This window comes from Vidua macroura, chromosome 3 (genome assembly GCF_024509145.1).
Source record: "Vidua macroura isolate BioBank_ID:100142 chromosome 3, ASM2450914v1, whole genome shotgun sequence".
Lineage (NCBI taxonomy): Eukaryota > Metazoa > Chordata > Aves > Passeriformes > Viduidae > Vidua > Vidua macroura.
In genome coordinates, this window is record NC_071573.1 from 12,640,701 (window position 1) to 12,701,648 (window position 60,948).

Genomic DNA, 60,948 nt, shown 5'->3' on the forward strand with positions numbered 1-60,948 from the left:
CCTTTCTTAAATGCCTGTAGCAAAGGGTTTCCAGCTGTACCAGGTACTTGAAATTTTCACTTATTCCTTTTCAATTTCAGGAAGAATTTCTTCATGGTTGGGGTTGTTAAGCATTGGAATGGACTGCCCAGGGAGGTGGTGGAGTCACCATCCTTGGATGTGTTCAAGAAACAACTGGATGTGGCATTTAGTCCCATGGTTTAGTTGACAAGGTGATTGGTCGAAGGTTGGACTTGCTCATCTTAGAGGTCTTTTCCAACCTTAATGATTTTGTGATTCTCCTTGGAGGCTGCAATATGTTGCCTAGCAGGATCAGTTGTGTGAGCCTGCAGACTGTCCTTGATCTGCAACTGCTGCTGAGGTAAGTATATAACTGACTGAAGCTACCAGGCTTGCAAGAGATTTATTGATGAGATGCTAAGTCAAGAGCTACAAATAACTTTTAAAATCCTACAAGAAACAAGCTGAGGTCTACAGACTAAATGCTGGTCAAAACTATGTGATGTTAAGAGTGAAGTTGCTCGTGAACATTTCATTTATAGAGCATTAAAAGGCTTATCTCAACAGATCCATCAACAGGCTGGATCATAACCAAATTTCTCTATTCAAATTCTCCACCAAACCATTTTCACTGTGAGCAAGCTGTGAGCTGTACCGGTAGCTGTGCGGTCAGCTGGCTGTGACCCGTCAGCTGACCTGCCACAGGAAATAAAGACCACGGTTTTGCTAATGCTTGTTCTTTGCCCGCAGAAGTATAAGAATGAAGTGTGCTTCTGGCCCTCATCCTAGTTTGGAAACCAGTGCTTATTCCTCTTGAGTTTACAACAGTAAAGAGAATGTTTTTTTAAATTTTTTTTATCTCCACAGATTTACTATTGCTACTCGTTGTGCTGAAAAACAAACCTGCAGGATGTAAGGATGCAAACCTGGGCAGGTATCATGTAGTCCCAGTGCACTTTACAGTCAAATTTACGCAGAGGAGTGCAGCTGTCAGTTTTGTGTTAGGGAAGTCTATGAAATTACTCTCATCTTGAAGGCTTATAACATGTTGAAGGGGGCAATAACTTGAATTTTGTAGGACATCTTGTAACCGGGTGTTATATCAGAGCATGTGCTACATATGCACACACCCACCCCTGTTGTTGTGGGGAGATGGGATAAGAAGACTAACATGTGTGCCAGTTTTTCAGGTTTGAGCTTTGTGGTGTTTTGTTTTTCTCTCTTTTCCCAGATGAGGACTGTCCTCTTTCAATAACTTAACAGTTCTAGGAAATGCAACTTCAAACCAGACCATTATAATTCAGGTGCTAGATCCTACCTTAGCAATCTGCTGATCTGGAGATTGCTCTTCAGAACATTTAGTCTTAACATGTACAGCTTTCTAACCAGAGAAAAGTACCACATCCACATATATACACACACACATTTAAAACTAAAGTGTTTATTGCATGCTAATGTTACCATAATCAGTGCTGGCAAAGATGACCCTTCTCCATTGTGGTGTAACCAGAAAAACACATAGTGTCTTGGAATTCCTTCAGTCTCAGCCAGCTGCTGCCTATTTGAAGGATCCTCAGTTTGGGAACCGATATCACTGTGCTGAACACCAATATGTTCACTGTAGCAATGTAAACACGGCCAAAATTCAAAACCTCAGGTGTGTAAAGAACTTCAGTATAGAGGACTTTGTGAGAGATTTTTGTTTGAGATTTAATCAACACACAATTTTCCTTAAATGATCATTGTAAGCCTCGGGAAAGGAGTGTTATTGAACAAACTTGGATGCTTGGCTTCTGTCCTCACCATTGCTGTTGCTGGCAGACATACTGAAATGATGCAGTGCATTTAAAGAAGGCCGAATATATCCTCACTGGCATGTAGAGGAAGTTTCCACAGAAGTCATACAAAAGAAAACAATGAGCACAGAGATCCATTCTGCTGAGGCTGTGCAATGTTCATCGAAATGGCTTACTCGTGAGAAAATAAATAGTGCCTTATAACACCTTTCAGCTAAGAAAACAGGGCAATGATTGGGTTTAAAAGGATGAGGTATGGGAACACTCCTTATGGCCAAATGTGGTCTGTGACAGTCCATCAACTGTACTACTTGCTGTAGTTGTCATCTTTAGTTTTCTGTGCGTCAGGGTGAGCAATCAGCTATCCTGTAAGCAGAAGAAAATAAGCATTTACATACTGGCAGAGATGGTCAATAAAAGCATGAGGCTTCGGAAGTATAAACTTTATGGATGACAACAACAGACATCAGATCAATACCCTGGCCTGGACTCCTGTATTTGTCAGAATGGTAATTGTTGTGAGTCTCTCATGGAGCCCTGAACTGTGCAGTGCAAGGGTACAACAGCACAGAAGGTGGCCAGATATCCACCAGGTTATTGGTTTTCAAAATGAGAAGTACCTAACTACTAAAAAACTGACATACTGACATCAGAACCCAAACTACCAGTTACAGTGTCATAGTAGATGTGTAGTGCAGTAGAAAACAGGGATCTGTGGATAATTCAGCATTCTTCTGAAAGTGACTCTTGTGCAAGACTCAATGACAAATTTGAATGAAAAAGCATCCTGAAATCCATTAAATAATCCTATGAGACTTCAGACTGTAGCATATTTTAAACTGTTTTGGCTTCTTCTGGAACTCACCTCAGATTCTTGTCTTTCTGGGAGGGTTTCTATTCCATTGTGATCCTGTATATCTTGCGGGGCCTCAGCTTCTAGCTCTACATCAGCCTGCATGTTGGGCTTTTCATTCTCCCACTTAGCAAAGCCTTTGTTCTTCCCAGCTTTTCCATGGAATTTGGACTTCATTTTTGGGAACGTATGGGAACCCGAATCATTCCAACCTGGCTCATGCCAGAGTGGTTCTGTCTGTGTTGCTTGGCTGGTGGTCACCCGCTGCAGCCGCACGGAAATTTTCTGTGAAGAGCCAGTGACGAGGGTGATAGCTCTACCATCAAGGTCCTGGTGTTCTGCAGCAACACTGGGAAATTCAAATACTTCATCTTGGACTGAAAGAGAGGGTAGAATTGTTTTGTTTAAGTATTCTGGTGTTTTTGAGAAGGTAACAAGCCTGGGGAAGAGTGGGGAGGTAACCCCTTGTATGAGGCAGTGCTATAATTATCAACATCCATATGCTGCTTGGAAACTGTTTTTGACACTGTGTGCATAGATCTTACTGCCTCACCATCTGCATGGTTGGGGGTAAGACAGTGCTAGAATTGTGTCCTATGTCTCCTTGCTCCTAAGTGACAAAAAAGGAGAAATATAATTTCATTTCTTTTCAGCTGGGATAGGGGTGCTGGTAAGGAGGATAATGAGCCTTAGACAAGACACTAAGGCCATCGCTGGAGAAAAGGATGTAATTTGAGGAGTGAACAAAAGCCATAGTGCAGCAAAAAGGACAGGTGTTGCTTTGTGTGTTGATACAAAGGAAAAATTAAAAATGGCAGCAAGAACACTGGCCACTAGAGAGGATTCCAGAAATGATTTAAAATAGGAGGAAAACTGTTCTTACCTGGAGGCAGAGATGGACTGCTAGGCAGAGACCCATGGTTGCTGCCTACTGAAGTTCCTCTGGAAAATTTCCTGCAAGCCAGCACAAGCAGGTCTCTGCATTGCTTGTGACAGTTGGCACCGCAATCTGTAAAAAAAGATATTGCCAAGTCATCAAATGGAAAGCCACAACTATTTGGTAATCCCTCAGGGCTATTAGCAGGCAGATACCAAGAAAGGACTTTGAAGGAACAAAAAAGTTTGACAAGAAGGTGTGAAGGGTGTTACAGAATGGGATCGTTTGGTGTGAAGTGCATTACAAAAAAAAAAAAAAAATTATAATTTCCATGACAGCCAGTAGTAGAAAAATGGCAGCAGAAGAGAAGAGGGAAGATGATATTTTAATCATAAAATAGTCTCAAGGAAGAGATGTGGAATGATATGATCTTGTGTATGCCCTACATAAAACTTCTGCTCTACTGCATGTGTCACCCCAAGAGGGGGGTTATTTATTTGGCTGGCTTTTATTTGACCCAGCAGGGCTCATTATAGTAAACAGGTTTGGTTAGAAGACACCAGAGCATCCATACCCCGAGCATCTGGAAGGACTGCTGGAGGTCAGTGTAGACTACCGTAGGTTAAAACTAGTCTAAGTAGCTCAGTAAGCAACATTAGCACATGAATGAGCTCTGCGGAAGTGTATCATCTACTCAGAAAAGACTTTTTGAGTACCTGCACCTCTGCTGGGATTTAAATCACTGTGGATACATCATCACTAGGTACATTTATCTGAAGTATGGCTGGAGTATGGATCTTATATGCAAGAAAGGGCTGAAGGGTGGAGGATGTGTCCCAAGCACAGTCTCGCTCTCCTCTGTATTCTTTTCCATTGTTTAAAAATTCTCATCTCCCTTATTTCTCTGTTGCTGCTCCATAGCCCAACATTTTGCTCTAGGTGAGCATTGTCAAGGTGCTGCATTTACAGCTCTGCTGTAGGAACTACAGGGCTCAAGGCAGCAGCGCTGGCATGATGGGTGGGAGTTCTGCTTTCTGCCAACACCTTGTTCATATGACTAATGCAGTAGTCCATGCCCAGCTCTGGCTTTCTCTGCCAGAGAACACACTCCCTCAGATACAATAAAGATCTCTCTTGAAGTGCAGGACTCCTTCTATCACTTGCAGACCATGCAGTCTAGCTTTTATCTCATAACTCACAGTGCTGGAGTAAGCAGCAGGCCTGGAAGGAGGAACTCCCTCCCTCTCCCTGCTGTGTTCAAACAGAGGATGACACCTCTGTGCTAAAGGCAGAGTTCATCCCTAATGAGTGTCACACTGCAGTGATGCTGGAACACAGAGCAGCTGGTAGCTGCTGCAACAAAAGGCAGGCACCCTCACACTTGTTGACCACTGCAGGATCTGAGCAGCTCTGCTCTCCTACTTTCATGCTTCATTGCCTGTAACTTCGACTTTACAGAACCACTTTTGCTCAGTCTCCACTGGGCCACTGCTACAGGCAGTGATGCAGGACAGAAGCTCAACTTTCAGATCTCAGATTGAGTTTACAGGTTGGTGTGACAAAACTTTACCTTCCTTTCCTCATCCTACCAGTAAAATTGTAGACTGCAACCAGCCCATTCAAAGCTTCTAAAATGACAGTAATCAGGAATATCTGAATTACATATGTTGATTTAGCCATGGACATTTTTCCCATCCCACTCTGAGGAAGAGAGGTTTGTGGCTGGAGAGAGACAGGAGTATGGTGTATCCTAAAAAAAAATTACTGTGAATTCTTTATCCTTCTCCTTGGAGTCTGTGTAAGACTAAGTGAAAAGAGTAAAATGTGAATCTTCCCCTTTGAATAACTGAGATGTAGCTGCAGCTATGAAAATCATAGCCCTTCAGCAAGAATTGGGCTGCTTGAGAAATAAATAAATCCAGGATTTTAAAGCCAGTGAGGACCTCTGTAATGCCCTTTTTGGTCTGAACTGCTTAATAAGAAATTATTTTATGAAGGCAAAGGAGAGGGATGTAAGAGCTCTAGCATTTTTATGAGTTGAATGTCTGAAGAAGATCTTGCAATGAGATCTGCTGGGCAGTTAGGAATTAAATATTTCTCTATTTCTACCTCAGCCACTATTAAATTGCATGTAGGCTTCACTACAGGCACATGGATGTACATGGATATACAAACAACAGTTTGTTGTTTGCCAGCAGACTTTTTCCTGACCTGAGTCTCAGGGGATATATTTCAGGATGTCTCCATGTTAGGATAAGAATACTTGGTTTTCCAATTTACAAGGTATTTACTGGTAGAAAGTGACAGCTCATGGAGTCAGGGGCTGCTTTGGACCTTTATCTCACAGAATCTGTGCATTCCTATTGCATTCTAATGTAGTAATGTGTATTCTAATGCAGTGAAACTTCATAGTGTGCCAGCAGTCACTGCTCATGGACAATACCAAATGTAGATGTAGGATGTGTTTGAACATATGCCATTTTAATTAAAGGTATAGTGGACTAACTTGCTCTAAACCCCACCACCCATAGCTTGAAAAAAATCCTTGTAATATTTATTTACCTTTGCATTTGTAGCCTTGTTTGATTATACCCCAGAGCTGCAAAGAAAGACAAAAGAATGTCAAGGAATTAGAAAAGAAAGCTGGAAGGAAAACAAGGTTACAACGAGGAAGTACCAATGGCTACAAAAGCACAAACAGGATGCAACTGCTCTTAACACCCTTCCTGTCAGGCAGACCTCCCCCTCTAGTTGTGATAAGACTTGTGTGGCTTCTCCCTTACTTCTGCTACTTACTTGTAGTAATGGGACTACCAGAGAAACAGAGACACAGATGACTTTTGCTTCCAGGATTGGGTTAAAATGTGTTATCATACCAAGCTCAGTGAAAACAGCAGAGCACATTTGGCTTCTAGGCTCCCTTCATGTTATTTGCAGAATTTCCTGTGTATGTCCATTCTCCAGACACATCACTGACCCATAATATTCAAACACAGCAGAAGAAAACACCACTGGGGATAAAAACTAGGTTCTCGGTTGCCATACAGGTTCCCAGCACACCTAGCCATAGCAATCTGATTTGTGCACCTACCTTTTCCAACTTAAAAAAAAGCCCCAATCCAAACAGATGAAGAATGAAACAAGCAGAAAAGCCACTAAATTCCATCTTTGCCTTCCCTCAGAAGCTGTTCTTGTCGACATACACTTGCAACTACCAAATGCTAAACATCCAAGGGCCAGTGTGTGTGGTCCCACATTTGGGAAGCTTTCACTGCCACATGAGCAGGATTGCTTGGAAACAGGGAAACTCCCTAGTAAATTGTTTTCTCTGTACTCAGAAGCACTGTATCTACAGCCACGGCATTATAAAAACAAGCATTTCCACTCCTGAGAAGCAGTGAGAGGAAGGGGCAGGTTTTCTAACTCCAGCATAAAAGGGAAAAAACTGAGGACTCTGGTGTTTATTTTTCCTGAACTCATTCACCAGGGAGGGTGAGCACATCCAGGCAACTGAAACTGTGTGCATCTCCTCACCAGATTTATAAGTATCCATGCACAGAGAGCAGGGGGTGAATATGGCCATTAAAGAAAGGTTCAAAAGGAAGAGATGAAGATCATTCAGAATACAAAGAAAATAATAAAATAAACAGAATGGAAAGACTCTGGGTGAAATAAAAACCACCCCACACACTGCACAAAAGAAATAGCAAGCAAAAATGGGGCTCTGGAGAGAGCAGAAATAGATTGGACAAGGTAGAAGAATGGTGAACAAAAGAATAGAAAGGACAACAGTAGGAGCTGGGTCCATAGAAGGCCTGTGGCTCATTATTTTCTTGCTAATGCCATATATGTGCACAGTGATCGCAGCTGCTGTGCTCAGGCAGTGACAGGGGAGCACTTCAGTCCCCCTTGAAAGAGCAGAGATGACCTATTTTCCCAGATCTCTTTTACAGGATCACTTTAAGAGACATGGATTGTTATTTCATTTAAGCTCTAATGTGTTCCCACTGAAGATCTCTATCCTCACTCTTTACCTTCTTATCTCTGTACCTTCCTCCCACTCAAATTTGGCACCACTGTTGTGCTTACACACCACAGTGGAAGTTTAGCTGAAGTGTCATGTCATGAATTCTGACCTAAAGCTCTGAGTGTGTCTGACACAGCTTTGCTGCAAAGCTGGCTTGAGCCAGCTCCAAGGTAAGAGGATCTGTGCAAATTCAGATTATGAAGTTTAGCAGGACGGCTTAGCATGGCTACCCTGCCATGTGGTGCAACTCAAGCTTTGGGACGGAACTGTGACTGGCCATGAGCATATCAACTTTCTGCTGCTTAATGGCATTAGGTATTAGCTTGACCTTCAAAGTTTGTAGCATTGTGTGCATTGCACTGTCACGTCAATTCATCCTGCTGCATGGTCAGTGCACATTATTTTGACTGTGAATCAGTGCATCAGTTTGAAATTAGGTTTCCACCCGTGGATGAGTTTCCAGCTCTGAAATGCAGAACAAATATGCAGCAGATTCTGTACTTGGTTCCTGTCCTATCAGTCCAACTCATCCACAGAACAATGCCAATGACTTCAGTTAGCTGACAGGAAAAATTACCTTATTTCCATTTCCTGTACAACCCCTTACTCATTTGTATTCCTGCAGTGATGTAATCAGGGAGACATGAAAATTCTAACAATGGCCAATTAGAAAATTGATGCAGGAGAAAAATATCTACAGGAGAGGATGTTTCAGGGCAGTCCCTGGGCCTTGCTTTGCTGTGGAAGCCTTCCAAACACGCACTGAGTGTCACGAACGCAATGACGTCTTCACAGGGCAGCCTGGAACAATAGGCTCAGGCCAGTGGCTGTCCCTGCCCCATGGGTCTGCTGGAGCTGTCAGCTTGAGACCCACCAGCACGCTCCTACGTCAGCACTGACCATGTCGCTGCCAGTGCTTTGGCAGTTCTAGCGGAAATAGGCGGAATTCCTTCTTCCCCGTGGCATTAATCAGCAGCAGCAGTTGCGATAGGGGCTTCAAGCATCCGACCAAAACTGACACGTCGCAAAAGAAGTGAGTGGAAAATGGGAGCATGGGCTAGAGCAGGAAGGCCAGAGCAGGTCTGAAAGGAGGCACATTTTTGTGCTTTGCAGTGCTGTTGTTGTTACTTTCAACCATGAAGAAATACTGCTTAGCGGAAAAGATCACGGAATAAAGTTACCGCCGAGTGCAGAGGCAGATCTGCTCTGGAGAGCAGGGACAGGGTCTGAGTTTACAGCCTGTTATGTGAGCCACACACAAGCAGAGGACATGGCCCTCTGCCCTTACTGCTTTAGCTGTCTAAATGTGGACATTTGATTTCAGCCAAGTGTGTCCATTAAAGTAACCTCTATATCATAGTAATTCTTTACTACATTTGGTTTGAAGTGGAAACCTTAGAGAAGGTTTACAAGCAACACAAATGCCCACAAAATGAATGCTTCCCCAGATATGTAGAGAACACTCTAATAAGTGACATCTGGTAAGTTATGGCTCAGATAAAAAGCAAATTAAAAAAAACCTCCAACTAATAAATTCTAAAAATTCTTATTGTACAGAACTACTGGAAGCACTTCTGATTTCTTTACCAAATTAGAAGATCTGTTAATTCAATAGAGGGAAAATTAGGGCTGTTACAGCCATTCGGAGAATTATGAACATATCTATGTTGCCATGTGCAATTTCCTGAGAAAGAACAGCTTTTGCCTCATCTACATCCTTTGCTCCAGACATCTATTTTCCCTTGAGCTTGTTTACATGGGAAATCAAACCAAATTAAAGAACTTAAGATAAACCAAGTAAGACCATTCATATAGTCTCTAACATCCTTTAGCTAATGTAATTTTTTTTCCCCTCAACAGAATGGCAGTTTTCAGAAACCACTAAATCAAAACTGGATAGCACAGCTACAACATGAGTAAATGTTTTGTGCTTCTGCACCATGAGATATTATTTGGCCAAGAGACATTAGCAATGTATGGAGCCAGTTCCACTCCATATACATTAAAGGCTAAAAGTTGTTTTTAAGATATGCTATTATTAAAATCATACTTACAAATCCTGCACAGTGCTCGCAGAAAGTTGGTTTAAGATAGGTCATCTCCTGAAAGTTATGAATAAACCCTGGTCCCATTTTACACTGAAACTGTGATTTAGCTCTCAGAAAGTAAGCCATCATTTCTTCTTTGCTTATAAGACCATCTCTGTAAGGGAAATAAAAAGTAGAGTAGATCTATCACTGCTCATAGGACTGAAAATTTTGGGGTTTTCTCATTGCAGAAAGCATGCAGCACACAAAGCACATCCTTTGAAAGAGCTGCAGCAGTCCTGGAAGGAAAAAAAAACCAAACCTTACAGCCTTTGTGGTTCTTATCTTTCTTTAAACAGTAACACTGAACCTTGTTATCTCACCTGTTAGTGGCATGAGAGCACAGACCAGGCCACTGAATGAAGGAACTTGACTTACTGCTCACACAGAACAAGTGGTTATGCCTCTGGCTGGCCACCAGCCTTCACAGTCAAAGAGATTCTGGATAACAAGAATTATCAAGCCCAACTGGCTAGGAAATGGATGTTATATATACCTTCTAGAGTATTTGTTACCCCCTCTCTGCTACAAGAACTCATTTCTCATGTGCTGTAGAGAACTTATTTGTTTCATCAGTCTGATGCCTGGTTTGGATAGAGTATCTCCACTGCAGTTTCACAGTACTCTAGGGTTTTGACTCAGTCCCAGCAGGAATTTGTCATGCAACTATTACATAAAGGATTTTTAAATTACCAGGTAAAGCAGGTAATTCCAACCTAGGACTTAAAGAACTGACTAGAGTATAAGAATTTAAATTATAATAGAATTTGGCTTTCAGTAATCTTGTCAGGCACAAGAAACTTGGAAGCCGCTGTTTCTTCAATATTTGTATTTTCTGAATTTTAAAACTGAGGAAAAGGGGAAAAAACCACCACAAAGAGATTTCCAAACTTACTGGTCTTTGTCCAGCACACAGAAAGAGTCCAAGAAGGGGAAGTTGGCAGCTATACTCTCAAAGTCTTCCTGAGATATATAACCATCATGGTCGTGATCATAGTTCCTAAAGACAGACTGGGGGGGGGGGAGGAAAAATATTATTGTACTATTATCTAGCTTATCCTGTGTTTATACCAGCTTCTTCAACATTATAATTACATGTAAACTAATGTTTTATTCAGCTATTCAGATGCTCTGTTGCATCTGTTTTATTCCTTTTATTTTCCTTAGTATTTCAGTATGCATATTATTGGACTCTACAGGAAAAATGGCTGATTTTTAAAGAAAATTTGACATCAGCATTTATCTAGTGATGATCCTCCACACGTCTTCACGTACTTATTCTTGCTTTACTTTTCTTTTTTGATGGAAATGTCACTAAAATTCTGCCCCAGGTGATGACATATTCCCGTTGCTTCATTAAGTACACTTTTTAATCATGAAAAAAAAGAAGAAATAAAACAAAAACAACAGCAGATTTCCCATGAGTATTTCAGATGGTTTTGACTTAATTTTTCTTTTAGGTGGTCACCTCTACTCTGCCACAGTACTGTTTCAATCTATTTTGTTTACTAATATTTTGACACCCCAATCATGAGCAATTCGTGTCTAACAACCATTCTCTTCCATCAAACCACCCCAATCCACCACTAAGTAAAAACAGACATGGGATAAAATTTAAAGGTCACATACAGTGATGGGTGCCCTCTTTAGCTGCTAAGGAGTTACAGTATTCTGTCTTCCTGTTTGCAGAGATGTGCAAGTGGTGTTAAAGTTACGTGCGATGCTGATGGGAAAAGCATGAGTGTCAAAGTCAACATGACAATCTGAGAGGCACAGAGTGAAGTACAGGCTCCTTCACTAGATTAAAATGTTGTTGATAAAGACATTACATCAATATACCGAGACTCCTGAAATGGCATCTGTAGTGTCCTTGTTTTAACAAGAACCTGATGAAACCCATTTCTATGAAATGACTGTTAACAATGACTGGCAGACCTCAAAAAAACATCATAAAGAAGGAACTAAAACACAAACTCAAGTAGTATTCAACACTTTTTGTAATAAAAACAATGGCTAAAAGCAGAACTCAAAGCAGCAAGTAAACAACAAATACTGGCAAAATGAAAACAGTTGTAGAGTGGTGTGAGCCTTTTAGTAAGCTGTATCCATAAAAGCTCCAAACCATGTTTCAATTCTGTCAAACTCAAATCACATGTCCTGAACCAGGCCAAAATTGTGGAATGGGGATCTGCAACTCCCTCAAGTACAGGAACAAACATAAACTCCCACCCAGCACATTCTGGAAAGATTAAGGAATTGTGACAGACTTCTTATTAACAAGCTATCAAAGAGAGGTTTGGATGTGGAGTAACTTTTATCAACACATATGGCCCTGACAAAAGCAATTCAGGAAGAGCATGTACATTTCTGGCATCCCACATTAGAAGAAAAATTAAATTATTTTTAAAAAAGGGCATGTACAAAAAGTAAACTACAAGATATATTTGAAATCTGGGTGAGAGAACTGAAGAGTTTATTTAGCTTATCTTAACAACATGACCCCAATTAGTGATCTGTAACACAGACCAAATCAGAAGGTAATAGCTCCTCTCAGAGATACTTATTAATTTGTAGAAAGCAGAAAGAAAAGTTCAGTCTCTGCAAAGGAATCTGGAGGTGTTTAGCTTTGTTTACATTACCTAGCACAAGACATCACCTTCTAAACTGGAGCTCTAATTCTGCATGACCTCGTGTCTGCATTTTTAAAGTGACACCGAGACAACGCTATCTTTACCAGAGCATGTTATTATACGTAACATGCTCTGGATAGTAAACTAACAGCACGTTGAAAATCAGAAATAGAGTTTCCAGAAAAGTTCATTGGACCTATGGTCCAACAAGGTCTGAGACCTTGTTTCTGAGTTGCTTTCTTTTCAGCTGTCTGTTACCAGACATGAACTGTGTGGCTAGAGCTGTAGAAACTAAACTTTGCATGCTGAATTTATATTTGCTAGACAAACCTATTAAACAGCAGCCAGGTTTTGGATGTTTCTGAAAGTCTGCTCCTTTGCACCCAGAAACCTGTTTATTAGTCCCGTTGCTGACTGCAGGAATAAAATAAATATTTCTGAACATATCAATGTAATGGCTCAAATATGTTATGGTATGTCTGAAATTCACCCCAACCATAACAATCTCATTATAAGCTTGAAATTAATTATAATGATGAACATATCAAATCTACCATTCTCTTAGGCCAGTGTAATGTTCCAAATACTTACATCCACCAGTTTCCGTATGTGCTTGTTGATGACTGTAGGGTCAGGTTTAGGTACCACTCCAGATGCCCACTCCAGTGGCACTACTGGCTTGTTGGGGGTGGTCGGGGAGGTAGGCTGCTGAGAGATGGATCAGAACACAAGGATTTTCAAATCTGAATTAAGAAGTCTGATTTCCCGGTAAAAGTGGCTCAAAACGTCAGAGCTACGACGGCAAACTACTGGAGTACTCATGCTGTAAAAATGTGCTTAGCAAAACATCAGGCAAGGTTTTAAAGGGCTTCACTAACAGCTTCAGTCAGGTTCTTTGTAGCACCTTGCAGCTACACTGCCACCACCCAGGGAGGTCAGGAGCAAACCCAAGCACTTTCCTCACTGACACCTCCAGAGGGTTCAACAGCAATGAGTCTTGAAAGAAGAGGGAAGGAAGGAGTGTCTGTAGGGTTTGTGAACACAATGGGCCATCAGAAATAGGTAAGCCCAGAAACCTGCTTTGCTCCTCAGTAAAACCTCTGAGGAGCTCACCACAGTCTGCCCCCAGCTCCCTGCTGGAGGGACCACGCCCAGAAGCCCCACCAGGGTCTGCCTCAGCCTGAATAAGCTCATGCTCCTGCTCTCTGTGGCACCAGCAGGACAGCAGGATCCAGAAGCAAGGCAGAATTGTGCTCAGCAATCCCGCTGGTTTTCAACTGAGATGTGCCAGGATGCACATCTTGGTTCATCTAGGCAGTTTGAGTAGAAAGGCTCTAACCTTTGACTTGTTCTGCAAATAACACCAACCAGACTTTTATTTTAAAAACCTCTTGGTCTTGACAGAACAGTAGCTGACAGCTCACTGGATGCACAGACTTCACAACCTGACTCTTTCCACACCACTGCAGTGCTTTGGGAGTAGCTTTGGAATGCAGCTCAGATTCTTCAAGTAGAAAATATAGGACAAACCTGAACACATTTTCAGGTAAGGATTCAAAAATAACTAGTTAGCATGAAAAACAATGCAAGACAAACTGGCCTTTCCCTGCATCTGCCACTGGACATCTAGCAGGTGAAGCAGTGTCAAGCAGAAAAAGTTCAGTGTGTTGTGGATCAGAAGGGAAAGGGTCCACAGTCTCAGAAGGCCGCTGTGTTAGTTGATGAGCAAAGAATCTGGGTCTCATTTGTCTCGCTCTGAATTGGTGTGACTTGAAAGGGAGACAATTAATACATGCAAAGACTTTGACATCCAGATGAGAAATGGTCACAGGTTCTTATTTTACTGTGTTTGGTTGGAAAAGAAAAAAAAGGATTTGTTAGTGGATAGCTTTATTAATTTGGCTTTTCCTTTTTAAGTGTTAGAACAGCTTTTATCAACACCTTGATAGATTTTGACTAATACAAATGTGCACAAGTACGTTTGGGAGGAAAGCACCCCTATAGCAACAAAATTCAATTTTCATAAGAAGTACAGTGAACCTGAACATCCAGCTCTATCTGCCAAAAGCACGGACTCAAACATCCTTATTAAAAGTGTCAGTGTGGTGCTAGACTACCAAGACCTCACAGGGAGCTTTTAACCTCTGCTGGTCTGAGTGCACAGTGACAGAAAGAGACTGGATTCACTGGAGCCTTCCTCTTCCTTCTGGGCTATTTCATTTGAAGTCTGACTCAATTTTTATGTTTTTTTTGACAAGTTGCAATGAAAACCTCATGTTACTGATCACTAACCAAAGGGAATGATTTGTTCTTCTATTGCACTCATAGACTCAAATGAACAACAGTGATTTTATTTCTGTATTTGAAATGCATCCTATGAGGAAAGGTGCTAACTGGCTGACCAGAGACTACCAAGCTGAATTCATTAAACATTCCAGAACGCTGTATCTGGCCATGCACTTTGTGATTCAGACTGTATTTCCCATTTATTTTACCAGCACAGGGACCATGGTATTGTAGACTGCGAAAGCATTTTCGGATGTTTGCAAACATCTATGTATTTTGGCACTGAAGTGAATTCTACTGAAAACCAAAAAAAATTACCTAAGTGCGTCATTAGTGGCATAATTGCACCAGGCAGAGCTGTCCTCTAGCTAGCAGCTGTATTCGTGAAAACTCCCAACAAGAAGATCGCTAATGGGTGTGGAAAAGCAGGACACTGTGACAAGGAGGTGCTATACTACAGCTGCTTGTCATCTCTCAGAGTTTCTTTAGGCTGCTATACTGACTGAAGGGTCAGTATAGCACTGAAGGGTCTCCTCCCAGTTTTAGCATAAGGAAAGTCTTGCTCAAGTCCCTGTTGACAGCAAACTCATATGCTAACAGATCAGCTTCACTTTTGCCTCGAAAATGATTGCAGCAGCATGAGGCATTTCCTCTATAGTGCACCTGCATGGGAGTGGTACCCATATAACAATAAATCAAGGAGCAGTTAGAATGACATAACTATGCTGTCACGTTGCCTTTGACAAGTTTTTCCACATACAAAAGCCCTACAGATTCTTTCCCCTGCAACAGAGCCTATGTGCTTTGGCACTCCATCAAAGAGAAGTAAGCTTCAAATAGTCTGGCTTCTGTCGATTCAGCTGCAGCTTTTTACCCATCAGGGTGCTGCAACAGTTCAATGTCACTGGCTATTCATTGATCCTTATGCAGGAGTCTCCCACAACTGCTGAGCACTGTTAAAGTTCACAGCATTGTCTATATTGCTTTTGTCCTGCTTAAAGCTCAGGCTGGAGATCAAAGCAGCAATGTGATAATTTTCTTCATTTACAGTAGCAGTCTGTTAGTCCTTCCACAGCACAGAACTGTGACATTTCAACTTTGCTGGCAGTAATGAGAGCATGAGGGACTCAGCAAGACTGAAATAAACAATTGTTGTGGTCAAATTATATCCAACAAGGACTGGAGACTCAGTAATGAAATTTCAAATGTTCAAGCTGAGCTAGTGTTGACTGTGGAAATATTCATTAGTTTTCTTATCATTGCTCATAATACATCACCGGGAGCACACACACAGTCCTCAAACTGGTCTCCAAGAGTGATGAACAATTTTAAACCTCAGAGAAGCCTTATACTTGGAAATTAAAGGGTTCTTCTTCCTTGCTTGCTTTTAAGAAAGCTTGAAAACCTTAAAAAGCACTGGAATGCATAATCTCAGACTCCTGGACCCTGCTCTCACCCCCTGTGAAGCATTTCCAGCCACTCTCAGCTTCGGCTGCTGTCAGACTTGAGAGGGCTCAGCCTGAGAGCATCACAGGCTGGATATGAAAGGTAATAAGAATGTTAATACACTGAAGAAATGCTCAGAGGAAAGCAGAGTCCCCAACCTTTGCCAGCAGAAGAAAGTGAATAATTAATACTTGAAGTGGAACTCAACTATTAATTAAGAGGTTTATCTGTATCCTTTGACTTTCAAAAATACTTTCAAAAATAAAGAAAAATGCATGAATGCCGTATTATATTTAGTTGCACATAACCAAATAAAGATTAATATCTACTGTCATCTGTTTAAACATTGCTTGAGAGTCCAAGATGCAGCCAATTATATCTAACCAAACAGTTTTAAAATACTACAGTAATTATTTGCCTTGTCTTAAACAAATCTTTTAACTCAGTTGTTTTATGTAACTGCACCAGCATCCAGAAAATCAGCTAAGGGTCACACAATAAATAATTGATATAAACTTATAAAAGATTATATATCTAAAGCAGAACTTTGTTTTCCAGGACTTGTAGAGGTTTTGTTGAAAAATAATTAACAGTGACATCTGGCATGTTCCACTATTTATTTCTCCCAATATGTACTAAAACCTATAAGTAGTTCCTGTGTTTTCTACACAAATATAACACTAAAAAGCTTTATATATATATATATATATATATATATATATATATGAATAAGGAAACACATTAACTGTCATTTAAAAATTTAATCAACTGCATGCAGACAAAATAAGCAATATGCAAAAATGCAGTAAAAGATGACGTACAGATTTGGAGTTCCTTGGCTCCAGCACCAGCGAGAGCTTGTAGATATCATCCTCAGTGTGGTAGAGGTCCAGGGACAGCTATATGTAAGAAAGAATGGAAATATTTACTAGACCTGATTGGATATGACAGGCTTTTAAGCTGAGATATACGTCCCACTGAAGGTAAACACAACATTTTGCTCCTCTGAGTTCGCGAGACATGCCAAAGCTGTGTGCAGCTGCTGGGGAAGTGGATTTCCCCAGAGTGAACACAACCCAGGCTGGTGAAGAACACGCTGCTGCTCATGTCAGGCACTGCACTTGAGGGCTGGCACAACCCTCACCCTGACCCCACGGGTGAGAGGGGCTGCATGCTTACCTCATGCACAGGGGGACATGGGCTCCAAAGACCACCCCTACACAAACCACTTTCTCCTAGCAGCTCATGTTCATGAGAGATCTCAGAGAAACAACCTGGTAAATGCAAAAACTTCAGGACAGTAGTCGTAGAGGGGCTAGGCTGGAAGGATTTCAGATTTTATTCTGGTCAAATTTTCTTCCTCGAGAAGGGTCATAGTAGTGCAGCTCTTCCACAAAGATCAGCCTGTAGAGCAAATGCCTCTTTGGAAAGCCCTGGGCAGACAGAGGCCTGGGAGAGGCAGGCTGGGTTTGCCACTGTTGTTGATGCAGAAAAGTGCTCCGTTGAGAGCAGTCCCAGTTCAGCCCAGCATAGCCTGCTCCTGATCACCTCTCAGCAAGTCAGGCAAATTGCCTTCCAGCTGTTTCTAGATAAGTGAAAGATTTTTCTATCATGTTCTCATTCTTTTCCCTGGAGGATTTATTGAGGAAAAAAAAGAAGGTACATAAATATACTTAAAGTAGGATGAATCCGTTTTTACTTTGGCAGCTGGAGTCTTGCACTGATCAATGTCTGTGGTGAACATCTCCTCTTTTGGAGTGATGAAGGAGAAAAGTAATCAACACTGTAGCTAATGTTTTACAGTGAGAGGAAACAAACATTGCATGTTTCCTGTGATCATCTTCCTGCATTAACTGGCTTTGAAGAATTTACATGATTTGAAGTTATCATCCACCTTGCAAATCCCCAGTTAAGCTAAGATTGAGTTAAAAGGATTTTTTGCTGTTCCCGAGCAGACAGATAGAATTACTACTGACTAAATGACCATGACAGAAGGTTATTTTTAGAGAATCTGAAGTGCCAAGTAAGTAGCAAGCAGGACCAGTGACACCTACTGCAGAACCACCTCTAGGAACCATCCTCTTTTAGGCACAATTTTGTGTGATGAGTAAGACACAAGTTGTGCCCTTTCCCAAGATAGGTTCCCAAAGCAAACACATGGCTTTAAAGAAGTCTGGAGATCACATTATTCATTTTGTCTAGCTGAAACATTGCTGATTTTTGCACTTTGTAATTAAGGGCACAATGAAAGGCTGTGCATCATGCAGGTTCTTTTACCCAGCCAGCATGCTGCTGTCACAGGATTAGGTATGGCCTGTCCTAAAGACAAAATTGAACCAATAAGTGCTGTAATAAATATTGTTCATGTGTTGAGATGTTCAGTGACTGTATTCTGAGGTTCCTTGGTGGCATAAAATGAGCAGCACTCCATTGGAGCACATGATGTTATCAGGTCAGACTGGGAGGGCAGAAATGGTAGTTCAAAAGGTGTTGTCTGTTCCTGTGAAAGAGCACAGTTTTCTCAGCAGGCCAGATGAGCTGGGTGTGAATTTGGGAGTGGAAATGTATTAGTAGTTATTGAGCAAATTTGTATCTCTCCCTCCCTGAATTATATGTCCTTATCTTAAGCAGTGGATATAACTTCATTAGGCACAATGTGTAAGCACGCAATGGACAAGGTATTGTCCAGGTCAGCAGTTTCATACATTAGCACAAAAATTACAAGCATGATGATTATGCAGTTATGTAAGCATGCATTTTATATTTTATTTACAGTTTTGCTACAACAAATGAAGTATAATAAGAATTTTCCTAGAATAATCTTTACAGTGAGTGGCAGTTTCTATTCTAATTTGACAATCATTGCTGGTTTTTTTCTGAGCAATTTGGAGGGGCATAGAGAAAGGTAGGGGAGTGATCAGAAATGCATGACTTTTTTTTTTTTTTTTTTCTCTAAGTGGAACTTACTGAACACAAGTTAGGGAGGGTGACTTTCAATTTGATTGTTTAGGTAGTTCTCATTCTCTTCACCAGATTGTACAAAGGCCTGGTACTTTCCAGTCATTTGCATATAGTCTCAGAACAGGCTAGATAAATAGACACTGAGACATAAAAATAGCAAGGGAAAGATGGTGGCACCGAGTAAGTTTTAACACAGTTCATATAAATACACTGTGGTCTAGCTGAGAAACTGAGATCCACTTCCAATCCACAGAAAGTCATGAAACATATAACCACAGGTTTTTATTCACATTGGGGGAAAAAAAAAAAAGTGTGGAAATACTGCATAGCAGGTAAAGTTAAGTATCCTTACCAAATATAAGTTTTCTAAAGGCAAAACTGTCATTAAAGCTGTTTTTCCTCTCTGCTGCACTGCCAAGCTTGGTATTTAGGTCCTCTTTTACTACCTCTTAGCTCCACATTTTGGATTCCAGGGAGTGATACAGAGCCAGGCACAAGGTTCAGTGAAGGTGGAGCAAATGTGGCCCGTAAGTCAGGAAAAGAGGAGGAATCACAGACTAAGAGCAATCATGCACTAAGAAGTGAGTCCATCTTCATTTAACGTACTCTGGCTCACTGGCAGCTGAATTGTAACACATTTACTTCACTTGTCCGTGTAACTCAGACTCATTTACACAGCCCAAGGCAGGACTTGCATCCCCCTCAGCTTTCATAGTCTCCTGTGCCAGTAAACCTGTCATGTGTCCCTGCTGTCCATACACCAAAACTTTCCCTTGTTTGTGGCATGCTAACTTTCATGCAAAATGCTGGCTTTTTGCAGCTGCTTCCTCAAAGCTAAAGCTCTGTGAGCTAGAAGCTGACTTTTGTGCTTAAAAAAGATGAGATGGGGTGGAGAGGTGTGGGAATGGAGTGAAAACAGACTTCTGTGTGCAGACATCTAAGGCATGAGAATACCAACTTTCCAAACTGCTGGCCATTCGGCAGCTACCACTGAAACCAAGAGTCCTCTTGTTCCCCATGAACCCTTGGTCTATACTCAAAACAGCATCTTTAAAATACCTGTATGCCCCTTGAGGAATTGCCCAGAAGTTTACTACCCACCTCTCACCCAAGCATTTAACCCAAGTTCTTACTTCATAGCTCTTATCAAAGTCTCCCCAAACATCTCCATTTCCAAGCCACTTGAAATAGGAGCAAATAGGACAAATTAGAGCAAATAGGACTCTACCACTGAGGAAGAGAAAAACCAGGCCAAATTCCCACATGCCCATGAAATGCCCATTTTATCTTTTTGTGCAAGTTGTTGGACTAGCAAACCAGTACCCAGTGATTTACTTGTGAAGCAAGCACAGGCCAGGCTCTTGCTAAACGTGGTGTAAAAGGCAACGCTGCAAGGGAGGGAGGCCAGGCAAGAGAGTTACACATTGCTTATCAGGACAAGAGACCAACTAAAAGCTTGCCCAGATAAAAGCTGCTCAATGGCAAAACAGCAGAAGGGAAGAAACAGTTGGGTCAGCCAATTCACACACAACTGGAAAGCATTCTACACATTTATATTCATTTACTAGATTTGAAGGGGAGTTTCTCTAAATAAGGTAAAAATGGAAAAAAATTTTACAGTTGACATTAGAGAGATAAGACCTAGCAATAAAAGGAATTGTTAATTCTTCATGCTCTGAAAACTGAAGATGATGTAGGCAGCAGGGGAGGCTAAATCTGCTAATAGACCATTTGCACATAGCAATGTCAACTGTTCTTAGTTGTCACTTCTTGTCAGCTTTGGGTTGCAACCCTTTTCTTGTTCTCTCTCTCTGAACCCAGACAATGATTTAAATCTTCCTTTTCAACAAAAAGATAGAAACATTTAATCTATAACATAAATCCATTATTTCTATTTAAGAGACTAGCATTAAAAAAAAAAAAAGTATTGTATTCATATACACTGATAAGGACAAAATCTACATGCAGGAAGAAAAATATTCATATTATGGTATGTATCAAAATTCTGGTCCAGGAACTTTTCACAGAAGTTTGTTGTTTTTTCCCTTTCCAGAAGTCATCATTTTAAGTCAATACTCCCACACAAACGTACTTGATCCACAACTACACTTCCAGTGACTGATGTGAAGACAGAATTACCCTGGAAAGGGTTTAGGTTGCCTACACCTGTCTACCTTATTTATAATCCTTGATCAGGTCTGGGATCAACATTGCAGAATGCAACTTCATTTTTTACGATCAGATTGGCTCAACTGTAACAAAGTCAGCAGAGTTATATTTTGAATGAATGCATTACAGTATCTATCATAAGTGAGAAAGTACCCATCATATACTCAATTACTTCTAGTAAATGGAATACACTGAAAAAAATACAAATAAAATCCCTGTCATCAAGAAGAGAGAACAGCTAATGAAAGTGGTGGTAGCAGCAGTTCAGCTTTCATCTCTCACTTCACATTGTCTAATTTCTATCCCTTTGGACTCACTTTTTTATTGCTCAGTTCCCTAAAGCCTGAGGTTCCACTTCCCCCTATTCAAAGCCAAGCTTGTAAGAAATGACCAGGAAGGGAAAGAGTGTCACAAGAAAGCAGCTCTCAGTCACTACAAAAACAAAACAATAAATATCTACCTTTATAGCTCAAAATTTAAGTTACAGGATTGTTGCAGGGTTCAACATCTGGTGCCTGCTGTTTCCTGTCACTAATCAGGATTAAGACTTGTTCCCAGGTTGTTCCACACAAGGCACAGCTGAAGAAGTTTTTCCAAATTCCCCAAACTTTCCCAGTCCTGATTACAATGAAGCCACTGGGTATATCCACACAGCTTGGTTTCTCCAAGCTCAGGCTCATATTTGTCATCTTCTTCAGCATAAAACTCTATACCTGATCAGTCCCAGTATAAATCCATCACATTTTTATTTACTGGATAGGAAGGGTACTGTGTCACAAGGAAAGCACAGGACAGCAAAAACGGAACGATGCTCAGGCTGGAATTTCTCTCGTGTGGTGATGTCAGCATGTCTCCCAGTTGTTCCAGAGGAGACATAAGCCTCCATTCTAAGTAGTCAGAACTGAGTTTTAATTCTAACATAAATACAGCCCTCCATCTGTCATTCTTAAAAGAGGTAATTTGTAACAATCCTGTTGCTACTTCCCGCCATCCCATACGACTGTACTAAAACTCTGATTTTCCTAGCACCTCATGTGAACTTCTTTCTGTTTTGTATTTTTCCCTTTTCTTTTTCAAAACTGAGATAAAAATATGCACTTAACTTTATAGATATGAATATTCCTACTGACACTCAACACTTGAATCACAGGAGTGAATTGAAACATGTTCAATACTTACGGTTAGCAGGTTAATTAAATCCAAATTAGGCTCTAAATGATGAGAAGCAGTTTGCAGGGAAACCAGTTCACTCAAGGTGATGGAAAGCTGCTGCATTTTCACTATGTTAACTTTGTTCTCATCTATCCAATCAGGAAAAATGACATGGACAGCAATCAAGTCTTTCAAATGCACTCCTAAAATAGGAATTTTGAAGCCAACACAGTCAGCAAAAGCCTTGCGGTAGTTGCAGTAGTTTCCATTGGAAGAGACCAGCTCTGTCATTTCGTTCCAGTCCTACAAATAGCCAGAGAAGCAAGTCCCTGTGAAAGCATTCATTGCATTTCCTTAATCTGTTTTAAATGAACTCAACTCTTGTCAGGGTGTCGACAGTGTTAATTTCCTCTCTGACACAGGCAATCAACCAGAGGATCTCTGTGAGCTTATCCTGCTCCATTGAGAGGAATGCAACCAAGTGCCTTTCAGGATGCTCTGCCATGATCCAAATATTGTGCTGGTGAGACACCTGCACTGTAGAACCCATCAGACCTCAAAGAGGTGATGTTCACCTCAATATGTCTGTATTCTGGAGTCCACCATACCTTTGTGACTTCCGAGGACAGATGAGAATGAGTCTCTTTCAGGCGAGAAATAGAGCTGTGGCTTAGACCTCCCACAACTGCCATCAGTGTGTTGAAGTTCTGGAGGTGAAGGAGCTTCTGCAGGAGAGATTAATCATGCATAATTAAAAGTTAATGAAATATAAGTAGCAGCTACTCAATGTCATACACAACAAGTTAAAGGAGACAACCCATCATGGCTAAAGCACAAATCAATAAACCAGCTCACATAACAGAATGGTTCAGCATTTTGTTTTTTAATTAGCCTAGGTCGAGAAGAAGCACACAATAGTGACAGTTGCCAACTGGAATACAACAAAGAAAAATTATTATAAAGTTATGTCTTCTAGGTAAAAAATGCAGGCACACCACACCTGAACAAATAACCTCCAGCGATACTGAACAGGCTATTCACTGAGGAGATAACACAAAGAGCATCAGCTAATTTCTTTACTATAATCTCCATTTATATTCCTGCTTTGTACTGGAAGAAAAAGACTCATCTGCAAGACTTACCTGTGCAACATTGATAAACTTTGTGATTACTTCTGCTCTTTGCTGGGGTGTTGGTTTGCTGAGAACCATGAGCTGGACCCATTTAGAGATACCATTAAATAAAGCAATAGATCTCTCCAAAGTAGGATTGTTTTCCAAGCAGCCGTGGATCACATAACTTTGGTAATCTGTGAACTAACAGAGAAAAGACACTTTCAGTAAAACAGTGGACAAACTGGAGAAACAATTGAAACTTTGATACTTTTCTTTCTAAAGCTCCTCTTGTTTAGAAAGTGACCGTGATTCAGGATCAGCAGACCCTGCTGCACATCTCCTCCTTAAAATCTTTTTGCTGTTGTTTTGGTGTGGCTTTTCCTTAAATGTCAACTTACAACTTGTCTGTGTGTCAGGAAATACAGAAACCTGCAAGATGAGTGTGATTGCTACTTCCATCTTGCCCATAATTTGCTCAACACATTTTATTCTTTGTAGTTATATTTGACACCTTGAAGCCATGGCACTGTTTAGGATTCCAAAAGTTAAATTTCCCTAAATGTTTGAAAAATAGTTTTCAGCTGTCCCTTAAAGGGAGGTTTTCAGTAACTTAGGCCATCATTTTAGCTTGTGTAGGGAGTTGCTAGCAATGCCAGACAAGATGGGTCTGGCTGATCAAAACCAGCCTGCTAGAAAAACATGAGAGCATATACTCCAACACAACAGATGCTTGTCTCCCAGCTGCAGATAGACAGTATTTCAGTGTTCGTGTAATTTTTTTGTTATAGTTAACGCTGCCCTTCCTTCTCCCCCATTTTTTTTAACAGGTAAAACCAAACACAGGATTCAGACTAATCATATTCTACAATTACATATCTTTAAGAGAACAAGTGGTACAAGATCAATTAACTCTCACTGGTTGCAGAGAATCATCTGTGACAGCAAAATTCAAGCTTAAGAACTAACAGAGAAGCTAGAAACAGCAAGGAAAAAAAAGAAAATTCATTGCAGGTTTGAGTTTTCTTCCTGGAATCCCCAAAGGAATGCAAATGCATCTTAAATCTATTTAGAAATCCATGCCTTTTTTATTGTCCTTCCCTCCTTCTTTGAGGTTAGCATTGCACAGATCACAGTAGGGCATTTTCCTATGATTTGAAGTCTAAGAGTAATTAACCTTTGAACATTATTAAGTGACATCAAAAGTGATTCTATTTAGACTAGTCTCAGCTCTTCATTGATCTCTTTTTCCTTCCTCCCTTGAAACAAACAAAAAAACTCATACATTTTTCTTAGTTTTGGAGTTTGATTTCTCTCATGCTTCTGAAAACTCTAAAAAAACCTCTCATTTGTCATCTTGAGAACTTACTGCTTCCATTTGCCACCCGATACAGTAAGATCACATGACCCTTTCATATGGATATTCGTCAGCAGAAATCAGCATTTCTTTTTGCATTTCTCATACTCATTTGTTTTGTTTTAGCTTCAACTTTAGTTTTCATCCACTTTTGCCTCTTGTCCTTGTACAAACCTCTGTGAAAAGAAGCAACTGTGCCTGAATTTCCCTCAGCGTCAAAAATCGTCAGGCACAAAAAGTTCAAGGAAGTGCATGGCTATGTATATCATATGAGAGAGTATAAGGATTCACTACACTGAAATGTTGAAAAAAAAGTCATGAATGTGAAACCATGTGAACATTCTTTAAAGACAGGTTCCTAATTGCAAGTGACAAAGTTGTGGGCTTCTTACAGAAATTCTCCTAAAAGATTTATGCTCCAGAAAAGTGAGATGTTCAGCTAGCTCAATGGGCTCCAGATGGTCAAACAGCAGGCAGGCTTTTCCTTTCTTGGAAATCTTCTTTCTCTGTGTAACTCTTCTCATCCAGTCATAGGAAGGACTGCAATAGAATAGGAATAAGTCTCAGTTCTCTTTGGGTGTATGTCACTGTAGCCCACAGCTGGAATGTGTCATGTAAAATTGACCACAGAAGCACCATGAGACTTCTGGTCTGTGACACCCAGCACATTACAAACACTTAGAATGAGACCTGTTCAAGAGTGTAACAGAAGCTAGGAATTTTGCATGCACTACTCCAAGTGATGAATAATAGCAGGTTTCTATCACAACATGATAGAGGATGCCATAATTAAAGATGCTTTAAAATAAAAGACCAGCTCAAAACAAATTCTGATACAGAATAAAAACATACTTGAAAAACATCAAGGATTAATTTTTCCTCTGTAAGTCCACAGTTCCCCAAAGTAATGGAACAACAGAGACAGCCAAATACTGTGCATATGCCATATTTTAAAAGAAAATCTACAATATCAGATGAGATGCAAAAGCATGTCTGGTGATGTTTCATTCCAGCTTGTCAAGGAAATAGTAGCTGTAATCATTTTGATGTAATGCAACTACATATGTGAATGCTAAAAGTTCTCCATTTAAAGAATAGAAAATATTGCAAAAACGAACAGATTACGGATGAGAAGACAAGAAAGCTTCCATGAGAAGATCTAAGATTTAAACAGCATGCCAGCCACTACCTTGCTTGCTATTTTGTATGAAAACTTGTAGAAGAAAAGTAATACTAATCACTTAATTGGCACTTGTTTCGTCAGGAAAATAATTTATTTCCTGTTTATATGAAAAATGTACATACAGATAGGAATGTAGTTATTGTGTAACTAAAACTTCAAATTTTTAGCAGCATCAAATTTAAAGACAATTTTGCAAGTGCTTTTTTTGCTCACTCAAGATCAAGATGGGCCTTAATATTTTTGTACTTTGTACAGAACTAGAATTCTGCTGTTCCAGACACAAAGATGTCCTTGACATGACATCCTTACATGCTAGAGATATCAATAAGATGGATGTGATCCTCATATCCAAGCTGGCTGGCTACTTCTTGAAACTCTTCGGTCAAACGAATCAGCCCAAGATCCAAGTTAAACTCTGCAGGAAATTCCAAAATCCAGTATCTGAAATCCACAGACAGCAGTTAAGAGATGCCCAGGTATCATATTCAGTGGCTACATATATTTTATATACATTTTTTTTTCATAGGACTTATTTCAGGACTTATTTAGACAGAGAGAGTGAGCTCAGCCTGTTTCTTCTGTAATTATTTGTGACACTGAAGTGGCAAAAGCCACTTTATCTTTTAATTTTTTTTTAAATTAACTCACAACAGCACAACAAAGCAGCATTCTATTGAAATGCAGAATTAAAGTGATGTCTCAGGTGAGACCCACAGAAGCCACACACAGTGTCCTGACTCATGCTGCCAGGACACCCAGATAACACTTGCACTTAGTCCCTGTCCAAGTGAGACAACTTTGTCTGCTCAGAAAAGATTTTTCAATGAAAATGCAAAAGCGCATTTGAGTGGCAGTTCCACCAGGATTACTGTGTAAAGCAGATGTAAGCCACATAAGCTTACATGTAAAACATGCAAGCCCCCTCCTCTATGTAAGGGGGAGTGGAAAAGGCTTTATCAGCCCTGACTTCAGTAACCCCCCTAATTTTCTTCTCAGTGATGTAACTTCATCCAGAGGAAGGAGGAAAAAGCATTTGTTTGAGTGAAGCAAGTTATATCATGATTACTTAAAAATGCATACTTTCTCTTTTACAGAGAAATGTTCCTACATCAGAACAGCGCAACACATGAAAGCTTTCCCATGGAAACAAGGTCAGAGCAGCTGGTGCAAGGATTGGAATACACCCAATGTGTAACAACTTTGGCATCACTAACACACTCCTGTCACCATAAATTATGCAGGGATTGCAAGGGATTGCATGAACTGAAGTCTACAATCCAGAGAAAATTTTCTTCTCCCACACTAAGTTACAGCTGGGAGCAAAATGTGTCTCTCCTCTGTGTGGCACTGAAGTTGTCACCCTCTGACAGGCTGAAAAATCATAACACTCATGAGTCAGATAAATAATAACACAAGTTCTCTGTCAGCTTTTTAGCTCGATGCAGTTAAGTGTCTTAAAAGCTGGATAGCTCAACTTAATTGTTTTAAACACACAGAAATTCCCTCTGCACTGTAGAATGGAGACCAAGTAAAAAACCCAAACAAAATTACATTGATAGTATTAACAGAACCATAACACCAAAATGCTAGAGGACCAGAAGTGCATTTACCTCATGAAGTAGCAGATTTTCAATCTGAATTCATTGCAATTCTCCCCATCGGCATCTCTGTAAGTATGTCAGCTAAAGAAAGCTTTGTGTGCCTTGACTCAGCAATGTTGTTTTTATTCACTGGAGGCTGATACTAGAGCATCTGAATTTACAAAAGTATCAAACTTTTCTTCTAGAGATAACCACATTATGCCTCTGGTATTTCATTCACTTTCACAACATCATAGGGGACAGAGACTATTTCCTGGCTGCCCCTTTTTTTCCCCCTGTTAAAAATGCCTCTATTCTACAATTCTGAATATTCTGCTGAAAGGCTTCTTGCCAGCTCTGACTAACCAAATATGATAATAGTTATGATTACTGAGTTAAGAGGTATAAATGACATGTAGGTAGTTAGATATCACTGAAAATTCACAGTACTCAAAGGTCAACCTCTTGTGATACACTTGAAAAATTATCTTGGCCTTATATTTGCAGTTATTCAAGGTTGATGCACAGTTAGTATTCTTGTACAGATGTAGAAAACCTACAAAGTCTTTATGTGAGCATAAAGAAGCTCACAAACTCCCACCTTTTATGTTGAAGAAAAATTCACCTCTAAACCTTGTTTGTCATTAATTAATTGGCACATTTTTACAAGCAGTCAGGAAAACCATCTGCTTTTGACACTGTAACGCCAACTTGCAGCACTTTGTGAAAGGATATGTGGACAGAAGCTTGCCAGCCAGCTCTGTCGAAGGCAGATACCAGCGATGCATTAAAAGAAAGGTTCTTGGCAAATGGCTGGAGCACGGGTTTCCTTTGTCATCTGCAAAAGAGAAACAATGAGTTAACCTCACTATAAAAGAGGAGAGCTTTTACTCTTCAAGCCCAGTCAGACAGAAAGGATCAAAAGTGGAAATGTTGGCTCGTTATCTAACAAAAAGGTAGGAAAGAACACCAGAGCACAAAAATGCCCCTTGAATAGTAACTTGCTAGAATGCAGTGACAGTTATTTAAACAAAGAAAAAACCCAAACCAGTTCAGATAACAGGCCACAGCTAAAAAAAAATAGGGCATGGGCAGCACTGTGCTAAACTTTATATAATGTCAGTGCCAGTAATCTAAGGGACAAATCCAAAATTAGTCCATCAAGAGGACAACTACTGTACAACTACTTCCAATATTTATTTTATTGCAACTTTATAGCTTTAAGTTAGCAGTTAAATTATTTTGAAAAATGGATCTGCTTCAAGGAATTCAGTATTAAAGCAGTACCTAGTACCTCATATCTGTGCCCAAGGTCACATCTCCAGCTGCCTAACAGAGACCCTTGTGTATTTGCAGTGTAGCCACTGAAACTGCACAGAGTTAATCCCTGGCAGACTGGCTGACCATCAGTCTTCTCCAACATCTGCAATGTTAGATTATTCTGTTTGTCACTTTTTTTGAAGACAGTAGATGATGTGATGTATGAAAACAGGAGCCACACATGGACTATGCTTGTCAAGAGAGTGTGTATACAAGAGGAGACACTATTTCCAGCAGCAACAAGTGCATGGGCTCTGCTAATACTTAAATGAAGTTCTAGAGCAACCAGTTGGTGGCCTACAGAAACGGATGTATGGGATTCACTGCAGCAAGGTCTGTCCATCCATCCACTGTTCAATCTCTCTTGCCTTTAGATACTTGTTTCTCTCCACATGGCATATAAAATTAGTACTTCATTCCAATCAAAATCTGTCCTGCATCTCCAGGGAACCTAAATGTAGCTTTGTGAATCAGAACCCCATTTGAAAACACTTAAGCCCATCCATTAACTCATTTGACTGTAATGTGATACATGGCATGATTAATGGTGTTATGGATCAAGGTCTTTTTCATCACTTCTTTCCCTCAGACCTGGTACATCACATTTTAATAAGAGTGAAAAGATTACATGAGCCTTAGGTCATATTCTTACCAATTATTGCACGATGATTTGGAAAACCTTTAAAAAAATGACAGGTCAAAACCACAGCTGTGTAACCACTCAAGACAAAGATCAATGCCAGAAACAACTCCTTGAATAATTCATCTAAACATTTCTCTTGGTAAAGGCCAGCATTGTATAAACCACCATACCCACAATTGTGCATTACCTGTATTAAAAAAAATTTAATACAGTATGCATGTGATTAAAATTCTGGTTTGCATGATTCTGAGCCAAATTGAAACAAGGAAAATTTTGCAGAACAGAAATGTTGTTAGCCAAGAGAAAGGCTGGCTAAACCAGAGAACAGCAGGATTTATATTAAAAGATTAATTTCAATAACAACAAAATAAGATATTGAAAGAGCATACCAAACATTTCAATACAAGTGTTCAAAAGCTCATCTAATGTTGCAGCCTTTCCAAGAGTGTTTGACCCCATTGTCTTTTAATCGTTGTCAAAAAATAAGAGACATTTTCACCAAGTAGAAGGATGCTTCTTCAAATGCCCAGCTTTTTCACTTTATTTTGTTGGTTGCATTCTTAACTGGACTTCAATGAAAATCTGAAGAAAGTAAAAGAAATCATAATTATATGACTATATGTAAGAATTCTCAGGATGCAATGCTTACAGTTCGACTCATCTTTTCTATAAACTGCTTTTTTCCCCACATGATACAGAGCATGTGAAAGATTGCCATAAGCTTTCCCTACATTCCAGTCTGTGTTTCTAAGCGTTGTCCAATTGTTTGTCCACTAGCACAAAATAAATCCATAGCTAGGGTCATAAAACCAGATGGCAAATGAGGGCCTGCATGTACAATGACGCACATTTTGTTCAAGTCATTCTATTTACACTTGATAAGTCACTTTTTGTTAATAACCCTGCTTTTATGTTTTTAAGCATAACCATTTTTCCCCCTGAGGTTACTGGTTCATGATAACACTAATGGTCTTAATTGGCACAGATCACATAAAGCGTTTAATGAAGTTCATAGCAAACATTAAACTAGGAGGCAATTTTTCAAAGGACCCTAAGATCAGCTTTTTAAAAATAAAATAAATCTTCCCACAGTAGCTGAGCAGTCACAGAGACCTGAACACATACAGAAACTTCTAAATTTTATTATACATCTACTATGCATTTAAATATCAAATATCCATTTACCTGAAGATGCACAGAATACTCTGTTACAAGTTTTCAGAAGTAATTTTACAGGTTATATTTAAAGAACAAATCAGTACTTTATTATCTATCTGTGACTAAGACCCACTACTGCCTGATCACACCAAGTGTTTGAAATGTGACAAACAAGTACATCCAGCAACTTATCTAGAAAACAAAAAGCCAAGAGTAGAACTAAAATAGTCCTTGAAGTGAAACAACACAGGATTTGGGGAAATTAATTTTCAGAAGCCATTGCCCATGGCATATGTAAGCTGCTCATTGCTGGCCTATGCTAGCTCCCACCTGCACCTCATCTCCAGTTAGGACACCACTGACTGGCCAGGGGTGCTCTAGCAGCACAGTGCACTGCATCCCAGCACCTGGAAAGTGCCCTGGACACTTCTTTACAGACCCAGCCTCAGAGTCCTGTAGTGCTGAGCCTGTTTGAAGCATGCAGCAGTGTTTTGCTTGGAATAGCTTCAAAATATTCTATTCAGCCAAAGATGTAAGTTGTATGAGGAGCAGCTGAGAGAGCTGGCATTGTTTAGTCTGTAAAAAGGTAGACTGAGGGGAGATCTTACCACTCTCTAAAACTACCTGAATGGAGCTGGTAGCAGCTGGGGGGTCAGCATCTTCTCCCAGGGAACAAGAAACAGAATGAGAGGAAATGGTCTCAAGTTCCACCAGGGGAAAAAATTAGATGGGATATTAGGGAAAATTTCTTCACTGGAAGGCTGGCCAAGCACAGGCTGCTCAGGGAAGTGGTTGAGTCCCTGGAGGCATGTAAAAGATGTGTAGATGTGACACTTAGGGACATGGTTTGGTGATGGACTTGGCAGTGTTTTGTTAATGGTTGGATTTGATGATCTTCAAGTTGTCTTTTCCAACCTAAACAATCCTATGACTCTGTAGTATGGTCTTCAGATGTGTTCCTACAGCTGGGCTCTTTCTGTTCCCATCCAGCAATGATTTTGACATGACACTCTCTTCCCTGAAGCCGAGAGGATCCTGTAGGATGTAAGCACAGCTCATGGAACAGGGAGTTTTGATCAGTCAGTGCACACACAATGCCTCAGTCCAAGCCAGCCAACAAGAAACCTGATCAGAGAGGTGCAGACATTAGATCCTGCCCCTTCCTCCTAGGTGGAAGAAAGTACTCTCCTCTGAATTTGGTGGTGCAGAACCCCCTCTTGAAAGAAAACGCCTGTTTTTCTAGGAATCACACAGAGATGCTACTTGCAACGAACCAAGGGGAAACTAAACTAATCCTTTGATACAACAGCAAACAGAGCATGCACTTAAGAAAAAGGAGGAGGTGAGTACACAGTGGTCCTTGGCTTCAAGCCTGTGTAGCAGGTGTTGTCCTAAGGGTTGGCTCTGGGGCTGGACTGGGCCTCAGCCCCTCCTGCTAGAGCTGGGCTAACACCAAAACCTGAAGCTGTGTGAAGTGAACAAGAGAATGCAGAGAGTTGTGTGACTCTCTAACCTGCTGGTCAGGCCACAAGAGCTATGGTTACTCTAGGGTTAGTCTATCTTCCCAAGACTGTTTATGTATTTAAAGTGAAAAAATAAAAAAGTAAGCAGAGCATTTGCTTGGTTTGCTTTCAGAGTTTTCACAGCAGAAGTTGTGCAGTGTTTTTCAAGATCACAACCTTGTACACTTAATTTTTGCTAGAATCCCATTTTGGGCATGTTTTTCCTTTTTGGTCATACCCAAACCCTTTTCTAAGTGCTTACATAACTGGTGTAATTTTCACAAAGCCATCTATCTAGCTCTTCCAGATTCATCTGACTTAGGTTTTCTTTCAAGAGGAGAAAAATAAAATAATTTACCCTTTCAAAATATATTTTAGTCAGTGCTTCAAAAAAATTAAATGGGGAAAAACGATTGAATTTTCTGTCTAAGCCTAGAAAATTGCTGAGCATGAAATGTAGGAGTGGAGGAAATTTGATCTGGCTTTTAAATTTCGTTGGTATTCCTATAATCCATAAAATATAGCATAGGAGAGTATCATCTCTGTCTTCCACTGACAACAGTATAAAGGCAGCCATATGGTAATAAATAAATAATGCCCTGGGTAAAATTGAAGATTTGGTGGTTTTATTCAATTTTACAACAACTATTTAGGTAGCAGACACCTAGATCCTGAGACCTACAGAGCTATCCTCCCAAACAGCCTATCTGACCTCTAAAGCTCAGAGCATTATTATAATAATGCTTCTTAAAGAAGAATAAAGTATTTCCACCAAGTGAAGAACTGGCTGACTGGGTCTGAGTCAACACCTGATATCACATCTCTTGACTGCAGACTCCAAACCCCACAACCATTACATCATTACTTGTGTGATTAAGCGCTGCTGTTCTACTAAAACAATAAAGGAATTGTCTATAACCATGCCACAATGGTATCCAACCACCAGGACCTGCAGCGATGGATGAGTAAAATACAACTCCAAATTTCATCTACATAAATTAAATAAACTATATTCTGTCAACAGTTCAGCTCAAGAAAGGCACAAAATTAAAAATAAAATAGAATCATCACAGAGTATTTCTACAAATAAAAAAATTAAAAATGTTTTCAATATGCGGCAATTATTAAAAAATTGATTGCCAAAAGTGCAGTTGGACTTTCAAACAAAGATAACTTCAAGAATCTCTGCCCTCAGCTGCTTTCCAGCATAACATTGAAATATCTTATTGCCATCCAGCTGTTTCAGAGAATAATTGCCCACTATAATGAAACAAATACATTTTTGCCTTGTAATGGAATTATAAATCTGATTTGTTTTACTGTGATTAACAAGGGCTGTTAAGGACACAAGAGACACACAGTCCTCACAGCCACTCATTCTCATTTCTTTATCAAGCCACTTGGAATTACAATCTCCCCCTGCAAGTCTTGCTGGTAACCCACCACATGCTGGGAAGGGATTTCAGGGGATAATCAGGAATAGGTGAAGACTGCAACAGCAGCAATACCATCAACATAGCAATCTCATCAACATAGACCTTAGCACTCACTCAAAGCCAACAGCTTTTTTTCCTTCATTTAAGCAATAGAAACAACCATAATATCCCTATGAACCAAGTCATGGTGTCAGGCATGTTGTGCTTTATCTTATGCAATATTTCTATCATGGGATGTGCACTTCCTCCCTAGGGGGAAAGCAGAAACAACTGCAGTGATGTGCTCAGAGGTTAGAAGTTTTCCATGGACTGAACTACAAAATATGGAGTTCCTTCCAAGTCCTGCCATCACCCTGACTGCCACATGCACATGGTTCCTTTGAGCACGTGGCTTTCCTTAGTACTTTTGTGCAGTGTAATTGCATTTTGTAGTCAACATTTTGGAAGTCTTGAGATGGTGCTGTTGTGGACTGTCCTGATAGATTACTTGTTTCAAGTATGTAGGCTGTGACCTCTTGAGACAGATGTGATCAGGTGCAATACATTAATTTTCAGAAGAAACAGGATGCCCTGCCAGCAAAATTGTAACCCTATGCAAAAGCACCAAGTGATGTAAACAGAGTGGGCAGCATGAAGCCAAGTTTTGAATGTTGGCTACTGTCATTAGTAAAACCAAACGACTTCACTTCTACCGCTGGAGGCTACTAAGCGGGGGGTCCACACCCACAACCTACAGCAGTTTAAATAATATTAAAATGCCAAGCTTGTACAAATCCATGTGTGGGCACTCTCAGGTGATTTCAGGCAAATTGTATCAGTTACAGGTGAAAGCTAATTCAATAAGTCAGTTTTAAATAGGCTTAGATTTGACATACAGGGTAATATTTATTCAGCTAAATTAAATTCAAACAGCTTTTTAGCCAGGCCAAATTAAATGTACATGTAGTATTTTCCCCATTTATTAAAAGTGGGCTATTTTCCTTCTACTTAAAGACAATAAATAGGTTGCATGTACCATAGAGGTACATGCAAAGAGTCCCACCTTGATACAGAGGCACCTCTGTGGGTCTCAGTTTATCCATAAACTTTCCAGATGCCTGCTCACATAAGACTAGTATTCTTTACAAGATTAGGACATTCTTGGGGCTTTAAATAAGCCAGATCTCCCCTCCTCCAAGCCTACACAACACATCAGTGAATGCTTGCATTAAACAGCTTCCACCTGGCAGCTGGGGGACTGCTAAGTGGGAGCAGCTCAACAGGGAAATCCAATCAGTAGCAGTATGCAGAAAAAGAAGTTGAGAAGAAATCATGAGTCTCATGAGAATGTTTAAAGGTACCTTCCCTTGCTACAACTCTTTCCATTATTCTGTCTTAATCATATCCAGGGGAAGCTCTTCAGGACAGAGGTCATCTGCTACCCTGTAGATGTAATGGAGGCTCTCACAGAAAGACCCTTTCTGTTAATAAGAATCCCAGGTGGGACTGCACCTTTGCCTACACAGATGCAAGCAAGACATCTGTTTGGGCTCAAGTCAGCACAGATCTTAGGTTGCCTACGGTGTGGTTCCTGGAGTAACTCTCTCCCAGCAGTTATGTATTTCTTGTAGCTGGTTTGTTTATTACGGTGCACACAGGGCTATTTCTAGAAAACTCCCAGCAAGTGACACAGGGGGTCAGGTTTCTGAGTCTGACACAGGCAGGAGCTGTGCTAGGCAGGACAGGGCAGGGATGCTGTCAGGCAGCCTAATGCCCCTGCTTCTGCCTAGCCCATGACTTCAGCCATCACATGCAGCTGGCTGCAGGATGGCACATCTGGCTAACCAATGACATTTATTGTATGGAGCAGGGACACAGAACAAGGGAGACATTGTGGCACTGCTCCATGAACACAAGATACAAGTCTTGCTGTGGGCAGGAGAGGAATGAAAATGGAATGTGGGAGTCTGGGGCTCATCTGACTTTCCAGTACTCATTCACCTTTGTTGCACACCTTCAGATTGTAGTTACACAATAAACCACAGCAACTGTCTGCAGCCTATTGCTTTGATTCAGTGGTTTTTTTTTGTTTTTTTTTGTTTTTTTTGTTTTTTTTTTTGTTTGTTTTTTTTTGTTTTTTTTTTTTTTTTTTTTTTTTGTTTTTTTTTTTTTTTTTTTTGTATCAAAGGGGAACTTCAAAAGACACTGAATAACAGAGTGGGATATCTGTGTTCGAGAAGAAGATAGGACAGGTACTCTGCTGGTGGCTAGCTAAAGAAAATCCTTTGGTGAGACAACCAGCAGTGCATGAGGTCAGGGTCTGTACTCAGCAGTTTCTCTCCACTGCTGCTCCCTTCTCACTCTGGTCCTTTGCTTCCAGCATGGGTTCTCTGTGGGCCACAGTCCCTTCAGAGGTGCACTTGCTCTTCCATGAACTTATCAATGGGCCAGAGGCTCTTCAGGGAAATACCTGCTCTGCCACAGAGCACCTCCTTGTCCTCTGACCTTATTATTCCTTCTCTTCTTCCCTCCTCCTGTCCATTTGCTTGTTTTCTCCGTGTTTTCCCCTCCTCAGAATTTTCTGCCTTTTCTTAAATATGTTTTCCCAGAGGTGCCACAAACTTGGCTGATGGTCTCAGCTGCATGGGGTCCCTTGCAAAGACAGCTGGAAGTGTCTGTGTCTGACACAGGGCAGCCCCATGCCTTCTTCCACAGAGGCCATTCCTGCAGACTCTCTGCTGCCAGACCCTTGCTATTTGCATCCAGTATAGCCTCTAAGGGGTGAGCATTTGTGCCTTAGTACAGAAGTATTCAAGTTACAAATACTCAAAATATATTTTATTATGCTTAATTTTGAGAGAAGGCTCCACTAAGCTTAATTTTCACTTTCACAAGTTACCCAATCAACACAGAAGGGTATTGTAAGCCATTTCAAGCCCTAGACTTGAAATGGAAACAGAGGTTAAATTAATAGGGTCACAGGTAAGAGCTCAAGGGGATATACAGATCCACTCCCATGGACTACCCAGGTGTTAGTTCACACCCACGCACATAAGACCATGGTGTCTTGTACAAGTTCATAAATTAGCATATGGGGTACAATACATGCTGACCTAAGATAAAAGAGAAGCTTACAGAAATCATGAGGAATACCAATGGACAGTCACACGACCAAAAACTTTCAGTAATCAGAAAGTCACTTGATTAAGGCTTGAGCTGCTTAGATAGCATTTTGTTTAGCATTCTTCCTGTGAAACATAACCAAGAGGATTTCAGAAACAACAGACCACCTCTACTACCACCACCCTCAGGTTTTCTCCCTTATAATTCACCTAAAATAACAGACAGCTTAATAACTGGATTTGGAAAAACAACAAAGGTTACATTCCTAATTGCAATACTAGCATTTTATGGAATTGGTTATCTACCATACTTTAGATTTGTCCCATCCACTTCTATATTTGTTTCCTGTGTTTACTTTGTTGGTATTTGCCTCTGTAATTTAACTCCAGCTAATAAATGGCAGGAAAATCTGAGCAGACATGCTTGGTTTGTTCCATATACTCTGCTGATGACATCTTCCACTTTCCATGGGGCAAGGTAGTAGAGTTGCCCAGAATGCATCAGGTTAAAAGGGAGCTAAGGAAGACTTTAGTTTGTTTTCAAAAGAAGGAAAACTCCCAGCCATATTTCTCAGTAGATTTGTCATGAAAATGATTTTGCTATTCTCAGTAAAGGCAAATTACCAATATTAGACATTTGATTAACATGTGTGACACCAGGGGATGCAGCTCTTCTGAGAATCTTTGTGCTTCAGACACATTAGTGATCTCCAGCACCGAGGGAGGGGACAGCAACAGCAATAAGAGTTTCACACACTCTAACTTGATCTTTTTTCAGAAGCCAAGCAAGACACCATCAAAACCTCCTACAAGCTGTACTAATGCCTGTAAGCCTTCTAAGAAACTCTTGGCAATTACCTTTGCTATTCACAGACTTGCATAGAGCATCTTTCAAGAGTAAGTCTGCTTTGTTAGCCTAGTCAAGTCAGGGTTAAAATACATCTTTATTAGCATATATTAACAACTCATTACACTGTTACATGCCTATAATGAGGCTGGTCCAGCCCAAGTGAAAACCAATACTTTTAGTTATTTTATAAAAACATCTGATGAAGTAATTAACCCTTCAGTTCTGAAAGACAAACCCCCGGAGTATTTATTACCATATATCTGTTATAAAATATTTTAATATTTTATTATTGTTTATCTTAACCAGCTATGTTCTTTTCAAGACAAGCCAGAAAAATCACATTTATTAATTAGATTACTAAGAAATCCTAGGCCCTATCTGCATAGACTTTCTCATATGTTGAGCTTGAAAATCTACCACAACACTTGTTATGTCTTATTTTTAACTAAGCCAAATTTCTTCAGTAGTAGCATATTCCCTGGGTAGTGACTTATTTCAAGCTGTGAAATATTCCAAGAGATAGGACAGTTTTAGAAGTCAGCACTGCTTTTAGTTTCATACAACTTTTCAATCAATTTTAAGGCAAAGAGGAGTCATAAGAACATATAACCCATATTAAAATTCAGTAAGTTATCAAGGAATCAAGTTCTTGTCTAATAAACCCGTAGCTTCTAAATAATTTTTGCCTTAGGAAAAGCTTTTTTCTCTCCATATCATTCTGTAATTTCCATTTGTTTCCCACTGTAGACTAATTACTCATGGAACAGTACTTTCTGGGCCCCACAGTGCCCAGATGTTTGCCACCCTGCAAACATCAGTGCCACCCTTTGTAATGATGCCACAGCAATTGCAGACACATGTGGAGCTTCTCAAGCCCACCAAGCTCTACAGGCTTCTGCTGGTCACCCAACCAGTAGAGATTATAGCTAAATGTCCCAAAAAAGTAAAATTTTAAAACATTCTCCCTCTTCCACTGGCCATCTCTGCAGCTGTGTTATATCAAGGTAAGACAAAATCATTATCTGCAGTCACAGATATCACTAGGGAGAATTCAACGCCTCCTACTTACCTGCTATCATTTTCAGCAATGATGATCATATTTGATTTCTCACTCTTTCTGATTTCTGGCCTTTCCCAAACTGAAGAACAACTGCAGTTACTGTACATCTACTAAAAGCAAGGATATCACCTTCTGAAAAGGGGAGGTTAAGTGCATGTTCCATTTTTTTCTTCTTCGGTCCTGTTAACCCCTATATTCCCTCGCATCTTCTCCATGAATTCACAATCTATACCTACCCTAGTGTGAGGAGTGGCCTCCCTGTGTAGTGAGAGCAGTTTTGCTGCTGACCTTTCCTCCTGTGACTACAATCAAAACCTAGATTGGCTTCAGAAATGTCTCAACCACATATTTACAGCCTGGGAAGTGCTTATCAGAGCAGTAAATTGAAGGCAGCAACTGCTAAAACAATAAAGGCAGGAAGAGGCTTTCAGAGACTTAAGTAATGGGAAACTGGATGTCTGAGATGGAGCAAGGCAGAGTTAAAAGGACAGAGGACAGGACAGAGCTTTGGCTGCTTTCACTCATTTGGCTGTTACTGTGCATTCGTAGTTGGATAATCCTTTGTTTTCCCTTTGATGAGCGTAGAAAATGGTTCACATGTAACTGCTATTTCCCCACAGACCTGTTAATAGGTCCCACACTAGGAGTGTGGCTGGGCCAGTTGCTAATGGCCAGCAACCCTGCTCAGCCCCTGGTGGCAGCTGCCATCCATTGGGAGCATTGCTCTTTAGGGAGAGAATGCAAATGAAAATGGCACGCTAGGAAACGGTGACAGACACACATGGCGCTGACAGAGCTGCTGTGTGACCCTTGGAGCCCATGCAAATTGCAGCCTCCTGCACAGAACAGGGGTGCCTGGCTTGGGTAGTGCTGTGGTTTTGCAGCTGCAGAAGTCACCAGCACCCCACAACTCACAGGCAAGCAGGCCTGCAAGAAGCTGGTAGAGTAAAAACACAGCCCCAAGGTCAGGAGAGATCCAGTATCTTTCTTTTTGGAATTCTGTCAGCAGATGCTGGGAATCAAAATACGTAAGCAGTTTCTCACCTCTAGTTATTATTTTTGGGTTTCCCATGGGAAGATGGGTGGAACAATGGCAGCTTCAGATTTTTTTAATGATGCAATAATTAATAATAATGGGCCAGAATGAGTTTTATTAACAACCACATACCTTCCTAACACTAAGACTGCTTGCAGCCAGCAAGAATAATGCCTTCTTTAAAAAGAGAGTAATGTACGAATGTGCTGTATATAAAAATATACAGAACAGCAAGAGAGCATTTTAAACAGAGGCATACAGTGCTTCTTAGGCCAGTTAAGAGTTTTTTTAAATACTAAGCCTCCAACAGGGAAGAGCAGCAAAGAGAATATTACCTGGTTTCAGTGCATCTGACTAGATTTTGTACTCTTTCTTCAGAGGTAACAAAGCAACTATCAGTGAGCTGAGTAAACTTTGTTTCCTCACAAAGCAATCTACTAAGAAACATGCACTGGTTTGTACAAACATGAAGAAACAGCAAACCTCTAAAGCTGTTTATGATACAAGAAGTCTACAGAGTACAGGATATGAGAACAGTATCACCACAGTACAGGATATGAGAACAGTGTCACCTATATTCCTATATCCAAGCTCTTGGGCCACAGTGAGTTTTATTAATAACCACATACCTTCCTAACAATAAGACAGCTTGCAGCCAACAAGTTAAATGCCTTCTTTAAAAAGAGAGTAATGTAAGAATGTGCTGTATATAAAAATATACAGAACAGCAAGACAACTAGAAAAAGGGGAAGGAGCAGTGTAAAAACAAAATCTCAAAGAAAAAAGAGGAAAAGCGTCTTACAGTTCCTGCTTTAATAAATAATACTTCAAACAAGCAACTTTGATATTTATTTTGCTAATACTATTTTGGCAGTTATATGTTTATTGTATGAAAGAATATCTATCACAGCATTGCAGCTACACAAATATCCCACTTCCACAGCCACAGAACACACTACTACCATAGGACTTCAGAAAAACAAACCTTATCAAAACCCATTGGTTAAGTTTGCAAAGCTCATGTCTTAAGATACAACACTGTAATTCTTTAAAGCTCATGTATGCTAAAGATTCACCATTATTTGAAAAGCAACAAGAGCAGTTGCTGTAGCTGTAACAGCTGAGAATGACATACTGCACCCAGTACACTTCTGGTGTGGCAGACAAAACCCTGCCAGTTAATTGGCAATATAACAACTTTGTAGTGGCCAGTTCAGATCATCCCAAGCAACTTGAAAGACTCTTACTGAATTAATCCAAACCTGTTCGTTTTGAATTTACTGAGGACACCCAAATCTCTTTACTCCTTAGCATATAATTATCAAATTTAAGGACCTTATCAGAATTTCCTTACAGTTCTGCTAAACTCCAATAATTCTAAAAAAAAAAAAAAAAAAAAAAAAAAAAAAAATTTCCTGTGGCTATGTAGTAAAGCTAATATTAAGTGAAAAATGTGGTCAAGTAAGGGGAAGAAATTAAAGGGTGAAAGGGTGAAAGGGTTGGGAAGATCTTGATTTAAAAGCTGATTTAGAGGCTTAGGGACTTGTTTTTCTTCCCCAGGTATTTAGCATTGAAACACTGGTTGCTGCTGAAGTCAAGTTTTCAAAACAGCTCAGTCCTTTTCAAGTGTACTTACAGGAGCAAACTATAATTCCATAAGCACTAGTATACCAGGTAACCATGCTCAAGTCAATTTTTTTACACCAATTTCTAATTTGTATCATTAAATCAGTTCAAGTATTCAAAAAGGAGATGGTTTTGAAACACAGACGTGAAGCAAACTTAAGATACATTAATCTGGAAACCACGTCTTTTATTTTAGTTCTGCAATATGAGCTGAGAACTAGATCCAAAAGAAGGATTAAGAGCCTAAATCCTGGCTCCCTTTTACTTCTACAGCTGACTCCAGGGGTATGTTTCTCAGCCTGGTCTCACTTCTCACCTCCTCACCCCAGAAGGTGACTGTCTAGAGCTTGTAACCTCCTTCTTCACTTTTGATGTTAAAGTCTGAGTCAGTAACATCAAGAAGCTCCCTACTTAGGTCACTCCTAAATCCTTTTGGGATCTGTACACACGAAAGTCCTCTGCCTTGTCTGTGCTAAGCATCCTTTAGTCTCACCTAACATGTCAATCCCATACTACATAGGTGCAGTGTGATGCCCGAATTCTTTTCCCAAGAGCTCTGAACGCTCCTTAAAGAGGTACAGGTTGAACTCTTCCAGTTAATGGAAGGATTGCAGATCTCTCATTACCTTGGCTGAGACTACAGAGGAGATTTATCATCCTCAGAACCTCATGTAATTCCATGTCACTTGAAATAATGAAGTTTCTTTGGTCTGCAGGGAGCAAGCAAGCAAGAGCATGACTGTGTAATTTAAGGGGAAGAGCATTCACTGAAGAAGAGGGGAAAAAGGTGAATTCTAGTTCCTGCCCCAATTCCCACTTCAGATAAAAATATACAGACAGTCATAAGGGCAGGGCCTGGAAACCAAGAGTTTTAGGAAGGGTGGCAGCTGTTCCAGGAAGTATGTGTTCATGAATTCAGCAAAGTAGAACATGAGTAAGCAAGCTAAAGCAGGCAAGACATCTTTAGCAGAGGAGATTATTAGTCTTTTAAGGAAGCTATTTCATGAACAGTGTGATAAGGCTGGAATGTCATGGCTATTCTGATTTGGAGGACAAAAATCACTATATATCCAGACAGTGAGTTGACTCAAGCCCTAATTCAGCAGACTTTTTCTGATGTAATTTTCCCCACTGGAAATCAATTATGTATTTGCATAAGCTGGGGTTTTTTTACTTCCCACTAGTAACACCAGAAATTTCCAAACAAGCTCTGGGCTTGAACAATGTGTTGCTGTGAAATAAACAATTTACCAATGTGTGCCACAGGGACCAGCACCAAGATTATGGATTGGGTGGACCTAAGTGAATTACGGGTTATGAATAGAAGCCTTTCTGTAATAATGCTACTTCAAATTAATAAAATTCAATTTGTTGAGACCAGAGTTTAAGCTGGAGAAATGTTCATCTTTCTAAAGAACATGAACAAGAACAGCATTACGACAAAGAATTTATGAACCTTTGGTCATGTGTCAAGGGCAGCCTTATCAACATGTTTAGCAAGCATGCAAATACCCCCACATACAAGCCATGCTCAGTCTATTTAACCATATGATGTATGACTTAAATTCCAGTCTCTAAGACTGATTTATATGTTGAAAATCTTCAACCTGTTTCAGGCATGGGGAGTAAAATATACTTCAGAAATAATGGAAAATCCTTGATTATCTCGGAGATCCTGTTCCTGCATACACTTGCACTCCTGACCCCCTTGCACAAGCCCATCACTGCTCTGAGTGGAACAGGCCTCTATAGAAGGGGTTGAAAAGAGAGGCAGTTTTAAGAGGAGTGGAAGGAGTTGTATATGGAAATGTATTAATATATGTAACATGTTATATCAATGTATGTATATCAGCTACTGTATATTAATCTTGGTATGACTTTTGTGATAGTCCAAAACAGACATACTTCTGAATCATTAGTATTAAATTTGTGTTAATTTAAGATGATACAGTTATTTTCTCTTTGCAGGAACTAAATATATGAGGTATCTGAACAAGAATAGCTCATGTCTCACTAATTTTGCATGTATTATTATGCCTGGCAGGTTCTCAAGATGCTGAAGCCCACTCCCCTTGCCCGAGAAACTCTAAGATCATTAGCAAGGAGCACATGCATAAATCACAGGTGGGAGAGTACTCTGTAGAGAGAGTCAAAGCATTTCACTTATTTGAATGTGGTAAAGGGGAGCAGTTATTCAGAGAAGTGAGATAGCAGATGGCCACCAAAACAACCAGAGTAGTTCTCAGGGGTAATTGTATTTTCTGCTGAGCTGTAAACATCAGCCCTGTGGGTATTTCCACACACTCACATGTTGATCCTGACCTCATACACACTTAGAGGTTAGCTGAGCTTTCTGATGGGATCTCTCATGAATTCAGCTCAGCAAATATCTATGTATTTGCAGGATTAGTCTTTGTAGCTGAACTGGACTCACCAAATCTCTTTTGTTGGTGTTGCTGGTGCTTGTAGCTGTTAATCTTTTACATTCATTACAAGAGAAAAGCTCCCCCCTGTCACAACACCTTTATTCTGGTGGTCAGGTGGTTTTTAGATATGTTATACCAATAAGAAAACCAATTAATGAAAAAGTACTTCACTGGCTTTTGAATAGAAAAAATACAGAGAAAAGCAATGAAGAGCGAAAACCAGAAGACTGAGAATTAGCTTCAGGCTTTTGATTCAAACTCTTAGGTATAAAACCTTGCTATTTCTGACTTGTAAGGAAGGGCCAACTTGAAAACAAATTTATCAAATTCAGCAGTGAAGAGTGAATATGCCATAAATATGGTAAAAGCAAACACTCAGTGCAAGTTGTTTACCTGTAAAAATGTATTGTAGCCAGGCCTGGGTAGCTTAGGGAAAAAAGAAAATGACACAAGTGCCCTTACAGTATTTTTAAAAGTAGTTTCCTCTCTTTATTCAAGAATATCCTGGGAGTGGCTCCTTGGTACAATGGCATTTTCAACTAGACAGAGGGGCTAGCACAACTGCAGCTGCTCCTCAGCTACATGTTTTGATATAGAGCAGAAATATACCCATTCAGAGAACTGCCAGGCTGCCCTGATCATTTCCTCAGAGTAAAGAGAAAAGATTTAACAGGAACCTTGTGATGCTCTCAGTGACAAGGGTCTGCACTGAGCTTCTCCACAGTGCAGCAATGTCCCCCACTGTTACCCAATCTCCTCTACAATGTAATAAAAAACAATCCAGGATGAACTTTCAGTTATATATGGGGCTTTCTAGAGACCCATCAAGGGGAAATGCAAGGGCAGAGCCCTTCCCCAAACAAAGAATATAGAAATTTAATTCATGTGCTTCATGCCTATGCAGACCTGCCTTGACTTACATGAACATAATGGGGGTGTATATTCAAGAAGCTGAGCACTGTTTTTTATGAGATCAGGATATTATAAAATAATATAAAAAGGTGGTGGTACAGAGGTTGTGTTTTCTGCTCAAGTGCAAAATCAGTGTGTGTGCCCCAGTGGTGTTCCATGTCTGGTGTTGCAGTGACAGATATTGCAGTTAGAATTCATGAGAAAAGCCAAAAAGTGAGGAGAGCCTGAAGACTGCACTTATTTCTCAAAGTACACTGGCTGTGTTTAACAGTAAATATTCCTGCCAAAATGAGTTAGTGATAAGGATTGAAACAATTACACTCTTGAGAATCTTGTGATGTTGATCAAGCTTTCTTCATTTTGTAGACAGAGAATTTAAAAGTCTAGTCATGAGTCTTGAATTTAATTCAGAATCAGATACAGTAATGACAGCTGGAAGCTGTAAATAAAGCAGGGTTTTTTTCTTAAACTTTGCAGATCCAAGTGATGAGTTATTCTCCTTGATTGCAGATTTCCTTTATAACCAACAGTAAAGAGGCACAAAACAGAGCTCTCCCACCACATTTCTTGGAGACAATTCAGTTACCACTGTAACAAGATGTTTTCAGACATTATTACCTGAAGGCAAGCTCAGTAGTGCAGTTATCTAATGTTTACTTTGCAATCGCAATTTTTGTCTCTTTTATATTACACTTAACTCCCAGCTCTGCCGGAGAATTAATCAGCTGCACAAGAGGCACACATAGATGGCTCACAGTCCAGCTGGTGCAGAGCCATATGGCTTTATATCAACCTTCTGCACCAATGCTGGCACAGTGGTTGTGGAGAAGTAGGGAGGGAGAAGTTACAGCAGGTATGGACTGAGCTCACATCTGTTTTCTGCTGGATTTGGGGTTTAACTTACGTTTACAACAAGTCCTGGACAGTTTGCCTAACACAGAGCACTCATTACAGATACAAAATGCAGTGTCTGGAAACAAGCACACCACGGCATAATCCTACTCAAAATCAGAATTCCTACATTTCTGAAGAAAAATTAACTTATTCTGGGATCAGAATAAAAAGTGACAGGAAACAAGTTATTCTCCCTGCCCCCCATGGAATGGAGATGTGGACAGGATGGAGGGGCCCCATTGCAGCCAAGGTGCCCAGGGCACCACGGGCTCCTGACACAACACCAGGCACCTGAGGACCCACAGGCCTGCTCCGTTAATGGTATTCCACAGTATCCCTGTGGGAGGGCTGCAGTGTGCTGAGAGTATTTCAGTTCTTGGTTCAAAGGCAGTCTACCCTTGGAGACACAAACAGGCAGGAAGCCACACAGACTTCTGGTTTTGTGAACGGTTGAAACCGATTGACATTTTCCTATAAAATTTCCAATTAACTGTCAAAATTATAAACTATGCTTTAAAAGGAAATTAAAAGTCTTCAAAGAGAAATAATGTTTCACTTTCTTATGAAAGAAATATTTGAAAAGCTTATTCTCACCACCTTTAAAGGAGAGACTGCATGCAACCTGTCAGTGTTTACTCTTAGACCTTCCTCAACAGGACCCCACTGCTCTGTCTGCCCCTCTTTAACCTTCCCCAGAGCACCTTAGTCTTATCACATATCAAGATCCATCACTCATTCACCTGTTCCTGTTCCTCCTAAGTCTTCCTCCAAAGAAACCGGATTCATCTCTATGTAAATAATTGATCAAAAGTTCCTTTTTATTGATCCTACACTCTGGTTTTGAAAGAAAACTTCAGACCGTAAGAGTCAAAAATTATCAGACAGGGACATCAATCTTTCATGAAGCAAAACCACAAAACATGCAAGTACCCAAAAATAAATTGAATTAAGAACTTGGAGAAATTTAGGAGACTTCTTCCCTGTTTTTTGCAATTTTTCAATCTTCACCGTCTAATTATGCATTATTATTCAGAATGGCTCAATAGTATCTTAATCAGTACATCTTCAGTCTTCCTGCATTTCTCTACTTGTACCTTTTCCTTTAAAAAAACCCTCTCCATTCACCCTCAGAAAGTAACCAGTCACAAGCAATTTTGCTCAGATTGATCGCACTGTTTTGAGGGAGTACCTCTGTCGATTCCTTACACTAGTACTTTTAAGCCAAATACTGAAATTTCTCTATCCTCAAGTTGCATCACTACCTATTGACTACAGAGAAAGGAAAATACAATCATCATAAACAGCCTCCTCACTCCATCATCTGAGTAAATAAGCACCACAGTCCCTTCCTGGCTAGCACGAAGGCGAAACACTGCCTTGTTCCCAAAAGACCAAAAACAATGCTGTTAATCACAGGTCAGAAAAATGCAGGAAATCTGAGCATGAATGACTGCTTATCAATGAAGTTTCAAAAATATGCTTCACTCTTTCAAATATTTTTATGAAAGGTCTAGGATGAAAATGGGAAAGCACTGACAGTTTAGGAAAAAAAAAATCAAAAACAGGGAAAATCACTTACTGTACTTGGTTCTGCAGAGGTATTCAACACAAACATCACCCTTCCTTGTCCAGCTGCCAAGTGCTAAAGCATGAAATGAGCAGCTGTTTCCTTCAAGCTGGGGCTCTGTGTCTTAACTAGTCACATGCCCCTCCTGATAAATCTCACTGCTGTGCCAGGAGGTTAGAATCTGAAGATCATTATTCCCCCTATTAGAAAATCCTTTTCATAATAGCAGCCTTTGCTAAAGCATTTGACTGGAACACGGCGCTATGTGCTCCATAACTTCTGTTTTTTTGTTGGTAGTTTTTTTTTTTTTTTTTTTAATGACTAACACCAAACAGTAGATAAGCCTTAATCGACAGTAGGGGCAGCACAAGTGGAAAGTTAAACACATCCCCGTTGATCGCTTCAGGTTTTTTTCTGACTTCAGACTTTACTGCGTTTTAATACAGGAATTTAAGCAGGAACAGTAAAATTTAAAATACTGTTGCATTCCTAGTGTCTTTAACAGCAGGCCACTCCAGTGATCATACAAAATACATGAACAATCTCACTTTTGGGGATTAGTTGTTCTTAAGGGTAACAATTACACACTTTTGTGTTTGGACAGTAGAGTGGTGAGTATTAATGCTGAAGATCATTTTAATTTTGTCATCTGGTGCTTTTACATCATGGATTATGTGGCTGCATTTTGCCAGACATTGTATAGTCAGACTGAGACAGACCCTTTGGGGTGAGGACTATCAGTCTAAACAGAGAGAGCAAAAAAAAGCATCCTTATCCCCACGTTCCCAGATGTAGGACAAATGAAGGAGAAATGCTGAAGTCAAGAAAGGAACAGGTTTTGATGAAATTTTCCAGGGTCATATGTAGTCATACATTACTGAAATTCAACTGAGACTTTACACTTAACTCCCTTTAGCCTGGTCACACATTTAAAGATATTTAGGTATTTAAGGACAAAGGCATACAGTCAATGGTATTTCAAGGGTGAGGTGCAAAAGATCATTTTCTGAATTTCTGAAATTCCTGTCCCACATAAAGGATACACTGTGCTAAAACCCTGGCAGTACCGCAAATTGGCAAGATTGAGAGTACACAGGCAATTGTCCATCAGTAAAGGACATGGTAATGGTATTTTGATGTTTGGTAAGCAATCCAGATCCTGCAAGAGAGCGCGGTCTCATTGGATTACAAAGGGCATTATAGGGCATTTTTCTGAAATACAAACTGCACCAATAGATAGTGCTGCAACCAAGATTTGGGCAAATAAAGGGAATTTCTCAGAGCCAGGTGCCTGTTTTTAAAATAGCTAAAATAGAATAGCATATCTAACTGGCACATTTGTCAGACTCCAATGAAAGCCAGCAGAAGATGAAGTCTGCAGTGACAAAGGGTAACTCGGGTCGCTTCCTTTGACCTTACCCAGCTCTTCATATTATATAAACCAGCACATGGTTACAAAACCATGCAGCCACCAGTGCTGCCAGCATAGCCTGGAGCAGGGAAGAAGCCCTTGTGCTAATTACCCACGCCTGCCTTTGTGAGCTTCTCCTGTTTCTTGAACAACAAGTTTCCAGAGAACAAGCTCCCGCCTTGAAGGAGCTCCCTCAGCCCAGCCAGGCATGGGCGTATCCAGCTGTGGGGAGGCTCTTGTCCCAGCCTGGGGGCAAGGAGCTCTGAGGTTGGGGTTCCTCCTCCAAGGGCTTGAGCTTTGCATGAGACCTGGCCTCCTCTTGGCCTGAGTAAGGGGGTCAGTGCAGAGGGAGGAGGAAGGCCTGGGAAACAGGGAATGTTTGCTGCAGGTGTGTCCTGATGTGCAGTCAGGCTGGGCAACACCTCAGCAAGCAGCTCCTCCTGTCATCCTGGGAGAACTCCAAGAGACTGTCCCAGGGCATGGGGCTCTGTGACCCAGCACAGCTGCTGAAGAGGCTTTAAAAAAGGAGGTTGTAAAAAGTATGAATTTAAAAATGAGAAATTAGCCCTTGAGAAATGAGTTTGTTTAAATTTAGGCCACTGGAGGAATGGCAATTTCAAAAAGGGAGTGAGAGCTGCCCTGACAGAACTGAGTTGGAAGTTCCAGCAGATCCTGGCCATGGATCACAGAACTGGGTGTAAACACCTGGCCTCGCTCAGAGAAAGGAGAAGGTGCCCACTGTGCTTTAAGGCACAGCCCATTGACCAAATGAGTTATCCTTGAGAAAAGCCATTTTGTTTCCCCTAAAATGCACTGAGATCGAGGGTAACAGAACTTTACATGCAGCTTTAAAATTACTTTACAACTAAATTTCTTTACAGCTTTGTACAAAATTACTCCTTGTTGATACTGAAGAAAACCTGACTGAAGTGTGTTCCAAAAGAATCTATTTGTCCACAAATACCATTTTTGTTACTTTTGTCCATTTCTCTGATTATGCAGTATCAACTGCACTCTTTTCCATTTTTCAGCAACCATTCATATAATTGAGTAAATACTGGTAGTACCTGGGCCATTTGAAATAGCACAATGTCATCACTCTGCACTGAATAGCTGTCTCTATTTGGTAGTCATGCTCCACATAGGAACATAATTTAATGATAATGACTGAATGGCAATATCCCATAAACAACTTGGGATACACTCCCTAAAAAGAAAAGTAGCCTTTGTACTTTCTGAAATGAGTAGACAATTAAATTTATCTTTATGGCTCTGTAAATACTGTTGTAAACTGAGGTTTATGTGGGAAAAAGTTTATCCTCATGCTATTTTAAGTCATTAAAATGACTTAAAATATAAAATAGCACAGACAATTTTAAGTCATTGTGAAACAGAACAGAGAAATAATTTGGGTGTAATTCCTGAAAATAAAGGTCTTAAAAATTTTGTGGAGGTTTTCCTTTGTTTCTATTCTTTCCTGTTTTTTAAAAGAAACACCGACATACAAAAGAAGACCAGGTAGTTAATGCAGCTACAAAAAATTAAGTGTTGTGTTCTTACATCTATCAGATAGCATCTTAAATATGACAAAAGCTTTGCTGTATGGAATACAACAGTATTCTGCCTTCTCTTGAGAAAACAAATGAAGGCTGGATTGAAAAGGGTACATTTCTTTCTCCATGGACATTCATTTGCGAGTAGGACGTGATGATCCTTGTGGGTTCCTTACAACTCAAAAGATTCTATGATTAATGCCTCAAATAAAAACTAAGAGATGAACACAGATTTCTCAGTCATGCTGAAATGAGACATGAGAAATATTGAAAAGGAGCAACAAAAAAATAAGCACAGTTAGCACTGAATTGTGATAGTGATGTGTACATGTAAGGTAAAATTTTTAATGCTACATAGCATGGATAGCTTTTAGAATAGCCTCAAGGAGTGGAACAGTTGTCCATTTTGGTTTGGGTTGAGATCAGGAAGATTTTTGCTCTTACTGATGCTGGATAAATGGATCAAAAGCCTCTCCTTACTGTAGGACAGGCTATACTTCATGGCTTCTTTTTAACTGTTGTTTCCCTTATTTTTTTTTTATTTTTAGGGTTTTTTAGATGCACTTGGCTGTGTCTAGCTTATGTGTAATTTAATTAACTGTAGGTGTTTTAAATTAGAAATGGATCACTGATAGAGATCTTATCTCAACATCAGTGCTTTGATACTGTGCAGAATTTTGAACTATAGAGTTATTTTCTGCACATGGCAGTTATGGACCTCTGTTTTGTGGGTTGCCTGAAAATGTCTCTTTTCTGTTAACATGTTCTGGAATTTATGGAACAGGTGTAAGACTCTCAGTGGACATAAATGTCAGGTTATACTAACTGCAAGTCTGCAGTTCCTAAGTTTGTTTCCTAAATGGCTGCACTATTCCTGGACTTCAGCCTTTTAGAACATATGGAACTCAAACCTAACAGAGAAACTGCCTGGTTTGCTGGTCTGCCTCACTGTCCCAGATACTGTATAGCCTTCACTATCAGCTGAAGTGAATGAAAGCAGACCATGGAAGCCTTCACCAGACAGGATGCTTTATAAATACCTAAGTCTGATTAAAGGGGCTTCTATAAATAGTGCAACAGCTCTTACACATAGCTTCCAGCTAAAGGACATATGAGGGGCATATCACATAGGAAATTTTGCTGAAAATACTGCAAAAAGGCTCTCAGCCTTACATTACATTAAATCAGTTTTAAACATTTATGGGCTATATTACATCCCTAGCAATCTAAGTCAGCTCCAGGTTCTTCAATGTAATGCTCTAGGGGGCACAGGAGTACTGCAAATGCCCAGTGTTCCTCCCCTTTCGTGCCCAAGGGTGCACCCAGTAGTCACATTACCTCTAAGAGAGTAAGAGAGGATAAGTTATCAAATTAGGGCATCCCTAGATATGACCCTTGAAATCAGTCCTTCCTTTATATCATCAATTAAATGTCATAAGGTGAGCTTAGAACAATGCTTAGAGTCAAGGCTGCTGGTTGCTTTTCATTGGAAAACAGTGCCCTTTGGTGATTTAAGTATATGAGAAAATAATTTAAATGGAAGTTTGATATGCTGTGTACCCACCTGAAATTCAGAGTTTGTGAATTAAGCTAAAGTATTCAATAATTCTATTGTCAGAAATTATGGATGGAAAAAATTGTTGTGCTCTGTTAAACATTTCTTTCAAGTTGAAAAACTGTAATAGTTCTAGTCTATGAAGTACAGATCTGCTTTTTTGACAGCTCAGCTGCACCATGGCAGGCAGTGGGGGATTTTTTTTTTTTGAACTAGTAAACATTCAGCCCAGCTGTAAGCCTCTGACAAAGGTTTTCACTTGTTACTGTGACTCCTTAATTCTTTGGGAATTAAGCCACTCTGCCAATAGTCTGTGCCCTCAGTGCTTCTCATGCCATGTTCCAGAGGGCTCTGGCTTGTCCTGTGGGCTGTCTTACCACCACTTTTGGATGGCTCTTAGTTTTCTCCTAAGCACTTGGTCTGCTTAGTGGAAAACCCAGAAGCAGTATGCCTGGAATGGAAGGGATAGGAGAGAGAATAGAATAGAATAGAATAGAATAGAATAGAATAGAATAGAACAGAACAGAACAGAACAGAATAGAATAGAATAGAATAGAATAGAATAGAATAGAATAGAATAGAATAGAATAGAATATTTCAGTTTGAAGGGACCTGTGAGGATCGTGTCTTTGGATGAACGCACAGACTATAAAAGGAGAGAGGATCCAGGAGGTAGAGATGGGAGGTATAAGGATGAAGCTTAATGATAAAGGTGGAAGGCAGCCTTTTCTCTCATGTACATTACTGGTGGGACCTCCCTCATTTTCTTTCTTTTCTCCTCTTGATGTCCAGCTTGGAATCTGTACACTGGTTTGTGGAAATGCTGTGTACTCACAGCTGCAGGTTTAATGGGGATTGTCTCTTAACTTATGTGATAATTTCTTTAAAGAAGTATAGGGGGATACTAGATTTTAGGGATTACAAATTTTGCATGAAAGATAGGGGATGGTCTTATTTTTTTCTCTATCTTCGGTTCTCAGATTTAGAAAGGGGATAAAAATGACTGATGGGATGAATGAAAACCTCAAACCTACTAAAAAAAATATCTCCATCCACAAGACAACCCTTATCACACTTATTCCTGCCTTTCCAAAGCCCACAGTATTCACAGAGAAGGTAGAAATTTATAGTTTCTTCCTTATAAAGATGTGTAAGAAAATTTAATTATTAAAATTGTTACTATTATAGTACAAGCACTGTTCTATATTTCCAATTCACTTTACTTGATTTTGTTTCACCTTGAAGTACAGAGGTGGAATGAAAAATAAAACTTGTTCTGCACTCTGAATGCTAAAGTGGGCTGGCATCTCCCTTGCTAAGAGATAGGGTGAAATTGTGCCATGCAGTGATAGCAGGCACTAAGGACAGCTTCTGTAGCAGTGACAATAGACCCACGATTACAAAAAAACCCAAAAAACGAAAGCAACAAAAGCTCTTTGTTGTCTATTACCAACTACACTGAATAGTTATATTCCACAGGGTGGAGATGCTCATTTCAGAAAAAGAGCTTGAAGAGTGTGTTCCAGTAATTCTAGACTTAGATACAGTAGCACAAATGCACATCTGTCATAAAGGGCTTTTTTTCCAATACTGTCTAGATTGAAGATTTCTAAACAGACTTGTGTATTTGGAAGAGATTTGTTCTCTAGGTTTCTCTAGCCATCCTCATTATGAGTGATGTGCTGAACAAGAATGGTGCATTGCTGTAATGTTGAATGTACAGCAGCTCTCAGTTTTTGTTGTCTTTGCTGCATCTGGTAAGTTTGAGCTAATCAGTAGTTCCTTTACCTTTTAAAAATCTCCAGTAAGTATGGCTTTTTTCCACACTTGGTGCAAACGAATACAAGAGATAAGACATCAGGGTTTTTTCCTGAGTTCTTCATGACATTCTCTCTCAGACTTTAAATGAAATTATAGTTACACAGAAAGTTTTCAATTCACTGAGCACGTTTTAAAATGCACTATTTCTGTTTTACCGAAAGTACCTAGCTTTCTGCATTTTACTTGTCTCTCCTATTGTAAGATCAACTGATGCCAACTTTGTCTTGTATAAATAATTTCTGAGAATTATTTTCACTCAAATTTTACAAGAGAGAGAATGTTATCCGCCAAATTTGTATTACGCATGAATAGTGAAAAATGTTTTTTTCACTTTATTAATTTTGAGAAACATATTGTCACCACTGATGTCACAGTGGTTCTTGGTTTGGTAAGCCAGTCTTTCCTCGGTGACGCAGCACAGGCTGGTACTGAGTATCTAAGTCTCAGCTTAGAGCACTACATTCCACATTGCAGAATGACATAGTCCATTTGCATTGACATTACAAGAGTGGAAAAAATGGAGGCAGAATCTCCACTTAGTCCAACACACATCATGTTTATCAGCCAGACTCTGTTATCCAGCAGCCTGTCTGAAATCTGCTGCAAATATCTCAGTATTCATGCTCCCAGCTTACTCTGAGATGAGTGAATCTGCATCTATCTGTGCCTTCCTACTATGTATGAAGTATTCAGTGCAAAGACAAGAGAGAGTCTATTGCTTCCATGCTCCTCAGTTGAGAGGAGATTTGCTTATTATAGTCACAACACTTAATATTTTGTATGACAGAGCCCCTTGGGGCCAAGGTCTCTATATTTAACTGCTGGATTTATTACACTTGTTTTACTCTGGGCCCTTCCCTGTTATTAGTTCCAGTTCCATTTCTTTTAGTGGTATGAAGACATTATCCTGCTCTTTTATGTTTTTACTGCTTTTAATTATTGCTTAGGACAGTTATCTCTAATAGAACATATCTGAATGAATAGAACAATATCAGATGTGCTGGGTCCAGAATTCCACACAGGCTGTGTTCCAGTATAAAATTATAGCATTATATGAAGGCAGTATGAAAGTTCTTCCTTTTAAGAGAGAAAGAAGAGACTATCCATGCTTGGGAAGAAGGTCAAGCAGCATGGAAAAATTCAGCATTAATCCACTTCTCTCTCTTGCCTGTTCCCATTTATGAAGTTATGAAGCATATTTTGTAGTTCAATTGAGACTGAGTTTGGTTTTCCTTTTCCCTTTAGTAATGACCTCATCTTTGAAGATTTATCTTTGTCTCCAGCCTTCCAAGATAATTGTGGTACGGTAATAATCCAAAATAACAATGGAACACTATGCTGGAACACTATGCTGGAAAAAAAGGTGTGTTAGAATAGAAAGGATTCTGAGAATGTTGAGCTGTCTAAACAGAGATGTTGGTACACATTAAATTCTGTTCTTTCTAACTCAAGTGAATTACAGCTCTATAATGTAAACAGTCATTAATCGATTAGTGAGACAATGCTAGACCTGGTAGCTTGACTTTAAATTCCTCTGTCCAGCCCAACCGGTGGAGTTATTTGGTGCATGGCTGGACCGTGTTGGCAGAGCAGACTGCACACAATGCTCTGTGTCACACCATAACTACTCTGGCTGTTCTCTGCATTTCTGCTATCTTGACCAAGTGGCACATCTTCATTGCAATACTGGCAACAGGGTGGCCACATTGCATTTTCATTTTCCTGGGGCTGTGTGGTGCTGCACTACAGAACCATCAGAGCAGGGCTGTGTTTTGCACTCTGTTTGAGTCCACAGAGTCTGTTGGGGACCGTTGTGATAAATGGGTCTGCAGCCATTACTAGACAGGGGGTTGGGAAGGGACACTTCAGAGATGACATCCAGATGAGAGCAGGGAGTTTAGAGAAGAGCAGAGGACTGAATCTACCTCTGCATAAGGTAGAGTGTTTTCCATTTCCCTCTGCTGCCAAAAGCTGGGAAAAGCTCTTCTGCTTCCCAGGAAGTACTATACTAAGTAACAAGGAGATTACCAACCCTGAAATTCAGTGTGAATAGGAAGAAGATGAAGACAAATACTTCTCAAAACCATTTTTTTTGTTTGTTTGGTTGGTTGAGGGTTTTCTGCTTGTTTGTTTGTTTGTTTGTTTTGTTTTGTGGTAACCTAAAACATGAAGATACCTGTATGGTTATTGACCAGGTGGACTTGTACTCCAATACAGTCTTTCTTCTTCCCCCTCTTTTATTTGTTAATACCATATGTTTTACATATCCTTCAACACCACTGCTGCTGCTGTGTGTTCATGCAGCAGAAACCCACTGCTACTAATCCTTGGAAAGGAGACCCCAGGTCAAGTCTTCCACTTTTCTCATCTATTGTTCAGATAATCAGTCTTTTTAAACTGCCTAGGTGTGACCAAGTAAGAGATTTGACAAATTTATTGTAGATGTATTTTTCTATTTGGTTAATGTATCTATGTTTCATCTGTTTGTGAACAATGGCTCCTAATTTTGTACCACAATTTGCACATGGTCTGGGGGGAATGAGAGAATTTAAGGTAAAAAAATATATCTGCACTTTGGCATAAAGATTGATTTTAAAGAAGCTTTTTTAAAAATCCTTGCTTTTGCAACAGTACTTTTCTAGTCCACTAGAAGAGTAGGAAAGCAACCAAAGTAAAGTTAATGGCTTTTTCTGATAGCACAGAGACTTCTGGGAGAAACAGTCCATCTTCCATACACATATTGACCTTCACTCTTGTGCAGTAAGTTGGTGCAAAGCCTGCACATTTAATTCCCATTTGAGCTAAAGGATTTGTGTCAGCCTGAACAATTGTCACTGTTGTGGGTCGCTACTCATGCATGTAGAACATTGTGGTCTTCCCCTTAAACTTTTATCCACATTCTTCTGTTGTAAGCAGGACAGCTTTTGGGTTTTGGATAAGAGAAATGGTGAAATTAACATGCTGTGTTTGTAGTCAGACTAGATGATCTAATGACTCTGCCAGGCTTTACATTTTATCAGTCTGTTGAAGTAATTTTGCTTGAAATCAATGAGACTACCCATATGCTTAAGTTTAAGCACCTGCACAAATATTTTCACAAGTCAGGATGTTATTCAGCACATAGTTATGAGCTAGGTGTTTTTAGACATTATCAAAAAATTATTTGTTAACACTAACATTTTTGTTGTGTTGAACAGCTGCATCTCATTGTAGAATTATTTTGATGCTATCCAGTACTGAATGTTGATGTCTTAATGTGTTTTAACTGTGTTTCTTTTTGTGTTCCCTCTTCCCCAGCTCTGTTTTTTGAGTGAGACTACTGTAGACTGTACATGTGTTCTTGAAAAATCTTGCTTTGACTACTCCAAACACGTGTAATTCTCTGCTCTTATTTTTCCTGTAATGTTCGTGGGCCTGACTAAATGGTGACTTGGAGCACAAAGCTTCCTTGTAAGAGTGTCTGGTAGAGTAGAATAAGGGCTTAGAGAGAAATTAAGATACTTACACTGGAGCAATTGCATGAGGAATAATAAATCTTACTAAACCTGAACTAGCTTTGTAGGAAAGCATGGCATAACTTGTCACCCAAAGTGCATTACTTTTTAAGTCATGTGATTTTTCTTCAAGTCAGTCAACTTTCCTGGAACCAGAAATCCATACTGCCCACACAGTAGTGACAGCTGACTGAGGTACTTATTTTACAACCCTAAACCTCTTGAATTACCTGGTAAAATAATGTCAGGGTAGGAAGCATGTTAACCTCAACTTCCTTCTGGTATATCAAATTCTCATATTTAATTTTTAGCTTGGAGCTTTAATAATTGCAGCTCTGTTAATACTTGTGAACACTCAAAAGTGTTTACGTAGAAAGAATCTCCTGCAGAGTAATTAGACCCTAGCAGGTGATAAGATTTTATAAGGTGCTGGGGTGTAAATTTCATTCTAAGGCCTTCTGAAATCACAGAGTCACAGAATAAACTAGGCTGGAAAAAACCTTTGAGATCATTGAGTCCAACCTGTGACCTATCATTACCTTATCAGCTAAACCATGGCACTGAGTGTCTTATCAAGTCTTTTTTTAAACACCTCCAGGGACAGTGACTCAACCACTTCCCTGGGCAGCCCATTCCAGTGCCCAATCACTCTCTCAGTGAAGTATTTTTTCCTCATGGTTCTATCTTCAGGACAAAACCCTCCGTTTGCAAACGTTGAGCTCTTGAACATGTGAACTCTAGCAGTTTATAACCAAATCTTTATATGTGTGTGTTTATTAAGAGTATTAATTAGGGAATTTTTAAATACCATCTTAAAAATTAATTAGGGAATTCTCATTAACTAGGGAATTTTAGTACTACCATCTGTAGTATTTTTCCCAAAGGCAAATGTGAAAGTGCATCAGTATGTTTTTGATCACCTTTTCCTGTAAACTACAATGTAACTGGCTGATTTGTAAGTGATCTTCTCCTTATAGCTAAGGAAAGGTTTCTGTTTTGCTACATTCATGCAGTGGTACCAAGCTTTAAAAAAAATGTGGTGAGTCCTGCTGACCTGAATAAATAAATCTGAATGATAAGGTGTGTACTGTTTAGTTGTATTGCAGTCGCTGCACAACTGACATCTCATGGAAATGATTGTATTTATTCAACACCAGAAATTGCAATGCTTCCTAAATTTTTAAATTAAAACACTCTTTTTCTGTTGCTGCTTAGTTTTTTTGTGCAGGGCAATCAGTTACTGAAATTGAAAACAAGGACTGTTACCTGCGTGAGAGCGTGCTATGCTAGTTATTTAAATTACAGTCTAAAGAGCTTTCTCTTGCAAATATCTGTACAAGCTTCTAGTTTTACTGCCATTTTAGTCTTCACAAGACCAGGCTTATAACCACCTAGAACTACTGTAAATTACTGAGAATCACTGTAAATGCTGAGTACTTGGAAATTGGACAAAGAAAGGCCTGATCCTTTCCATGAGCCTTGGCTTCCATCTGCTTCATTGGAGCTGCTCCCTGGCACCTCCCTGGATCAGTTTCAGCTGACTGCTGCTGTTTACAATTGTCCTGTCGTGGCTTTTCACCTACATGGGTGACATCCTGCCTTGCTATCTTCACAATAGCAGACTCTGAACATAATAGCATCCTATGGGGATACAGTAGAATAACAACACATCACACTTCCTTTTTAGTCACCAGCAACCTTTTACCATAAACTGCTAATCCTAGACAACATCTGAATAACAAATTAATAATCTGAATAGCATATGCTTAGAGGTAATGTGTTAACACAAATGAGACTAATACAAAGGTTATTCTCATAGATCTTTCAAAGAAGATAAAATTTGTATGATGAAAACCTGAGTCTGTTATTCTACAGCTTCTATTCTGCTGCCTGCAAATCACAACAGCATTTCCTTTGTTAGAAGTGCAAAGGACAGGTTGAGAGTTGAAGAAATCACACACAATCTTAAAAAACTCAATTTTTCCATCTTAAAAGTCTGTCTTGTCGATGGTAACTCAGTGAATTAATATGGTCTGTACACTGATCTATCTTAAAATGGAGCTCTTTACACACTCAGTCAGGAGAGTGTGATATTGTGTATAGTATCTGAAAATCAGCAGATTAGAAATTTCCACTCATATTCTACTGTCAGTTTAAATTAGACCTCAGAATGGCAACATGTAGTATTGCAATGCAAGCAACAATGGATAATATATCTTGATTTGATATCTATATGTAGTATATTTTTGTATATATGCCTGCACACACACATGAATTACCTGTCATAATAAATTCTAAAACTCTAGAAACTTTCAGGTACTTTAATTCAGGCTAAGTTCCTACCTTCAAGTCTACATCATAAGACTGAATTATCTCAAAACTTGCACTATATACATTTTGATGTGTTTCTCTATTCCATATTAACACATCTTGTATAAATATATATTCCATATACGTCTCCCTCCCTCTGTATTTCTCTAAATCTATATTTTTAAATGAATGCAGAGTTGACATCATATTTTCCTTTGGGGCATACATTTACCATAACATTTCTCTAGTACTTAATCACAATCTGTAAGATGAACATGACACAAATCAGGAAAACAGCAGTTATGGCATGGATTTATGGCAAAGGCTTCTTTTGCTTAAGAAAAGTTCTGAGGAATCCATAAGTGAATTCAGATTTCTTTATCTAAAAATCAGACATCCTGCCAAACCTTTATCTAAAGGTCGGTTGCTATTCCTTCGCCAAAACTCATTCTTTTTTCATTTTCCAGCCTGGCCATACCTGAAAGGAGTGGAGCATGCAGCAAGCAGAAATGCCAGAAGGAGGCACTTACCTTAATTTGATAGGTATCCAACTGGCATCACTCTCGTTTTTTCAGAGTTCTTCTCAGGCTGTTGAGATGCTGAGGTTATTTGCTCCCAGCAGTGTCCTGCCCATGGCTCTCCCACTCAGCAGCCCTGGCAGGGCCCTGCAGAGAGAAGCAGGATTGTGCTCTGTTCCCTCCCAGCAGCTTCACTGAGGCTGGGGCTCCTTTGAGCTCAATTAGTTCTAGATTGTTTGGCTAAATGGCAGCCACACTTCCTTCTATTCTTTCCCAACTTAGTTTTCCTGCCTCCAGTGGTTCTTTTCCTTTCTTTGGACTATAAATAGGCCTGTCACAACACAGTGTATAGCACTAAGGAAGGCAGGAAATGCATTTAAACAAAGGAAAGATCTTAGGGGGTTTTGCCCTCCCCTGCCAATACAAGTGAAAGAATTTGATAGGGATTGGTCTGCAGACAGTTCTCTTTGCACGAGGAAATAACTTGCTCAAAAATATTCTAGGATGTCATCTTTTGTATTCCCCAAAAAAAAAAAAAAAAAAAAAAAAAAAAAAAAAAAAAAAAAAAAAAAAAAGAGGAGGCACAGCAGCAGTAGGCCTTACTCTTGAGTAATTATTACTTCTTTAAAGGATTTCATTATGGATAAATTTTTGAATTTCTTTGGGATTGTAGTGTTAGAAAAAGGAATTTTTTTTTTTTTTGCTTGGAAAAGAGGACAAAATTGGCTAACATGTTTTAAGAATGGTTAAGAATGATGTTTAAAGTCTATGAATCTTCATTTTGCCTGAGTACTCTCTTCCTCAGTGGAACTTATCCTGCAGACTAGAAGTGTTTAAGCAAACTAAGTGTGTTTACATGCAGGGAAACAGAATTGCTGTGCATGTATTCAATGAAGATGGCTGTGCAGCTATAGCTCTTAGATAGCAACTATATAGGAAATCCTCAAATATGTTCCATGAATTAATTTGAGAAAAAGAATTATTTTGATATGCTTTTTTTAAAATCAGAACTTCTAATTTAATTATTTTCAGCTTAGTGGTCTCAAAAATACATACCGAGCTTCCAAGACTCTCTCAAGCTTGAAAAAAAGAAATTAATGATTTTCACCTTATACTCAGTTAAGATGGGAATATAGTGTGGTATTTCTTTATCCCTTTGCCCTATCCCGACATTTTCTGTTGTTAAGGGTACATGCCTTTCCTTCACTTTATATAAATTAAGTAAATAGCTGTAAAAAA

The 60,948-nt window shown here is 39.7% G+C and overlaps 1 protein-coding gene across 2 annotated transcripts; it reads right to left on the reverse strand.

The window, feature by feature from the left end:
* Window positions 1-1,425: 1,425 nt before the first annotated feature.
* On the reverse strand, window positions 1,426-59,790 carry RASGRP3 (RAS guanyl releasing protein 3). Of its 2 annotated transcripts, none has more exons than XM_053973274.1 (17): window positions 59,722-59,790; window positions 29,869-30,061; window positions 28,252-28,354; window positions 27,547-27,609; window positions 26,246-26,377; window positions 25,146-25,293; window positions 23,427-23,600; window positions 22,893-23,009; window positions 22,312-22,587; window positions 16,824-16,901; window positions 12,862-12,978; window positions 10,536-10,651; window positions 9,608-9,755; window positions 6,089-6,125; window positions 3,533-3,658; window positions 2,662-3,026; window positions 1,426-2,162 (listed from the first exon to the last, which is right to left on the reverse strand). In XM_053973274.1, exons 2-17 carry the CDS (start codon window positions 29,936-29,938, stop codon window positions 2,154-2,156), a joined length of 2,079 nt encoding a protein of 692 aa, XP_053829249.1. In that variant the 5' UTR covers window positions 29,939-30,061; window positions 59,722-59,790; the 3' UTR covers window positions 1,426-2,153. The 2 variants fall into 2 exon arrangements, with proteins under 2 accessions (XP_053829249.1, XP_053829250.1); XM_053973275.1 differs by lacking the exon at window positions 59,722-59,790 and adding an exon at window positions 47,060-47,127.
* Window positions 59,791-60,948: the final 1,158 nt, after the last annotated feature.

Coding starts and splice junctions, on each gene's coding strand:
- RASGRP3 (XM_053973274.1), bottom strand. CDS start 29,938: ATGGGGTCAAACACTCTTGGAAAGGCTGCAACATTAGATGAGCTTTTG. Junction 12,979..16,823: donor AGCCAAGGAACTCCAAATCT/GTACGTCATCTT, acceptor TCCATCTCTCAG/CAGCCTACCTCCCCGACCAC. Junction 3,027..3,532: donor CAGTCCATCTCTGCCTCCAG/GTAAGAACAGTT, acceptor CCTCTCTTTCAG/TCCAAGATGAAGTATTTGAA.